Source organism: Rhinoderma darwinii, chromosome 4, assembly GCF_050947455.1.
Source record: "Rhinoderma darwinii isolate aRhiDar2 chromosome 4, aRhiDar2.hap1, whole genome shotgun sequence".
Taxonomy (NCBI): Eukaryota; Metazoa; Chordata; class Amphibia; order Anura; family Rhinodermatidae; genus Rhinoderma; species Rhinoderma darwinii.
Genome location: NC_134690.1, coordinates 238562883 through 238634971, shown reverse-complemented (window position 1 = coordinate 238634971; position 72089 = coordinate 238562883). Strand labels below are relative to the sequence as shown.

Below are 72089 nucleotides of genomic sequence, written 5' to 3'. Positions count from 1 at the left end.
TGTTTGTTTGTAAATAAAATGGCTGCTGTGGCCAACTTTATCCAACCCAAGGTGTTCATGTTTTCTTATAGGGGACGGGTTGGGTAGGTGGTATGGCCACTAAGGGGGGGGGGTAGTATTCACAGTAAAATTACCCTTAGGTAATCTACACGAGCGTGTGCGTTTTGCGCGAGCAAAAAACACGGCGTTTTGCGCGCGCAAAAGGTACTTGACAGCTCCATGTGTTAGTCGCGTATGATGCGTGATTTTCGCGCAGCCGCCATCATTATGACACTCTGTTTGTATGTTTGTAAACAGAAAAGCACATTGTGCTTTTCTGTTTTCATTCATAGTTTTTACTGCTGTTGCGCGAATCACACGCGTCACACAGAAGTGCTTCTGTGTGCTGCGCGTGATTTTCATTGACTTCAATGGGTGCGTGATGCGCTAACAACGCACAAATATAGGACATGTCGTGAGTTTTACGCAGCGGACACACGCTCCGTGAAACTCACGGACAGTCTGCACGGCCCCATAGACTAACATAGGTCCATGCGAGGCGCGTGAAAATCACGCGCGTTGCACTGACCTATTATACGTTCGTTTGAATAAGCACTTATGAGAATGAACGTACTCTACAGTCCCCAGGTCAAGTACAGGCCAGACCCGGCAGAATGCCATAGGGGTAGGCCACCATGATCAGCGATGATGGGAAGGAAAAGAGTTAAGGGAGTTAGGAGGGTTGGTCAGGAGTTAGTGGGGGGCAGAGGTTAATGGGGCAAGGCTAGAGGTATTTAAGGGTGGGTTAGTGTGGAGGGGCACCATTACGGGAGCAGACAGCGTTAACCTTGTCCCGCCCTCCCTTCCTAATTTCTCTTTAGTCAGGTATATTGACAAGTGTGTGATTTAGCTTTGTTGCTCCTTGTTTTTGCTTTTTTCGCAGGTACAAGGTGATCCTGAGGAGCTGTTATTGTGGTGTCGCAGCAGTAGCTTGGCGCATTGGGGGTCCTTGGAGTTGGTGGTAAATTGGTGTGTGGGGGGGATTCATCGGGGTATGGTCCCTCCCTAATTTAGTATGGTTTAGTGGTCTGGTCAATTTGGGTTCTTGCTGGCTGGTGCCCTGGGGAGTGGTTGCAGTTTAGGTCAGCCAACTGCAGGTATGACGGTGCCCCTGAGCCTGTAGGGTGACGGCTAGGAGTAAAATATGATGCAGGTGGGCTGTTTATGACTTTTGTAGTTCCAAAGACTCCCCTTCCATTGTTATTCTTATATGTAAATTGTTGTTTCCATTATGTTTGTTTGTAAATAAAATGGCTGCTGTGGCCAAAATTTATCCAACCCAAGGTGTCCGTGTTTTCTTAGGGTATGTGCACACACACTAATTACGTCCGTAATATACGGACGTATTTCGGCCGCAAGTTCCGGACCGAACTCAGTGCAGGGAGCCGGGCTCCTAGCATCATAGTTATGTACGACGCTAGGAGTCCCTGCCTCGCTGCCGGACAACTGTCCCGTACTGTAATCATGTTTTCAGTACGTGACAGTTGTCCTGCAGCGAGGCAGGGACTCCTAGCATCGTACATAAGTATGATGCTTGGAGCCCGGCTCCCTGCACTGTGTTCGGTCCGGTACTTGCGGCCGAAATACGTCCGTCAATTACGCACGTAATTAGTGTGTGTGCACATACCCTTATAGGGGACGGGTTGGGTAGGTGGTATGGCCATTAAGGGGGGGGGGGTAGTATTCATAGTAACATTACCCTTCTGAGAATGAACGTACTCTACAATCCCCTGGTCATGTTGTAAATTACTGCAGCTGCACTTTGCACTGATATATTCCCCTAATGCTAGGTTTTTGACCAGTTGTTTCGGGTAAGGGCTGGTGGCAGAACTGAGTTTCCTGCAACTGGTTTTCTATATAGGCGGCTCATGACCCACTTCTATAAAAATAGTTAGTGCAATATTATATAGAAAACACCAACTTATTATCCGCAGATCTGTCCTTATTGTGATATTTTGTCAAATATAGACATTCTCGTCTTGTTTTGAAATTTGCAACTTATTTTGCCCAGTTTAAAATAGTAGATGTTCAATGTCCAGTTCTCTAAGGCGGGATTCACACGACATTGTTTCCCGGCCGGGTGCCGGCCGTTCATAAATCGGCCGACACCCGGCTGCATTAGGAATAATAGACCCCTAATGGGGCTATTCACACGACCGATTTTTTGACGGCCGGGAAAACCGGCCGTCAAAAAATGGGACATGCCCTATTTTCGGCCGGGTGCCCGGCCCCCATAGAAGTCTATGGGGCCGGGTAATACACGGCCATCACCGGAATGTGTCCCGAGTGATGGCCGGGTCTACCGTCGCTCGCGCACTCTCTCTCCTCCTCCTCACAGTGCAGAGTGCATGTGAGGAGGAGGAGGGTGGTCTTTTTTTGCTCCCTGTAGGAGTCGGAATCCCCAATCTCCGGCCGGGGATTAGGGATTCCGCTACAGGAGAAGGGAGTGACTACACTGTCCATATATGGACACAGCGAAGTCACGCACTTCTGCAGCGGAATCCCCGACTATGGACGGGGATGCCGCTACAGGAGAAGTGAGTGACTACATTGTCCATATATGGACACAGTGAAGTCACGCACTTCTGCAGCGGAATCCCCGACTCTATGGCCGGGGATTCCGCTACAGGAGAAGTGAGTGACTACACTGTCCATATTTGGACACAGTGACGTCACTCACTTCTGAAGCGGAATTCCCGTCCTGTGGCAGGGAATTCCTCTTCAGGAGAAGTCAGTGACTACACTGTCCATATATGGACATTGAAGTCAGTGACTTCTCCTGGAAGGGGGGGGGGGGGCAGGGTGGCATCGCCTACAGGGGCAGGGTGGCATCGCCTACAGGGGCAGGGTGGCATCGCCTACAGGGGGCTTGGTGGCATCGCCTACAGGGGGCTGGGTGGCATCGCCTGCAGGGGGCTGGGTGGCATCGCCTGCAGGGGGCTGGGTGGCATCACCTGCAGGGGGCTGGGTGGCATCACCTACAGGGGGCTGGGTGGCATTACCTACCAGGGGGGCTGTGGCATTACCTACCAGGGGGGCTGTGGCATTACCTACCAGGGGGGCTGTGGCATTACCTACCAGGGGGGCTGTGGCATTACCTACCAGGGGGGCTGTGGCATTATCTACAAAGTGCTGTGTGTGGCAACAAATTTAAATGAAATTCATCCGATTTTAAAACTGACAGGGAAAAAAACGGATGCAAATCGGGTCCAAATCGGCCGGTAAAAACGGCAACTCGGCCCGGAACGTAATCGGAACGGATGCAAACCGGCCGGGAAAAATCGGCCGATTTTCCCGACCCGACACTCGGACCCTGTCGTGTGAATGAGGCCTTAATCCTTGCCTCTCTGGATTCCTTGCCTTGATTGCCTACATTGGTTTCATGCTTGTGGCTTGCTACAAAGTCTGGTACTTGTACTTCCTCCTTGCCCGATTATTGTAGTTTCTGCTTGTAGTCTTGTTCCTCTCTGCCTCACATAACTACCTATTGCCATTTATCTGTGTTCCAAATTTGGACTGTTTCCTGACCACATCTCTGCCTCACGTAATTACCTATTGCCGTTTATCTGTGTCCTGAGCCTTGACTGTTAGGCCTCATTTACACGAACGTGATATACGTCCGTGCGACCCGCGTGCTTTTCACGCGCGTCGCACGGATCTATACAAGTCTATGGGGGCATGCAGACAGTCCGTGAGTTTTGCTCAGCGTGAGTGCGCTGAAAAAAACTCACGACATGTTCTTAATTTCTGCGTTTTTCGCACATCACGCACCCATTGAAGTCAATGGGTGCGTGAAAACCACGCAGGTCGCACGGAAGCACTTCCGTGCGAACTGCGTGATTCGCGCAAGAGCTGTCAAACTCTGAATGTAAACAGAAAAGCACCACGTGCTTTTCTGTTTACTAACATCCAAACGGAGTGTCTTAGAGATGAGCGAACCGTCCGAACCGAACTTCACCAGGTTCGGCCGAACTCGTTTCGACCGAACCCGGCAAAAAATGTTCCGGTACGCGACGTCAGGAGACAGTCACTGTCCAGGGTGCTGAAAGAGTTCAACTGGTTCAGCACCCTGGACAGTGACTTCCGATCACAATATACATGAACGTGTAAAAAAAAAAAAGAAAGAAGTTCTGACTTACCGATAACTCCCGGCTTCTTCCTCCAGTCTGACCTCCCGGGATGACGATTCAGTCCAAGTGACAGCTGCAGCCAATCACAGGCCAAGCACAGGCTGCAGCCAATCACAGGTTGCAACGGTCACATGGACTGCCGCATCATCTAGTGAGGTGGGGCCGGATGTCAAGAGAGGGACGCGTCACCAAGGCAAAGGCCGGGAGACTGGACTGGAGGAAGCAGGAAGTTCTTGGTAAGTATGAACGTCTTTTTTTTTTATTCACAGGTTGATGTATATTGTGATCGGAATTCACTGTTGAGCGTGCTGAAAGAGTTACTGCCGATCAGTTAACTCTTTCAGCACCCTGGACAGTGACGGACGTAGACTAGCCTCATCTCTATGATGGTGGCTGCGCAAAAATCACGCAGCCGCGCATCATACACTGATGACACACGGAGCTGTCAAGTGCCTTTTGCGAGCGCAAAACGCACACGCTCATGTAAATGAGGCCTTACTTAGAGGATCTGTTACCAGTTTATTAATTTCCTATCTCCTAACTAATCTAATAGACACTATGATGTTGATAACTACAGTGTGATTTGTTTTCAAAAATGTTTATTATTTGCAAAGTTATGAGCGTTTTTCTAAATATGCTAGTTTGGTATTAAATAATAGCCAAATGGGAGGTTACACTTTCTTTTCACTCTGAGTGGTGTAATGTTTTCTGTATGACGCTGTCCAATCAGCTTACAGCTCCTCATCCTTGCCTGCCCAGCAAATCAGTGTGATCATATAGTACACAGCTTCCATTCCCGGCTGTGTTTTCAACTGGTGATATCTCCGGGTGTTTCACAGCTAGAACCAAGATCCTGATGTCATATGAAACTATGGTCATCCCCTCAATATTAGAACAAGAAATGGAGACCATCAAGAATCTGGAGGAACTACTATCTGAAAACCTCAATCTAGATGCGACTAATAATCCAACCTTTGGAACTAAAACACATCTCAAGCCTAAATCCACTGTCATGCCACCAATGGACACTTGTCCAGCAATTAAGGTATTTTTGGACCTTGTGAGTAGAGACATATTATCACTACCTATCCACACAACATATGACAACATCTCGCCGGAAGAGCAGAGAGCACTGAGAGAACTTAAACTGTGGGACGATGTGGTCTATAAGCGGTCTGATAAAGGTGGTAATGTTGTCATTTGGCCTAAGGACAAATATATACATGAGGCCAAACGACAACTACTTGACAAAGACTGCTACAAACCACTATGGGGTGATCCAACATCACAATTTGTACAAGAATACAGAAATATGATTGCAGATGGTCATAGTTTGGGAGCTATATCCCTTAATGAAAAGAGATATTTATCAGTAAAAGATTCCAGGGTAGCTACCCTATATTTGCTTCCAAAAATACATAAAGACAGGGACAACCCCCCAGGAAGACCTATTGTCTCTGGTGTGGGAAATTTAACTGAAAAATGTAGTATTTGGTTGGATAATGAACTTAGAGAAATTGTGTATCAGTTGCCTTCCTACACCAGAGACACAATGCAGGTTTTGAAGGAAATAGAAGGGATAAACTTAAACCCAGATGAAATCTTAGTGACCTGTGATGTGGAAAGCCTTTACACGAGTATAGACCACTCCAGGGGATGTAGAGCGGTAGAATTTTTCCTTTCAAAAGATTCTAATTATAACCCTATATGGAAGAACTTTGTCCTCCGCGCCCTCAAATTTATTCTAACACGAAATTACTTTCTGTTTGACGGTCGCTTCTATTTGCAGGTACGTGGAACTGCAATGGGAGCGGCAGTTGCTCCAACCTTTGCGAACATCTATTTGGGTTGGTGGGAAGAAATAATCGTTTTTGATGATAGGATGAGTAAATTTACCAATCATGTCAGTCTATGGCGGCGATTTATAGACAATATTTTGATAGTTTGGAGTGATACTGACTCCAACCTTCAGGAATTCATACGCCAACTTAATGACAACAATCTCAATCTTAGACTGACACTAGATTTTAGTTACAGCTCAATTTCATTCTTGGATATCAAAATTTACAAGGATGAAAATGGAGAACTCAATACAGATCTATTTAGGAAAGAAACCGCTACCAACAGCCTACTGGATGCTGAGAGTGCACACTCTCATGGTACCATCAGGGGAATTCCTAGAGGAGAATTCCTGCGTCTAAGACGAAATTGTTCAACCTTTGAAATTTTCAAACAGAGAGCTGCAGAATTAAAATCAAGATTGCAGATGAGAAACGACTCGAATAGGAGTATAAAAGAAGGCTACAATATAGCGCTAAGAACGAACAGAACTGATCTCCTAACCCCAAAAAAGAAACGGTCTTTCCTCTTCAACCAAGATTCATCAAGGATTATCATGAGGACTGGAACATAATGTTGGACATTTTAAACAAACACTGGCATGTTCTAAAAACAGACACTGATTTAAGAAAAATTTTAGGAGATAAAATTTCCTCAGGTTACCGTAAAGGTAAAAGCATCTCCAATTTGCTTGTCTCAAGCCATTTCTCCCGCACAAACAATAAACAAAAAACTGCCACACCAGGATTTTACCCATGCAAGCTATGCAAAGCATGCAGAATTCTCAAGAGTACTAAGTCTTTTTTGGATTGTTCGGGTAAAAGCTATAATATCAGGGAACATATCAAATGTACATCAGTAGGCGTGATTTATTGTTTGGAGTGCCCTTGTGGTCTCAGATATGTGGGCAAAACTAAAAGAGAACTGAGAGTTAGAATTAGAGAACATATCGGCTCCATCCTAAACTATGAAAAAAATAAGCAGGATAGTCAGACACAGAACAAGCCCTTCACCCCGACCCCAATTGCCAAACACTATAAAGAATATCACAATTTGGATAGGACAAACCTCAAAGGTTGGGCAATTTGTCAACTTAAATTGGGCATCAGAGGGGGCAATCTTGATGAAGCCCTTTTGAAAAGAGAAAGTCAGTGGATTTTTCAAATGAACTCTGTCAATCCACATGGTCTAAATGAAAATTTCAACTTTGGCTGTTTTTTATAGATATCTTCATATTTTACATCATGAAAGGAATCTGATGCACCTATATAATTAAAGAAATTTGAGTCTATGAACTAGACCAAAAATAATTTGATCTCTTTGGAAATCCTACCAAATTAAATTTTCATAAGATAATTTAAGAAAAAGGTTTTGCCCTGTATATTTAAAGATATTCAAATTTATCACCTAGATCACTCTCTTCATTAACAACCTGTCTTCCAACATTTAGAATTTTACCATAACACCCCCTCGGATATCCTATTACAAATTCATGGATAATTTATAAATACCCTTTTGCCCTATTTCTTGCCAAAGAAAAATACAAAGAATATATGTGCATTCGTTTATGTATTTTATGCATTTGAAAAATATATACAGGAGGCTATTCTCGCAAATTCATGAAATAGAAACTCTAAAAGTATATGTATTCTATACAAAAACAAAAACATAAAAATATTAATAAGCAAAAACATTAATAAAACAGGCATAATAGTCATTACTGACTAAATATTTAAAAAAAAATTGATAATAAATGGTCTTCTGGAAAATACAACATTGAGCACTTCTGACAGGCATTTGGAATTAATCCACCTGTCATTTACACACTGTCAAAATTAAAAACACTATTGGCCCTTTTAGCTGTCAATCAGCACTTACCGTATTTAAGGGCGCCAAAACCGGCGGGTCACACCCCAAGAGGAAGCCGGAATGCTGGCGAAACGCGCGTCGGGTGTCTAGCCATACGAATGTACGATATCAATGTATGAGGTCTAGCATCTATCAATAATCTGGAATACAATCCAGTAGTCAATCTAACTTTGAGCCCAGCTACTTTTTACTGCCCGTCCCAGCTGGGAGATCGATGATATTTTCTGGCGAACGCTGCCGAGTTAACCCACTGACAGCGTCCGCACAGTTCTCACAGCGGCATATAGAGACAGCTCAGCCCGCAATCTCGCCGAACGCTGACAGATGGAATTACTGCTAGCGTCCACGGTATCATCGTAACGGCACATAGAGATTGCTCAGCTCAAATACTTTACACAATCCTGCCCTACGTCTTCCGAATTTAGCGGTGCTAACGCTCTAGACGCTGACATAGTGTCTTCAAACTCAAGGCGTAGCAACGCAGGGCATTATACTAAAATTGTTGTAAAATTGTCTGTCCTAGAAGCAGGTGTTAGCGATGGTTAGCGATGCACATGACACTGGATTGATGTCTAACCCACTATAAGCATCCAACCATAAGCGCACTTCACCACTGGCAAAAATTATAGCGCTGGTGATTGACATATATCATCTCGATCTGGATTGCCAGACTGATGAACTGGCACACCACATTAAGTATAACCAACGGTGAATTCAAATTTCCCAGCAATATATATATTGTGCTTTTACCCGTCATCTCTCACAAGGTGAGGACGTCAAGACATCTATTCACAGCCAGCATTGATACAATCAATGAATGTAAATACAGCACAAAATTGATACACTCAATGTATATAAATACAGCAAAGTATTGATACATTGAGAATATGTGAATACAGCACACTGGGAACAACTACTGCCCTATGGTTACTAAACTTTGACATAATAGACTTAGCTCATAATAGAGCAACATTCAAGCTTGTTATAGAGTAATATACTAAAAGCAAGTCTGATTATAATAGTGTATTACAGAAATAAATGATAGATAATTAATCCTTAGGCTAATTTTGCCAAAAGGTGTTTGACAGGGGTCATCTACACCACAATATAATAGACCCACATTGGATAACTTTTTAAAAAAAAATCTTTAAATAAAGTTTTCTTATTTTTCACATTTCTTCAAAGGAACCATTACTCTTGTCCCACTTTTCCTTTCCTCAATACAAAATTCATATGAAAGATTAGAATCTCATCTTTCATTTGACACCAGAACCACTAATATGTCTGTTTTAAGTGATCCCCCTTCCCTCCAGTCTTAGGGTATGTTCACACGGCAGCGTAAAATACGCGCGTAATTTACGGAGCGTTATTGCCCGAATCCGGCTTGAATTTCAAGTCGTCTTCGAGGCGTAATTCCTGGCGTTTTTATTTTGGTCCGTAATTTGCCGCGTTTTTCTGCGCGTTTACGCTGCGTTAATTCCGGCGTAAAATACGCGCGTAAAACGACGCGTTTTTTTGGCATGCTCCATGCGGAGGCCAAATCCAACCCACTAGGGGCTGTGCTTGAATTCCAGGCCTATAAAAATGGGCCACCCACATCCCCAACTTCCCTTTTGCAATTACTGGTTGTTTGTGGGTGGAAAATGGATCCAAGCAACTTACCAGGGCCATCCCAGCTTGACCAGCAGGGCGAAGAACCTATAGAAAGGCGCATTAGAGTGCGGCGCCGCCATATGGGCCTGTTGATGCACATTTTGATGAACGTCATGCGCCGAAGAAGGATTCGCCAGGTAGCTTTGGGCAAGAATGGATTGTGTCCCAACTGAGTTCTAAATATACGCTGTTACATATTCTAATGGACCATATGGTCACACTTTGTTTCACAGGCACATGAAAGTCGGCGCAGATATTGGGTACACCCCATAAATGTGTTGCGCACAGAAAGGGGACACATTGGCCAGCTTTATGCGGAGCTAAGAGGGTGAGTTTGTTTAGCGTTGTTTTTTAGACCAGTACATAGATGATATATTTCCCCAAACCTCCCTTGCTAATGCTTGTTTGAGGTCCAATTGTGCGGCCAGGTGTGTTGCATGAGCCTGCAATTGCTGCAGCAGACAGTGTTCTCATTACAACCTCACATGTGTATCGAGTTTGGCCGAATTTGGTCACTTACACCACTGTCTCTGAGTCTATACATATGTTCGGCCTCTAGTTGACCTATAATTTATGTAAACCTGCGTACATTGAGATGTCCTTTTCTGTGGAATACAGCTGGTGCCTACATGTGTGTCATGTTGTCATCAATCATGCGTTTATGTTGCACATGCTAGGTTCTAGTATTTCCCTTTTTACAACTCTCTTTGTAATGCAACCTTTTACGTTCTCTATGTTGTTCCCTTTTGCGTCTCAAGATGTATTTTATATGGTGTCTGTCTCAACAGCTTTCCTGAAAAGTTCTATGCTTTTGTGCGGATGTCAATACCTGCTTTTGACAGGCTGGCCGAAATTCTAGGGCCCCACCTTACGAGGCAGGATACCACTATGCGTGCGTCGATTCCACCTGTTGAGAGGCTGCTGATCACGTTGCGGTGAGTTTGAATATGTTTGAGGGCTTGTTTTACACATTGGGCTTGATTTTAGGTTAGGACTGGCCTGGCAACTCATGTGTGGTTTACTAATGGGGTTGCTAGAGTAATGTCATGTTGTTGTACCTTGTAAGGCATTTTGACTAATTATATATATTTTTTTTTTTCCAGATTTCTTGCAACAGGGGAGAGTTATTCATCCCTGCACCTGCAATTCCGTGTTGGCAAATCCACCATCAGTGGAATTGTCAGGTGCACATGCAGGGTGATCTGGCAGTATTTGCAGCCCATTGCGATGCCCAGTCCGACTCGGGAGATTTGGTTGCAGGTAGCAGCAGGCTTTCAATCTGTGGCCAATTTCCCCAATTGCATAGGCGCCGTCGACGGTAAGCACGTACGTGTGCAGCAGCCACCTCGGTCAGGATCACATTACTTCAACTACAAGAAGTATTTTTCAGTGGTCCTGATGGCGGTGGCTGATGCATCGTACAAGTTTGTTGCTATTGACGTCGGCGCATATGGAAGCACTGGGGACTCCCGGGCGCTACTGACATCGACTTTAGGGAGACACATACTGACAGATCAGGTAACTCTACCTCCTCCCCAACCTCTTCCTGGTACCACGCACCCAGTCCCCTTCGTTCTGGTATCGGATGAGGCTTTTCCACTGATGCCGAACCTGCTGCGCCCATACCCACGGAGGAGACTAGATGCCCGGAAGAGAGTCTTCAATGAGAGGCTGAGCCGGGCACGACGCTTCGTGGAGTGCACCTTTGGGATCATGGTTAGTAAGTGGAGGGTCTTTACCTGTGCACTTCAGTTGGATGCGTCAACAGTTGATGGGGTCATTAAAGCTGCCTGTGTTCTTCACAACTATGTTCGGGATCAGGAGCATGGTGACGTGGAGGTGGAGACACAGACAGCTTTCCGTGACCCCCACATCCACTGGAATTTAGGCAGACCATCCAACCGTGGAGTACAGGTGAGAGATGCCTTCACTGACTACTTCATGAGTTCCGAAGGTGCAGTGTCCTGGCAGGATTCCAGCCGCAGTGAGCAGCAGCCCAGCCAGGAGTAGTGAAAACAACATGTTTGTGATATGGACAAGAAAAGTGGGGATATGGATCACAGATAACACCCCCCTTATGACACACTATGTGGTGGAGCAATGTGGTATGGGGGAAGGCACGTTCAAACGGCTGGAACGTGCCAACTGTTGGTAGAGACAATCTGCATTCATGGTGGAGATCTCGAAACACCTCCAAAAAAGTGTGTTGGCAAGTCCTAAGCTAATGTTTTGTTGTCTTGCTTTTTCCATGTGTCCGTTTGTGTTAATGCCAATTTTGTGGGTTGTGATATTAAACAATTTCTGCAAATCAAACTCTCAACATTTTTTAATTAGAAGCTGGGTTACATCATCAGCAATTCCATCATTGCCTCTAATGTTCCTTGAATCATGGCAACCACATTTTGTTACATCACAAAATTAAATAACATTAACTCAACATGAGTGGGACACAACATAAGGGAAGGGGCTACATTTGGGTGAAACGGGGAGGAGATTCATAATTAGAAGGGCCAGGATAATGGGGTTGGAAATGTTGGGGATACATGTGGCTATAGCCACTGGTGGCGTATTGGGAGGGTGGGTAAGGGAACCTAGGTTCCATGACCTGGGATGCAGCAGAGGAAATGGCTGAGGAGGGTGGGGGCTGTGGTGTCTCCGTCTGGGTTGAGACACTGACGGGTCGTGGGCTCATGGGCATTGGGACGGATGCCTCCCTCACGCCAGTGGCCCGATGGAGGTTGTATACCAGCTCCTCCAGGGGTGGAAGTGGGGCTGCGATCTCAAAGGCTGCCCCCGCGGCTAGAGTGTAGGCCATGTAGGAGTGGCAAACATGGCGTTGCAACTGGCGGCAGCGAGATGCAACGGCGTAGCCAAAAAAATCATACTCATCATCGCCGTCGACCCTCCGGATAAAGGACATGTGTGTATTTTAGATGTGAATATGTACTTGCTCCTTTACTTTAGCCTGTCATCCGAAAAACATTGCTGGGCCGACACACCACATTTCCCTGTATAAACCCAAAACAACATGATTCGATTGACCTACATGGACACATGACAAACACTCACCAATTTCGCTCTGCTCCTTATTGGACCGCCTTACCCAGTCGGGGTACAGCGCCACGCAAATCTCCTCCCAGGAGTCCTGTCTCAGGGCACGATTAGAATAGCCTGGCACCTGTTTATTCCACAGATTGCTGCGTGCCTCAACCTATATAACATACCAAGGCAAATTAAAACCAAACATCAATGACTAATGAAACAGTAAAAGAACGTGCATTACCTTTGTGACAGATGGCTTAGTTTATGCAGTGCCAGAAAATAACAACACACACATGGTAATCTTTGGGGGAAATCCAAAAATCACATGACCAAATTCACTGCTAATCTAAGAACGGGGGTTACTTCATCAAGTAAAGTGCATAATGCTACCCGCGGGGTTTGAAGATGCAAGGAAATGCAAGCCAGGGGGGATTGTGTGGTGGGGACCCATTGCTGTGCTCCAAACACACAGCAACCATCCGCAAGTGAAAATTGCAAAAGCACACATAAAGAGCACATGTGCAGCACACCTTCCAACACAGCAGAAAATGAGATACAAATCTGTTGGGCACATTGTGGTAAAAATGTGGCGACCCTGAGCAAACGACAAGAAAGCAATGTGGCCAGCTTTAATAAACATTGAGGAGTTTCAAACAGAGAGAGTGGACAGTGGACCGCTGTGCGGTCTGTGCGCAATTGCATCTGCAGTTGTTGCTACCCAAATGGCATGTTCCACAAGCCAAGTTCAACAGTACATACATTGCATTGTGTATGTGTAGATTGTGGGCATGTATGTTCCAAAGATACACACATTCACAAAACACATTGCTGAAAATGAGAACACAGGGCCTAGACCAGACATGGGCAAACTACGGCCCGCGGGCCACATACGGCCCGTTAGGCTTTTTAATCCGGCCCGCCGAACTTGTCCAAGATATATCCGTCCTCAGCAGCTGCTAGTTCGCGCAGGAGGACGGATATATCCGTCCTGTGATCGCGCGGGTACTGACAGTTTACCCACGCGATCAGCGGCAGGAGCACGGCTGTTATACACAGCCTGGCTCCTGCTGCAACTGCCGGAATCGAAGCACGCGCCGATTCCGGCAGTTTAACCCATTAAATGCCGCTGTCAACAGTGACAGCGGCATTTAATGTGTTTGACAGAGGGGGGAACTCCCTCTGTCTCCCGATCGGCGCCCCCGCAATCAAATCGCGGGTCGCCGTCGGGTTTCCATGGCAGCCGGGGGTCTAACAAAGACCCCCAGGTCTGTCTTCAGCATCTGCCTGTTAGGCGATGCCAGAGGCATGACCTAACAGGTTGCCTGTCAGTTTTACACTGACAGGCAATAATGCTTTGGTATACGAAGTATACCAAAGCATTATATATGCGATCGGCATATCGCATAGTGAAGTCCCCTGGTGGGACTAAAAAAAAAAAAAGTAAAACCGTTAAATAAAGTTTGTGAAAAAAAAAAATAAAAAAAATTACAGTCAGTCAAATAAAACTACTTTTTTGCCCCAAAAAGTGGTTTTATTTAATAAAACGGTCAAAACAAATCACACATACACATATATGGTATCCCCGCGATCATAACAACTTGACCAATAAAATGAACACATTAATTAAACCGCCGGATGAACGGCGTCCAAAGAAAACGCAAAAAACAACGGCAAAATTCTCTCTTTTCTCCCATTCCCCCCATAAAAAATAAAATAAAAGTTCATCTATAAGTCCTATGTACCCCAAAATAGTACTAATGAAAACTACACATTGTCCCGCAAAAATCAATCCCACGTACGGCCACATCGACGGAAAAATAAAAAAATTACGCCTCTTGGAACGCGGCGATGCAAAAACAAGTAATTTTTTTCTAAAAGGGTTTTTATTGTGCAAACGTAGAAAAAACATATAAAACCTTTACACATTTGGTATCCCCGTAATCGTGCCGACCCATAGAATAAAGTTAACATGTTATTTACGCTGCATAGTAAACGGCGTAAATTTATAACGTGAAAATTAATGCTGGAATAGCTGCTTATTTTCAATTCTCTCCTAAAATAAAGTTAATAAAAGTTAATCAATATATTATAAGCATCTAAAAATGGTACAATTACAAAATACAACTCGTCCCGGAAAAAACAAGCCCTTATACGGCTATGTCGACGGAATAAAAAAAGAGTTACGACTCTTGGAATGCGACCGTGGAAAAACAAAAAATAATCCTTGGTCATTAACGTGCAAAATGGCCCGGTCATTAAGGGGTTAATGTGGCGCGTATTTCTCTTTATTTCACTTTAATTTTCACTTCGTTTCACGTCACCGTTAAGCCCTTCGGTTTTCAAAGAGTACAATATCAGCCGTCACTTTGCCACGAAGCATGCAAACTATGCTAGCAAGCAGTCAACACAAGAACGGGCGGCTACTGCTCAGAGGTTGGCAGCTAATTTACAGAGTCAACAGAACTTTTTTCTTGATAAATCACAGTGCGTATGTTATTTTAATCTATTTACATTTCCTCCTCCCAGTATCTGCGAAATAGTATGTAAATGCCATATCTTGCATATTCCTTGAGACAAATTTATTAACTAATAAGGGCTATTTTTCACATTTGAAAGACAGTTAATAAATTGGGTTGTAGTGTTCTTACTGTGCTATGAGGTTTGCACACACTACATTTAATGCTTTAGTATATCCGGCCCAAACACTCCCTCCAAATGCTCCTGGCCCGGCCCCTCTGTCAAATTTTAGAACCCATTGTGGCCCGCGAGTCAAAAAGTTTGCCCACCCCTGGCCTAGACACATGCTTGCACCTGCATAGTGTCTTCAGTGTACAAGGAAATGCCCCCCCCCCCCTTAAACACAATCCAAGCAAGATTATGCCTATAATTTTGTACTTACTTCCGAGATTAGGGCATCCACGTCGATATGCATCCTCCTGTACGTGGGGGGTGCCATGCTGAAGTAGTAAAATCTTGGTTTTGTATTAACTTAACTAGCTTCCAAAAGAGTCAAATGGCCTTTGAAAATGGCTGCATTGGCAACACCCCTTGGGGGAGGGCTTTTGAAGGTTGGGGCGTTATTTCGGAGCGTAATTTCACGCGTAATTCCATCCGTAACGCCCCAAATTACACGCACAAGGGGCGTCATAAACGCCTGAAACACTTTTCTGCAGATAACATTGGCTTCAATGTGATTACGGCGCGCCGATTACGCCCCAAGAAGTGACAGGTCACTTCTTTGACGCGAGCGTCTATTTACGCGCCGTTATTTGACAGCGGCGCGTAAATTAACGCCTCGTGTGAACAGACAAGCGTCAGCCCATTGCTTTCAATGGGCAGATGTTTGTCAACGCATTCAAGACGTAATTTCGGGCGTAATTCAACGCGTAAAACGCCTGAATTACGTCCGTAATTAGTGCGTGTGAACATACCCTTAGTCTCTCATACTGCTTCAAGCAGTTTCATGCTGATAGGACAGCGTCAGAGGCTGTGAGGTAACTCCACCCCCGAAGGAATCACTGTTATTTAGAAAAATTATCAGAAATTTTAAAATAATACACGTTTTGGCACACAATTTTCACTAGCATTATCAGTGTGACCGCGCCTATTATACTAGCTAGAAGATTGGGCATCACTAAACTAGTGACAGAGCCTCTTTCATTACTCTTGCTTGTTGCACCCTCCAGCCTGATGGTTTCAGCCACTGATTTCCGAATCTGTCCAAGTCCTTAACAGGTTCCCGACCGCTGGCCGTATTTATACGGCCAGCGGTCTAGGGTCTCTGAAGTCCGCCGTATAGACTATTTACGGCGGCACTTCAGAGACTGTGCACGCGCGATCGCGTGCACACAGCTCTATGCCCTGGCTGTTGCTAACAGCCATGGGCACTGGGCAGAATGTCAGGGGTCAATCTTTTGGCCCCTGAACATATGATCGCTGTGACAACCAATCACAGCGATCACATGCATTTCTGCATAGAAAACGATCGCGTGCACACAGCCCTGTGCCCACGCTGTTACCAACAGCTCTGGGCACAGTATCAGGGACCAATCTGATGGTCCCTGAACATGTGGTCGCTGTGAAAACTTATCACAGCGACCACATTTGTTTTATTTTGACTTTTCTGGCAGTAAATCTCCTGCCTCTTTTCTTCTCCTCAAACATTGTTTCAGTTTGAGGAGAAGAAGAGACTCGGTAGAATTGCTGCCAGAAGAATACAGTTAGTTACACAAAAAATACAGTTACACTCTAAAACATTCCCTGTATAGATAGATTGGGTAGATAGATAGATAGAAAAAAAGATAGATGGATAGATAGATTTCTATCTATCTACCCCTCTTTCTTTTATTCTATTAGAATAGGCAGGTAGGGAGTATATAAATTATATATATATATATATATATATATATATCCACATATATATAATATATATAGCAATAGCGGTTTATTTTTTTGTTAGCGGTAATGTAGATATATATAGCAGTTAGTTTGTGTGTTTTTAAAAAAAAAAATATATAAATTTGTTTCGTTACGTTATGGCGAGGAAGTTGTTTAGCGCCGAGGAAGCATACGCCATGCTGTGGTCTGAGTCGGAGACCACATCAGAGATGGCGTCCGAGATGGAACCTGTTTTAGGTAGTGACGATGACAGCGTCACTTCAGGTTCGTCTTCAGGGGACGTTGTCCCTGATGCAGTTGAAACTGCAGAACATGAAAGCGCAGGGCCAAGTAGCGCTGTAGCACAGGACAGCCTGGTCCCTTCAGTCCAGGCTCTTGTATGGGCACCTGCCCCATCTTTTGGGCCTAGAATCCACGGATTTACTGCCACTCCTGGCATAACCGTGGACAATACAAATTTTGTCCAAATGGATTACTTCCATTTATTTTTAACGGACGACATCCTAAATCAGATTGTCCACGAAACAAATTTATATGCCACGCAATATATAAGGCAGAAACCTTCATCCACCCATGCCAGAGATTGGACGCCCACCAATTTGCAGGAATTAAAAAAAAATTTGGGGCTCACCCTAAATATGGGTATTGTCAAAAAGCCCTCCATTAGGTCTTACTGGTCAACAAGACCCGCCCAAGCCACCCCAGTATATTCTGCAGTAATGCCCAGGTCTCGTTATGAGACAATAATGAGGTTCCTCCACTTCAATGACAACGCACAGGCCCCCCCCCCCAAGTACCGATGCAAACAGGGATCGGTTGTTCAAAATAAGACCGCTAATAAATTCCCTGAATAATTTATTTCTGCAACTCTACACCCCTGAGCAGAATGTAAGTGTGGACGAATCCCTCCTCAACTTCCATGGAAGACTTAGCTTTCGCCAATATCTACCTTCCAAAAGGGCAAGATATGGCGTTAAGCTCTACAAATTGTGTGAAAGCGGGTCAGGATATACCACCGCCTTCAGGATTTATGAAGGGCGGGACCGCACAATAAATGTTCCTGGATGCCCCCCTGATCTTTCCACCAGCAGTAAGATCGTGTGGGAGATAATGCAGCCTCTGCTTCACAAGGAGTACCACCTGTACTGTGATAATTTTTATTCGAGTGTGCCCCTGTTTAGGCATTTGCATGCTGCAAGGACTGGGGCATGTGGTACCATGCGCAAAAACAGAATTGGTTTTCCACAGCAATTAGTGGGGAAGCGCATGGTAAAGGGGGACTCCTGTGCTTATGCATCTGAAGAATTTCTGGCGGTCAAGTTCAGGTATCGCAAAGATGTGTATGTGCTAAGCATGATTCATACCGCAGGAACATTGGCAGTGAGGGAAAGAGGGGCAACATCGGACAAGCACAAACCAGTGAGCGTGTCCGAATATAACAAGTACATGGGGGGGGGGGTGGATTTAAGCGACCAGGTTTTACAGCCCTATTTAGTAAAATGCAAAACTAAAACCTGGTACAAAAAAGTGGCCATTTATTTGTTACAGGTGGCCATCCACAATTCATTTGTGCTCTACAAAAAAAACAGATTTCCAGGAAAAAATTATTGAAGGCCTCATTTTTGATGTTCAGGACAACCGAGAATGCCCCCAGTCTGAGGATGTCACGCGACTGACTGAAAGACACTTCATCAGTCGGATTCCCCCAACAGCAACCAGAAGCAACCCCCAGAAAAAGTGCCACGTTTGCAGAAAAGACGGGCACCGCAAAGATTCCCGATATTTCTGTCCCTCATGTCCCTCGCAACCAGGCCTGTGCATTGAGCCATGTTTTAAAAAATACCACACTGTTCTGAATTATTAGATTTTAGTTAATTCGTTGAAAATATATTTGCCCTACATTATGTTTTTATTTTTCCCCTGATTTTACTCCAAGGGTGAGGGAGGGAATGGGTGGGGGGTGGATGTCATGTTTGCATATTCTCTAAAGTTCATCTGCTGGAGAGCTCCATTTGCATAAACCTGCAATTTCTTATTTTAGAAAACCCCAAAAAATAAATTCCCATTATACCCCTAGATTAATATTTTGGGATTTCTGCTTCAAGAGCAGATATTTTGGAAGTGTTATAGAAACTCTGTTGAGTTTTGTAAAACCAGCTTTGAAAAAAAGCGATTTGTGAAATAAGCTTCTTCTATCGTCCGCCCTCCTACTTCTCTATGTGATAAATAAGGCCACATATTTGGTATCCCCATGCACAGGAGAAGTGGAAGAATGTGAAAGGAGATTAATTTTGGCCGTGGTCTATACCGTGTGTGAAAAATGCTGGTATAAACTGACGCATTTGCTAAAAAATTGCTCATTTTATTTTGATCCATCTTATTCAAGAAACTTTCAGAAGAAAACTGGTCTAAAAATATGATAAACCCCTTGAAGAAAACCTTGTGGGGTCTACTTGTGTGAATGAAGTCATTTATGGGGTGATTCTAATCTTTCAGCAGCATTAGGCCCCCCAGAAAACAGTATGCTGCTATAAAATCAAATGCTAAATTCCTGGACCGAAAAGGCCAAAAAGCCTCCTTTTATGCCAAGCCCTGGCACATGCCCGCACAGTGAATAAGGCACACATATTTGGTAACCCCATGCACGGGAGAAGTGGAAGAATGTGAAAAGAGATTAATTTTGTCCGTGGTCCATACCGTGTGTGAAAAATGCTAACATAAACTGACGCAATTGCTAAATTCTTGCATTTTTTTCCAATTTTGCCCACTTTAGAGAAAAAAATAAAAATGATATATACTGACAAATGCCACTAAAACAAAGCCCTATCTGTCCTTTAAAAAGAGTGTAAAATTCAAAGATGAACTTTATTCACCTGCAGAGTTATAGTCATCTAAAGAAGCGCATAGCAAAATTGTGAAATTTGGTCTGGTCATTTAGCTGTAAAACATCCTAGTCCTTAACCGGTTAAAGGGGTTTTCCCATCAGAGACATTTATGACATATCTACATCATGCTTGAAAAAGGCTCCACATGTAGGGCAAAACGTTGCACAAGGGCTATTAAAAAGCAATTTTTTCACTGTGACTTGGAGTGCTGCCTATTCTTGGACGACTATGGGAGATTTGTAGCCGTGATCGAGCACCTAGGGCGTGCACCCATCCATAATTTTGGCTGGTGCTGCTGAACGGTGGACTTCCTGACATATCCACAGGATATGTCATAAATGTCAGATAGATAAGGGTCCCAACTCTGGAACCTGCACCTATCTCTAGAACAGGGTCCCCTAAACCCTGTTCTACCGCTCTGATGGGTTTAATTCCCGACCATGAATTACGGAAACTAAGCTACGCTGTTTCCGTAAGTCCCATAGAACTGAATGGTAGTTATGGAAACCGCGTAGCTCTCATGCACAATAAGAATTGTATCCTAGTTAGGCCTAGTGCACACTTCAGTCTTTTTCTTCAGGGTGCTAGCCGTTTTTCTAGCATCCTGACCCATTCATTTCGATGGGGCCATGCACACTTCAGTTTTTTTTTAAGGTCCCGTTGCTCCGTTCCGACAAAATTAGAGCATGTCCTACTTTGGTCCGAGATTCCGTGACCGTGAGGCGCATGCAAGTCAGTGGGGCCGTCAAAAAAACTGAAGGCACACAGAAGGCATCCGTGTGCTGTCCGTGTGTGACGGAGCCATTGCCTAGCAACGGCCGGGTGGCCAGAAGTACATTACAGATATATTACACTAACCGGCAGCCACTTGTCTCTATCCATCACTGATAGAGAGAAAAGGCTGCTGATAAAAATAAAATAAAAATCAGTTCATACTTACCCCGGTCATTGTCTTGGTGACGAGTCTCTCTTCTTCCTCCAGTCCGACCTATCTGTATGACGCGGCAGTCCAGTATGAACTGTTTTTTTTATTTTTTATTTAATAAATTGTATTTTGCGAGCACCGAGCATGGTCATTCTTCAGCGCTAGTCACTGTCCAGGGTGCTGAAAGAGTTACCGCCGATCAGTGCAGTCCATTAACTCTTTCAGCACCCTGTACAGTGACTAGCGCTGAACCATCCTGCTCTTTCAGCACCCTGGACAGTACCATGCTCTGCGCTCGGAAACGGAAACACAGAGTGTGCACGGGAGTGCACACGGAAATCACATGGCCGCTGAAACGGGCTCATGGACCCGTCAAAAACGGCCGTGAAAAAGGTGACGGAAGTGTGCACAAGGCCTTATAGGTGCGAAAATGTTTGAAAAGTGAGACATCTAAACGGCAAACTGTGCAGAAATGGGTCGCTGCCGAGAAACATCGTCATGGAAGTCTGGAACGGATAGAGAAGAAGAGAAAGAAAAGAATGACTAGAATCTATGAAGACGCCACCTGTGAGTCACTGAATGCAAATGTTTATTCTGTCTCTGACTGTGTTGTATTAGTACTGTAATCATTGTATGATCTGCAGCAAGATGATTGGTGGTATAATTCTTTTTTGTGAAACCGCAAAACTGGGAGCTGTAGTTTTACATGATACAAACTTATATAATTTGCAAATGAATTCTGTACTGAGCTGTATTTTTGCTGATACTATATATATCAATATATATACTGAGCTTGGGTCTGGTACTGTAAATATGTACTGAACTTGGGTTCTGTGCTGTATATATGTATCAAGCTTTGTTCTGGTGCTGTCTGTGTATATATATATATATATATATATATACACATACACACACACATACTTCGTTCTGGTGCTGTATATATGTACTGAGCTTGGTTCTGGTGTTGTATTTACGTACTGAGCTTGGTTTTGGTACCATAAATATTATTAAATATGCTTCTTCCAGTGCACACAGTGAATATGCATGCCTATAATGCTGAATGTACACAAATAGGTCTATAATGAATGAGTGTAATATAGTGAGTGCAGGTAGATAGGTATGTCATTTACCTGCATGTATACTCTGCAGATTTTATGCAGCATGTGATCAGGATTTTTATAAATCCTATATACTTGTATTAAACACATTTCCATAACATGTGAACATAAAATTATATTGTTTTTTTCTTTGCTATCTGTCCTCTACAGGATGCATTGCCTCAGGCAGCTGAAAAGCTAGTGCGCCTCTTGGACTGGCCATACCTGTTAGAAATTATTTTGCAAGGGTGACTCAGAAGCCTCATATGTACAGATTTCTAGGTAACTGACATACAGGGGTAGTAGATCCTGCATCCCCCCTTGTAATAAGTTTTCTGATAGATAGATAGATATATATATATATATACACACACAAAAATAGAATCCACAAGTACAGGCTTAAATGAAAGGGGGTGCAAGCCTTAGGGAACTGACCATTGTCCCTCTAGACAAAAAGCAGTAAATAGGCAGCACTCACAAAGGCTTATGGTGAAAAAAGTGGGTGCTTTTTTTATCCCAAAAGTGTGACGTTTCGACTCGCACAACCTAAGCCTTTCTCAAGCAAGCGAAATGCTCAGATTGTCTGAGCCGAAACATCGCACTTTTGGGGGTCAATAAAGCACCCACTTTTTTCACCCTAAGCCTTTGTGATTGCTGCCTATTTACAACATTTTCATATATAAAAATGTTGTAAATGTGCTTGAGAAAGGCCCCAAGGAGTAGGGCTGAAACGTCGCAAGGGGTGATTAAAGTGATCCGATTTTTCACTGAATTTGGAGTGCTGTCTTGTGTATTGGATTTCATTGGCTGTTTGGAACACTGGTCGTGTGTCTGAACAAGAACCTGTGCACCCGATACTGAAAGAACGGTGCTGCTTTTGCTTATATATATATATATATATATATATTTGGCAGGGACGTGGTGTCCGAGGCACAATTAACTCCGCCTACAGCAAAACCTGCAAGGAGCCTGTGAGGAAGGAGATGTGAGTGCTCAGTCTGTCTGTTTGTCTGTGTGTCTCTGTGTTTGTGTGTGTATAATTTCCAGTATGTGTGTCTTTGTGTGTGTGCATTTGTGTGTCTAAGTGCCTATATATGTATCTGTACAGTGGCGTAGCTATAGCGGTTGCAATGGTTGCAGTTCCGACCGGGCCCCCAAGCTGACCGCACTTCCAACTGTATTTGCGTCCTCAGGATGCAAATACAGCTCAGTGCAATGCTGGAGCCTTGCTCCAGGATTCACTGTGCGGTGAGTGGCTCGGCACAGGCAGGCGAAATGTAGTGAGGTCATCGCGCCTGTTTGCGCCGAGTCACTCACAGCACAGACCGGAAGAGAAGGATTCTCCACCCATCATGGGAATGGGGATAGGTAAGTAATTATGTTATTATTTTTCTATTAGTTACGTAAATATGGGGGCATTATACTGGGTATGGGAGGGGGGCTCATATGGTAGCTGCTGATGGGGCATTATACTAAATGAGGGCATTATACTATATAGGAAAGCTGGGGGGGCATTATACTGTATGGGACAGCTATGGGGGACATTATACTGTATGGGGGCATTATACTGTATGTGGCAGCTATGGAAAGCATTGTACTGTATGGGGGCATTATACTGTATGGGACAGCTAGGGGGCTTTATACTGTATGGGGGCATTATACTGTATGTGTCAGATATGGCGGGCATTATACTATGCGGGGCATTATACTGTATGGGACATCTATGGTGAGCATTATACTGTGTGGGGCATTATACTGTATGGGACAGCTAGGGGGCTTTATACTGTATGGGGGCATTGTACTGTATGTGGCAGATATGGGGGGCATTTTACTATTCAGGGCATTATAATGTATGGGGGGTGTTATACTGTATGTGGCAGCTATGGGGGGCTTTATACTGTATAGGACATTATAGTGTATGGGGCATTATACTGTATGGGGCATTATACTGTATGTGGCAGAAATTGAGGGCATTATACTGTATGGGACAACTATGGGCGGCATTATACTGTATGGGACAGCTATGGGGGCATTATCCTATATGGGGGGCATTATACTGTAAGTGGCAGATATGGAGGGCATTATACTGTATGGGGGAATTATACTGTATGTGGCAGCTATGGGAGGCATTATATTGTGTGGGGCATTATACTGTATGGGACAGCTAAGGTGGGCATTATATTGTATGGTACAGCTGTGGTGGGCATTATACTGTGTGCGGCATTATACTGTATGGGATAGCTATAGTGGGTCTTATACTGTGTGGGGCAGCTATGGAAAGCATTGTACTGTATGGGGGGCATTATACAGTATGGGACAGCTAGGGGGGCTTTATACTGTATGGGGGCATTATACTGTATGTGGCAGCTATGGAGGTCATTATACTGTGCGGGGCATTATACTGTATGGGACATCTATGGTGGGCACTATACTGTCTGGGACAGCTATGGGGGCATTATAATGTATGGGGGTGTTATACTGTATGTGGCAGCTATGGGGGGGGCTTTATACGTACTAATACGGCATGGAGCGCGAACGATACAGCTGCCATGACCTAATAGTACGTCCAGGAGCGGGAAGGGGTTAAGAAGGCAAAACCCTGAAGTAAGACAAGCCTGTAATGAACAACGTCGTTCTCAAAGAGCACAATTATAAATACCTAGCATTCCTTTTGCTAGCAAACCCATGTAACGAGTATTCTATACTAATATATATACATATTTATATATTGTAGCAGTTTGGGGAATGTAGTGTAGCTAGGAGACACTCTCTCAGCGCAGTATTCTGGTTAAACAGGACTTAGCAGCTTTATTTCAATTTCAAGTAGGCAAGTCCAATAAACACAATGGTAGCTTGTGGCATCAGCATACACAAAGTTGAGAACAGAAAGAAACGTTTCAAGTAACACAAAAGTCCAAGTATAACGTACACAGTCCAGCCCTTTTCAGGGGTTAGCTCTCACCTAATATCAGGTCTGGTCAGCAGCAGACCAGTCTTCACACTCTTGCTCTCCTCACACACACACTCCCAGCAGTACTTATTTAATCACCCTGCACCTGTGTGGAGGGAAGACCCTATGTTAACCTCTTAACCCCTTAGTGACCAGCCCATTTTAGGCCTTAATGACCAAGCTATTTTATTCGTTTTTCTATAGTCGCATTCAAAGAGCTATAACGTTTTTATTTTTTCGTCTACATAGCTGTATGAGGACTTGTTTTTTGCGGGATTAGTTGTGCTTTTTAATAGCACCATTTTTGGGTACATATAATTTTTATATTAACTTTTATTAACCTTTTTGGGGGGGATTATAAAAAAAAACTGAAATTTCGCCATTGTTCTATGCGTTTTTAAATTGACGCCGTTCACTATGCGACGTAAATAACATGTTACCTTTATTCTATGGGTCGGTACGATTACAGCGATACCACATATGTGGAGGTTTTTTTTATGTTTTACGACTTTTGCACAATAAAAACACTTTTGAACTAAAATTATTTGTTTTTGCATCGTCGCTTTGCAAGAGCCGTAATTTTTTTATTTTTCCATCAATGTAGTGATTTTTTGGGCTTGTTTTCTGCGGGACAAGACGTAGTTTTGAATGGTACTGTTTTGGGGTACATGGGACTTATTGATTCATTTTTATTATGACACTTTTGGGGGGCAATGGAAAAAAATAGCAATTTCGCCATAGTTTTTTGCGTTTTTTTTTTACGGTGTTCACTTTGCGGTTTAAATTACATATTAACTTTATTAATGGAGTCATTACGGTCGCGGCGATACCACATATGTGTAGTTTTTTGTTTTTTTTACACTTTTACTAAATAAAACCACTTTTTATGGAAAAAAATGGTTTTATTTATTTTTTTACTGTACTTTTTATTAATAATCTTTATTTCACTTTGATGACTTATTTTATTAGTCCCACTAGGGGACTTTACTGTGCGATGTTCCGATCGCTGCTATAATGCTCTGGTATACTTCGTATACCAGAGCATTATTGCCTGTCAGTGTAAATCTGACAGGCAATCTGTCCAGGGCAGACCTGGGGGCTTTTATCAGTCCCCCGGCTGCCATGACACCCCACTTCGATCGTGGGCGTTGGAGCAGGAGCTCAGCTGTCATCAGACAGCAGAGCCCCGGCTCCTGCCTGCACGGGAGACCCGTACAGGACTTAGACTAGGCTGACGTGAAAAGGCGTCAGCCTAGCCTAAAGCCCATTAGTGAATCACGTAAAAAGGCGTATTAGTGGTCACTAAGGGGTTAATAGGCATCTAGGAATATATCTCCCTTAGCAGATTAACCCCCTCAACCTGTTACAATATATATATATATATATATATATATATATATATATATATATATATATGTGCACTTTAAACTCTCGGGTGGCTTTGCTCTATACTGTCCCAGCCTTTCCCTTCCCCTTTCATCCCCCCTCCCTTTTTCCCTGTTTCCCCGGTTTTGTTTACTTCTTGGTTACAGCAGATACTTGCTTTGCCATGCTCCTGCTTCTTTTTGATACAGACTGATTCTTATGAAGACTATGTGGTGGCCCGTGGGTGGCGGGGAATGCAGGAACCCAAAATGGTGGATACTGGGCTCTCTGTCTTGTGTCACGGTGGTATTTTGCCTTGCAGGCCTTCCCACCTCCCAGGGACACACACACACAGTGATGAGGGGGTTGCACAAGATGATGATGATGACTGTTGTTTCCCCCGGGGCACTCCCTTGGTGGCTGACTCCTGTCTGGTGTTATTTGGGGTGCCCTTGGTGTAGAGTGCAAATAGAAGACAGGAGACGGTGGTGGCAGTTAATCAGGAGAGCTTGCAGCACACTTTTACTTTTCAAGATGGAGATTGTACAATACAAATATGTCATCCAAATTCAGCTCAATCAGTGTAGCCCAATACTAAATGCAGGAGTGCTATTATCTCTCTACTCACAGTCTCTCTTTCTGGACTCTTCTGGCTCCTTGAGCTGTTATTCCAATGAATCTCTTTAGGCCTGTCTTTCTCTGTAATCCGAAAATAGCTGAACTCAGGAGCACCTTCACTGTGCTTCCTGCTGCATCCACTCCTCGCTCACCACTCCCCTGACTCACTCTAACCACTCCCTAATTAACTCCTCCCAGCTTCTGTTACATTATAGAAAACCACTCCGCATAGGCTGAAACACAATGTCATAACATTTCTGAACCTGTAGATGGCAGCATAACACAACACATGAAGACAAACATAGTTTTCATAGTAGTGCTCCTGTGGGACACTACATACACCCCCTCTTTAAATAAAGCCGTCCTCGGCGTCCGACTCTCCAGGCGGCAGGTTAACCTAAAACAAAGGTTAATCACAATTGCAATAATAAACTAAGAGTCCATACAGTCTCTGAGGAATATGAGGATATAATGCTGAACAGGGAAAATGTCCAAGAGTCCTTGTCATATGAACTGGGGAAAATGAAGGGCTTGTTACCCAATTGGGATGCAAACAATACAATGTCTCTGGTGAAGGATAATCCAAAAATGAAGTCTCAGATTCAACAGTTCAATCTTGATATCGAGCTGGCATCTTACCTCGGGTAGCTCTATCAGATCTCCTCAGGGGCTCCTCTATAGCAATTTCAGGGTCCCTGGATTCCTCTGGACCAGGCCGGAACTCGGATGACGAGGTCACTTGGTCTTCGCCGGGATCAAGAACAGTTCTTGGAACAAAAATAGACAGCCAAGGTTGGAACAGCCAATCAAGAGGGGACATACTAGTTGTTGGCGGTAGCGGTTCAGCTGCAGGAGATTTCTCAGTTGTCTGTGGTTCTGCTGGTACCTCTTCCTTTAGGCAGAGCTTGAGACGATTACGGTGGACGACTTGGGAATCTCGGCCTTCGCGCACAATCTCATAGACATCAGTCCCAGGGTGCGGGATGGACTTAATTGTGTATGGTTCTTTCTGCCACTTGCTGTCCAACTTACTTGAACGATGGTTGTTCTTCAGCCACACACGGTCTCCAATTTGGAAGGGTTCTGCTTCGGCCTTTTGATCAAAACCTGCTTGTTGCCTTTGACGAGCATCTTCCATCCGTCTTTCCACAATCTCGTTGGCTTCAGCCAGGCGACGCTGGTGATCACTCACCCACTCTGTGTTTGGCAGGGGGTTGATAGTATCTGGAACTTCGACATCCATGGCCAAGTCCGAAGGCAATTTGCCCTGACGGCCAAACAGGAGATAGTAAGGAGTGTACCCTGTGGAGCAGTGCACAGTGTTGTTATACAGGTACACCAATTCTGGCAGGAGAGTCGGCCAATCAGCCCTCTTCTGGGACGGAACAGTTCTTAACATCCCAATAAGAGTCTGGTTCATCTTTTCACATAAGCCATTACCTTGTGGATGATAAGCGGTAGTTCTCAGCTTCTGACAGCCATAGAGGGAACACAACTCGTGGAACAGTTGAGACTCAAATGCGGAACCACGATCAGTCAGGATCTTGTCCGGACAGCCATAGGGGAGTACGAAATTCTTCCAAAAGATGGCAGCGGTGGTCTTGGCAGTCAGGTCTTTCACTGGCATAGCTACCACGAACTTCGTATAGTGGTCAATTATAGTTATAGCATAAGTATACCCAGTGCGGCTTGGTTCAAACTTGACATGGTCAATGGCTACCAGTTCCAGCGGTCTATGACTGATGATGGGGTGAAGTGGGGCTCTCTGGTCATGACGCTCTCCTCGGCTCTGAGCACAGGTGGGACATTCTCGGCACCACTTCTCTATGTCGTCTCTCATGCCAATCCAGTAAAATCGTCGGCGTATGGTATCTTCCGTTTTATGAACCCCAAAGTGTCCCGATCTGTCATGGTAGGCTTCCAAGATGGATTTGGAGTCTCGCCGGGGTACCACAATTTGATGTAGACGCTCACCCGTTACTGGATCCAGGGCAGTCCTCTGTAGTAGACCTCTGGACACGAAAAGTCGATTCCTCAGTCTCCATAGACAAATTAATTCCTGATCAGCTTGACCTCTACGTATTCGGTCCGGAGTCCTCTTCTGAAGAAGGGAAGTCTGCAATTCCTGTAGGTTTCTACTCTCCCGTTGGAATCTAGCCCACTGTCTGGAATCTTGGGAGCAGTCAGGAACATTTGGTTGCGGATGTTCGTTTCGCTTCCTCTGAGCGATCACCGAATTCTGGGTTGCAAACTGGGCATAGAATGTAGGCATCTCTACCTCTTCCCATTCATCATTACATCGGACCAGTTCTTCACCCACAGGCAAACGGGATAAGGCATCGGCATTCACGTTGGACGCACCAGTCCGGTACTTGATCACAAACTGATAATTCGCCAGTCTGGATGCCCATCGCTGTTCAAGAGCTCCCAGTCGCGCTGTATCCAAGTGGGCCAGCGGATTATTATCCGTGAAGACGATGAAGGGTGTTGCAGCCAGGTAATCTTTAAATTTTTCGGTCACTGCCCACACAAGGGCCAGGAATTCCAGCTTAAAGGAACTATAATTCTGGTCGTTCCGTTCAGCGCCTCGAAGACCTCTGCTGGCATAAGCGATGACTCTCTCTTTCTGGTCCTGTACCTGCGACAGGACGGCCCCCAATCCCTTCTGGCTGGCATCAGTATACAGCCTAAAGGGTTGGTTGTAGTCAGGATATCCCAGGATAGGTGGTTCGGTTAACAGCTGCTTCAGCTTCTGGAAAGCGGCTTCATGGGCTTCAGCCCACTCAATCGGGATCCTTCTCTTCATAGCTTCCTTGGAGTGACCTCTTAACAATCCCTGGAGGGGTTCTGCAATCTGGGCAAAGTGTGGGATGAACCGTCTATAATACCCTGCAAATCCCAAGAAACTTCTCACCTCCTTGACTGTGGTAGGGGCTGGCCAGCTCTTTACTGCTGCTACTTTGCCTGGATCAGGAACCACTCCTTCTGCACTCACGACATGGCCTAAGTAATGGACTTCCGGCTTCAGGAGATGACACTTGGAGGGTTTCACTTTCAGGCCATATTTGATGAGGGTTTTGAGGACTTCTGCCAGGTGCTGTAGGTGTTCCTCATAAGTCTTTGAGTAGATGATTACGTCGTCCAGGTACAAGAGGACGGTCTCGAAGTTTTGGTGACCCAGGCAGCGTTCCATCAGCCTCTGGAAGGTTCCCGGGGCATTGCATAGCCCAAAGGGCATACAATTAAACTCGAACAACCCCATGGGAGTAGTGAAAGCAGTCTTTTCCCTATCTTCGGGAGCCATAGGTACCTGCCAATACCCGCTGGTCAAATCCAGAGTTGAGAAGTAGGCAGCAGACCCCAAAGCAGTCAGGGATTCTTCAATGCGTGGCAGGGGATACGCATCCTTGTGAGTGATATTATTGATTTTGCGGTAGTCCACGCAGAATCTAAGGTTGCCATCCTTCTTTTTCACCAGGACTAGGGGTGCAGCCCATGGACTGTAGCTCTCCCGAATCACATCTGCGTCCTTCATCTCCCGAATCATTTTCTTCACTGGCTGGTACATGGCTGGTGGAAGGGGACGGTACCTTTCTTTGATGGGTGGATGGACGCCTGTAGGGATGGTGTGCTCAATGATAGTAGCCTTCCCAAAATCCATAGGATGTTTACTGAAGGCTTGTTGATTGTCTTTGGCCACCATCAGGGCTCCTTCGATCTCCTCTTCGGTAGTATTAGCATCGCCAACATGGATCTCGGTCCACCAGGGTTTTGTTGTCATCTCAGAGGTAACTTGATTCTGGGTAGCTTGCTGGAACACTGTAGTCTCAGGGCTCCAGACATCTTGGAAGAAGACCTGTGAGAGCTTAGCAACTGGACGGTATTTACTCAGTACCACAGCCGTATCACCAATGTTCAGGAGGCGAATAGGTACCCTCCCATTAGAAACAGTCACTAGACTTCTGGCTGCTAGCACGGTCGGATGATCTTCCAGAAGAAGAGGTTCCACAAGGGCCTGGTAATCTTGACCTTGCAAACCTGGACGAGCTCGACACCACAGAATGGTTTCCGTCTCTGGTTCCAGAGTCACTGGTTGTGAGTCCATGATGCGGGCACGGCAGATCTCACCCTTTTCATTCGTGAACCTCTGTTGGGCATTCAAGAGACGGATAGCATGCTGAATTGCATTTTGATTGGAGACAGGGACTGTAGAAAGTGCTCGGTGTAGGGCATCTAGCATCTCTTCATAGCAATTCCTAAGAACATTCATGCCCAGCACCACTGGTGGAAAGTCATCATCCCAGACGTTCACTACAATTACGCCTTGCTGGGGCAGTTCAGTTTCTCCCATCTGGATCGTGGGTTCCCAGTAGCCCCGATGGGGTATCGATTGTCCATTACTGGCTACAATGTTAAGCCACGTGTCTGGGGGTTGTATCAGCTGGTCGAGGTCCCAGTACTTCTCAAACCAACTTCTCTGCAGAGTGGTGACTTGAGAGCCAGTGTCCAGTAAGGCCGACAGTGGGATCCCATTTAGGTGGATCGTAATCACTGGACACTGCCCAATGTACCGGGGAATCCATTCTGGTGTTGTGGGACCTATTGGTCTTCCTCCCGAGGGGCGGTCCTCTGCCTCGGGGGATTGTCGTTTAACTGACGACATTCTCTTTCAATATGGCCAGCTCTTTGACACCTACGACAAATGGGTCTTCCGGTGGTATCAAATCTGTCAGAAGAGCGTCTACCCCAATTCCGGTAACTTCCCCCTTCTGATCGGTTACTGAACCTGTTACTGGAGTAGCGGCGGCTTTCTTTCTGGCGTTGCTCCATATCTTCCATTTTCTGGCACATTTTACTGAGGCTCTTGGTGAGGACAGCAATTTGGTCCCTCAGTTCACCAACTGGATCTTGAGCTTGCATGTGAGCACACTGAGCTAGTGCAACTTGACTTCCCGCTGCTGTAAGATGATCTACTTGCGACTCCGTAGGAGTCTCTATGGAATAGGGGAAAACTTTGGCTTGAACCGCTGCGGCTTCAGTCCCCAGGATTCTAATTGCGAGCTCTTTAAAGTCCAAGAAGATACAGCTTGGGTTCTGGGAGGCCAACATTCTGAGCTGACTTTTAAGAGCTTCAGATGCAGCTCCTTCAACAAACTGCTCCCTTAAGGCCTTGTCAGCCTCTGCAGCCTCTAAGGGTTCTACTTGCATAATTGCCCGCTGGGCCTCCTGCAGGGATAAAGCAAAGTCTCTCAATGACTCACCGGGCTGCTGCTTCTTTCCAAAGAATCTCATCTTGAGCTCTGCCACAGTCCTTACTTCAAATGTGGCACGCAATCGGTCCAGTATCTGTTCCACTGTTTTTTTCTCTGTTCTGGGCCAGGATTTCACTTCTCTTAATGCTGCGCCCTCTAGTTGTCCTATCAATATCTCAACCCTCTGGTCTGTTGAGACAGGATACAAACGGAACATGGACAGCATCTTCTCTTTGAATTCCCTCAGGGAATGAACTTCGCCTTTGTAGCGAGGAAGCCATGGTGCTCCAAAGTAATAGGGCATAGTGAGTGGCATCACTTGCGCTGTTGGAGGTGACCCACTGGGGCTTGGAGAGCCGTTATCTCCGTCGTCAGACATTTTCTGCAATAAGTCCTACAGTAACCCCTAGCAACGGGTGTTCAATTTCAGGCTATGCACTAAGCCTCTTTTCCGGATATCTTTTCCGGTATCTCTACACTGTTAACTGCCACTTTTTACTTTAAATCTCATTTACTGGCCTATTCAGGCACTCACCAGCTTTCTCTTAGCTGCTCCGCTGTTTTCGCGGGTTCTGTTGCGCAGCTCCTTGCCACTTCCAATATGGCGGCGACTTGGCGGGAAACTTTTATTCCGGCTGTAGCGAAATGTCTGTAACTCTGCTCCGGCTGCGATAATCTGGCTCCGGCTGTGGCGCATCAGCGCTGACTTAGTTCATAAGGCACAGAGGCCATAGATATCCTGTTCGTGACGCCAAAATTATATGTGGTGGCCCGTGGGTGGCGGGGAATGCAGGAACCCAAAATGGTGGATACTGGGCTCTCTGTCTTGTGTCACGGTGGTATTTTGCCTTGCAGGCCTTCCCACCTCCCAGGGACACACACACACAGTGATGAGGGGGTTGCACAAGATGATGATGATGACTGTTGTTTCCCCCGGGGCACTCCCTTGGTGGCTGACTCCTGTCTGGTGTTATTTGGGGTGCCCTTGGTGTAGAGTGCAAAAAGAAGACAGGAGACGGTGTTGGCAGTTAATCAGGAGAGCTTGCAGCACACTTTTACTTTTCAAGATGGAGATTGTACAATACAAATATGTCATCCAAATTCAGCTCAATCAGTGTAGCCCAATACTAAATGCAGGAGTGCTATTATCTCTCTACTCACAGTCTCTCTTTCTGGACTCTTCTGGCTCCTTGAGCTGTTATTCCAATGAATCTCTTTAGGCCTGTCTTTCTCTGTAATCCGAAAATAGCTGAACTCAGGAGCACCTTCACTGTGCTTCCTGCTGCATCCACTCCTCGCTCACCACTCCCCTGACTCACTCTAACCACTCCCTAATTAACTCCTCCCAGCTTCTGTTACATTATAGAAAACCACTCCGCATAGGCTGAAACACAATGTCATAACATTTCTGAACCTGTAGATGGCAGCATAACACAACACATGAAGACAAACATAGTTTTCATAGTAGTGCTCCTGTGGGACACTACAACTACATTGTTGCATATTTATATCGATACCATGTCCCATATTTTGCTATGTCTTTGTTTACATGTATGTATATCTGTAAGCAGGGGCGTTACTAGGAAAGACTGGGCCCCATAGCAAACTTTTGACTGGGGCCCCCCTCCCCTGGGTGTCACACAACCCCCCCTTGTAGATAGTGCCTTTTTTACAGCCCCCCTGTAGATAATGCCATACAGCCCCCCTGTAGATAACGCCATACAGGCCCCTCTGTAGATAACGCCATACAGCCCCCTCTGTAGATAACGCCATACAGCCCCCTCTGTAGATAACGCCATACAGCCCCCTCTGTAGATAACGTCATACAGCCCCCTCTGTAGATAACGCCATACAGCCCCCCTTTAGATAACACCATACAGCCCCCTCTGTAGATAACTCCATACAGCCCCCTCTGTAGATAGCACCATACAGCCCCATCTGTAGATAACGCCATACAGCCCCCACTGTAGAGAATGCCATACAGCCCCCCCTGTAGAGAACACCATACAGACGCCCTGTAGATAACGCCATACAGAGTCCCCCCTTACATAACGCCATACAGCCCCCTTTGTAGATATCTACAGAGGGGGCTGTATGGCGTTATCTACAAAGGGGGCTGTATGGCGTTATCTACAGGGGGGACTCTGTATGGCGTTCTCTACAGTGGGGGCTGTATGGCGTTCTCTACAGTGGGGGCTGTATGGCGTTATCTACAGAGGGGGCTGTATGGTGTTATCTACAGAGGGGACTGTATGGCGTTATCTACAGGGGGGGCACTGTATGGCGTTCTCTACAGTGGGGGCTGTATGGCGTTATTTACAGAGGGGTCTGTATGGCGCTATCTACAGAGGGGGCTGTATGGCGTTATCTACAGGGGGCTTTATGGCGTTATCTACAGAGGGGGCTGTATGGCATTCTCTACAGTGGGGGCTGTATGGCGTTATCTACAGAGGGGGCTGTATGGTGTTCTCTACAGTGGGGGCTGTATGGCGTTATCAAAAGAAGGGGGCTGTATGGTGCTAACGCTATACAGCCCCCCCTGTAGGGAACGCCATACAGCCCGCCCTGTAGGTAACGCCATACAGCCCCCCTGTAGGTAACGCCATACAGCCCCCCCCCTGTAGGTAACGATATACAGCCCCCCCATGTAGGAAATGCTATACAGCCCCCCCTGTAGGTAACGCCATGCAGCCCCAAACCCCCCAAAAAATCCGAACTACAGTGTGTCCTACAAAAGACATGTATCCCCTATCCACAGGATAGGGGATACATGTGTGATCGCTGGCAGCAATAGGGAGAACGAAAGTCCCCCGAAGTTCTCCATGACTAACCTCTGACTTCCGGCATCTGCCCAGCTCAATAAAAATGAAAGGAGCGCTGGTCACGCATGCGCACAAGCGCGACCGGCGCTCCATTCATTTCTACGGAGCTGCCGACACAGACCCCGGAAGTCCGAGGTTTGTGATGGAGAACTTCAGGGGACTTTCAGTCCCCCGTGTTCCCTATCAATGCCAGCGATCACACATGTGTCCCCTATCCTGTGGATAGGGGATACATGTCTTTTGTTTAATGGCAGAGCGGGGAGATACCTCCCTTCTCTGCCGTAGTGTTCAGTGCTAGCGGAGCCTCCGGCCATAGTTACGCCACTGTCTGCAAGATGAATCTCTAACTGAATCATGATAAAGTTTTATTTTTTACACTGTTGATAAAATTCAATAAAAAGATTTAACCCCTTAGTGACCACCAATACGCCTTTTTACGTCGGTCACTAAGGGGCCTTAGGCTAGGCTGACGCCTTTTCACGTCAGCCTAGTCTAAGTCCTGCACGGGTCTCCCGTGCAGGCAGGAGCCGGGGCACTGCTGTCTGATGACAGCTGAGCTCCTGCTCCAACGCCCGCGATCGAAGTTTACTTCGATCGCGGCCATTTAACCCGTTAAATGCCGCCGTCAATAGCGACCGCGGCATTTAACTTTGTTTACAGAGGGAGTGCGCTCCCTCTGTCACCCATCGGCGGCCCGCGAATGCGTAGGATCTGGATAGTTTGTTATCTATTGGCAAGGGTGTAGCGAAATACTATACAATAAGCAGGGAAGGTGGTTCTGGAGTGTTAGAGAAACCTCATTCACTCTGGTACACCTCTCCTGTCGCCAATCACTTGCTTTTGCCTGGTTCTGGAAATAGTGGCTGGTTGAGCCATACTTTTTATCAATTTAATAATAAACAATATTTTTAATCGTTCTTTCAGGCGGTGAATCGAATTTAACATTATTGAATGACACTTGGTATCAAATATACAGTGAATCATTTATTTCATCTTTGTTCCACAGCAGAATTTTTACATTGGGTAGTTAGAACCATGTGGAATGTAGTGGCCTAGCGTATCTCTCATGATCAGCTGTCTGAGTGCAGGTCAGCACAACCAGTACAGTTCATCACGGTCCCTATTGCTCGGACCACAATAAATGAATGGCAGCACACTCCATGTGCAGCCACAGTGAAAGTAGCGATGGCAAGTGCCTATCTCCGGCAGATATTCTGCCACAATTGAGTATAAAGTAGATAAGGACTAGTAAATCAATGTGCGGAGTAAGTATTAGAGCTGTAACATTGCTGTTATACTCAATTGTGGCAGAATATCTGCCGGAGACAGGCACTTGCTATCACTACTTTCGTTGTGGCTGCACCCAGAGTGTGCTGCCATTCATTTATTGTGGTCTGAGCAATAGGGACCGTGCTGAGCTGTACTGGTTGTGCTGACCTGAACTCAGAAAGCTGATCATGGTTTACCTACTGCCACTCTCCATGCAAAATGGACTACACGCAGCGTTGCATACGATCACGCCGTGTCTGTCATCTCAATGGGTTCCTCCACCGCTGGGCTTTATTTAGATCCTGATGAAGGAACCTTCAAGCATGGAGTTTAATACTTTATTACTTTATCCCTGTTGGGTTTTAAGGGTATATCCACAGCCCTTTATGAGGGATGCGCTAGTTTGTCATTCTAGGCAGCTATTACTAACAATAACAGATGTTACATAACATCTCTTTTTTAACTTTAGGTGGGTGACAGCTGGTATTTGAGGTCAGGCTCACCTATCCAAGATATTGGCAACTTGCCCCACAATGGTTTAAGGCTTCCAATAAAATATATATACGGAGCACGTTTATCATAAGAGATTTATTTGTCTCCAGTGCCAAGTGAGGGGTCATTGGCACTGAATATTTGTCTACTAACATTGTTCTTTTAAATCAAATTATTCCACTTCATCACACTACTTTCCCATCATCTCTTCCCTGCTACTATATATATATATATATATATATATATATATAAGGTTAAAAAAAGATACAAGTCCAACCAATAATCCTGCCGTATTAATCCAGAGGAAGGCAAAAACCTCCATGACGTGGATGGCAATTGCCTCATTAGGGGAAAATTCCTCCCCGACTCAAACTATGGCAGTCAGAATAAATCCCTGGATCAACGTCCCATCTCTTTAGCACTAATAACTTGTATAATTATATTTTTAAAGAAAGGCATCAAGGCCATTCTTGAACATGTTCAAAAAATCAACCATCACAACACCATGATGCAGAGAGATCTTTAGTCTCACAGTAAAGAATCCCTGTATGTGAGGATGGTGAAACCTTTATTCCTATAGACGTAGAGGATGTCCTCCTTGTTACAGGCCTAGGTGTAAAAACATCATTAGAAAGATCTCTGTATTGTCCAATTATTTATATGTACATTGTAATTAGATCGTCCCTGAATGGTCTTTTATCTAAACTGAATAGCCCCAAGTTTAATAACCTTACTTGGTACTGCAATCCACCTATTCCCTTACTTAACTTGGTCGCCAATCTTTGCACCAGTTCTAGTTCAGCCATGTTTTTCTTATACACAGGTGCCCAAAATTGTACACAATATTCCATGTGTGGTCTGACTAGTGATTTGTATAGGGGCAAAACCATGTTCTTCTCATGAGCATCTATGCCTATTTTGATGCATCCCATGATTTTATTTGCCTTGGCAGCAGCTGCCAGGCACTGGTTGCTAAAGTGAAGTTTACAGTCCAATAATATAGTTGCAATAATTGCACAGGAGCCTGGCCAGAAGAGGCCGATGCATTGGCTAGAAAACTGCACGGAAACGTTGGGATGTATTTTCTTTATAGAGGTTTATGGCCTGGGCTTGTCTTATTTAGGCGGTACAGTGTGGGAATTATTTATTAAGGGGGCACAGTGTTGTTATTTTAAATATTCAGTGGGCATAGCGTAAGCATTTTTATTATGCAGGGTGCACAGTGTGGGCAGTTCTTTTATTCAGGTGGCACAGTGTGGGCATCTTTTTATTCAGGGACACAGTGTGGGCATTTTTATTTAGAGGCACAGTGGGGCCATTTTTTTGTTCAGGAGTCCCATTGTGGGCCATTGTTTTATTCAGGGGCATAGTGTGTGGCAGTATTATATTCAAGGCCACAGTATGAAGCACTGTATTCAGGGGGAACAATGTGTGATGGTATTATATTCGAGGGCCACAGTGTGTAGCACTAATATATTTAGGGGCCTCACTATGTAGCACTATAATATTAGGGAAATACTGCAATAGCGAAGAGCCATAGACATCTGGGTGGCAAACTCTGCAGAGACGAGTCATGGCTTAGAGAAGTCATGATGATGGTCTGGACCAGATGGAGATGAAAAAGAAGGAGAATGACTTCAATCAGAGGAGACGTGAACTGTGAGTGACTGAGCGTCATTGTTTATTTTGCCTTTGAATGCATCTGATCAGTGCTGTAGTCACTTGTATAGCCTTCTGCGTGATGATGGGTGGTAGCATTTTTGTTTGTGAAACAACTCTTAGCATACCTTTACTATTGTTAAAGGAGTATTCCACCCTTTAGCATTTTTTACGCATCCACTGGATTGGTAAAAAAATGCTAGATCAGTGGGGGATCTGACCACTGGGCCCCCCACCGATCACCAGAATGTGGGTCCCAAGTCCACCCAGCTGCATGGGGGTGGCTGGGAGAATGAAGCTGAGGCTGGGCATCCAGTTGATAGGTGAAAAATGCTAAAGTCTGGAATACCCTTCTAAGGTCATACTGAGAGGTGTACTTTTGCGCAGTACAAACTTATATAGCAGGGTTAAACCAGATTTGATCTCTGTGCTGCTTGGTTCTAATGCTGTATTTATGTATAGTATGAGCTTTGGTGCTCTTTGATGTTCTGGTGCATTAGGCTTGAATTTGAAACTATATTTTACTTAAAACTTTTGTATTAGGTGAGTGGCAGAAAGCTGGGAGACTACGTAACATGGTGCACAACCTAACTAAATAGGCTGCACTGAATGGTATTAACTTTGCACATGAAGGTTCATAAGTAAAGAAGACAACACAGAAGCGGCTTAGAGACAACTCTGTGAATGTCCTTGAGTGGCCCAGCCAGACTCCTGACTTTAACCCAATCGAATATCTCTAGAGACCCGTGACAATGGCTATCAAGGGATGGTCCCCATCCACCTGACAGAGCTTGAGAGGATCTGCAGAGAAGAATGACAGAAAATCCCAAATCCAGGTGTGCAAATCTTGTGGCATCATACCCAAGAAGACTGGAGACTGTTATCGCTGCCAAAGGTGCTTCAACTAAGTACTTTATGTCAATGCAAAATTTTAGTTTTTAATTTTTAATAAATTAGCAAACATTTCTAACATTCTATTTTCACTTTGTCATTATGGGGTATTGAGTGCAGAATGATGGGGAAAACATGATTGATTTTTTTATTTTTAGCACAAGGCCTCAACATAACAAAATGTAAAAAAAGTGAAAGGGTCTAAAGACTTCCAAATGTGATGTACATGTCCAGGCATTCTGCCTCAGTATAAATAGAAGTCTCCAGATAATAGAAAATTCTGCATTTACTATAGCAGAGTGCCAGAATAAGTATACAGAAGCCATGTAGCAGTCTGTGCTAAAGAGGTATTGCCACCTCAGACATATATGGCCAATCTCCAGTTCCATGACCCTATCTTGCCTGGTGAGGTGGCCTCCGTATCCATGTACGGAATAAATGGAGAGGTGGCCATGCATGTGCGCGACTCTCTCCATTCAGTTCTATGGCAGTTACGAAAACAGCCCAACAAACGTGCTCGGCAGTTTTCGTAACCGGTATTGGAACTCTCACAGAAGTGAATAGAGACCCCCATTCTCCAGATAGGTGTGGGTCCCAGAGTTACAAAGCATTGGCATTCAGCACGTAAACACCATCAAAGATTACCTTTTAGAATTCTTTAGAAAAGTAGTCCCGACAAAACCTGTGTTTGTTTTAGCTTTAATATAAAAAAAACAACAGTATTTATACAAATATAACAAATGAAAAAGGAATGACATGGGAAAAAGCTTTAGAATTGTATTGATCCTGTGGGTACAATAACACATGGCAGATTTTGTTGCAGAAATTAATGAATCTGCTGCAGAAACAACCCCTTCCAGATAAACATAACAGATTTTAAGTCACAGCCACCCAAGGCTGCCGTCACATGTGGTGAAATTGCTTTGTATTTACAAGGCATAAACATATGCTGTGGAATACTACAATGTATGCCTATGGGAAAAATGTTCTACAATGTTCTAGTACTTGTGTTGCATAATATTTATACTGCACCCTAAAAGGGCTATTACACATTTTGATAATGCATACGATTCTGCTCATTTCAATTGACGTTGCGATTGTCTCAGCGTGTAAATATTCGTAGTTAACCACTTTTGCTAGTCAAACTCGTGAGTGCTATTAATCATCTGTAGGAGGCAAGAAGCGCTAGCTAAAAGCAATGGGCAAGGAGCACAAGATGTGAACTTAAAAGCAGAATTCATGGCTTTTGAGGCATACCTACAATCTGCTTTAGCCTTAAAAGCTATGAAAACCTTTACAGACAATTTTTTTTAAATGTAATTGGTGATTAAAACATTTTTCTAATTGACATTTATTAAAAATATAACTCGTTGATTAGCTTTTCTTAAAAAAAAAATTTGAGGGTTAATGGTTATTCCGCCACAGGGATTTTTTTTTTTGTTTGTTTTTTTATAACTTTTTTTTATTTCCACTATGGGACTTGCATGTGCGATCCCCTGATCCCACTTAATAATATACTGCAATACTTTGCAGGAAAGCCAAAAGGATAACAGAGGGAGCCCCTTCCCTCTTTCTAACCACTTGGATCTTACAGTCTGAACTTAGCCATGTATGTTACAGCTGACTCCCGCTGCTGGGGGTGTGGGCTCCGCTCCTGAGCCAAGCCATACATTTATGGTGCATCGCGTTAAAGTCCAGCTGCCATCACTGTAAAACCCTGCAATGTACCATATGTATATTTTGTGAAAAAAAATATTTTTTAGGTTGATTTATATAATAAAATTTTATCATTCTACAGTAAGGATGTGGGTTGAACTTTTCAGAATGGATATTAGAAGCAATAATAATAACATCATGTTTTTATATTACATTTCCTCTTGTCAATAGGGTGTGTCCCTACATAATCCAACACTGTCAGAACTGATCGAATAGTGTCAGACATGATCCATTGGCAAGGAGAATGGTAACATCCAATGGTCAATTTATTCACGCAGTTCTAGGAGGAATAACAGAGAAATGGTACAAGTTCTAAGACAAGATGCTCCAGAATTGTTACTTCACGGAGAATGCAAGTATTTACAAGAGCAGATATTTCAGAAGAGGTGGCGAGTCCTCCACAATATATTACTAGTAGCTGTTGCGCCTTTTTCTTGCCACCAGAGAGGAAAATAATCTTCTGGGAGACTGAGTGCATATAGTGGCTTCACTGACAGTAACTGGACTTGTTGTTTTGGTTGTATGGTTGGACTTATTTTGGTGAACAGATAGCATCCCTCTCTTTGCTCTATAAAACGCACAGATACTTTCTACATACATTTTTCTATTGTTAACGTTTCTCTTAAACAATATAATGTATCCAGCTGGTAGAAGGTGGCAAGATATAATTCCATATATAGAAGCCAATATGGCAAGTGTTTGCACAGCAGAGAGATACATTCCGGTGGAATTTACATATATTGGAATAAAGAGAATCCATACAAACATGTAGACCAACATGCTAAATGTAATGCATCGAGCCTCATTGTATTTTTCAGGCAGTTTTCTACCTTTGTAAGCAAGAAGGAAACAAATTAATGCAAGTAACCCAATGTAGCCAAGCATGATGCCGAATGCTGCATATGAACCTTCATCACACTTTAAGAGTAAAACCTGAGGTATTGTATCAATTTGATTAAAAAAGGGGGCTTTTAGAATAAGCCACATTGTACAAATACATATCTGAATACCAGTTAATACACTGATGATAATCACTGGCTGGTAAGTAAACGCTACTACTTTTTGTGTTTTTGAGGCTGACTCAAATGCCAGAAGAATTCGAATAGATTTCACCAAGATGCAAGAAACAGAAAAAGTGAAGCTGATACCAAAGAGAGGTTGTCTAACTTTACAGATAGTGTTGTTTGGTTCTCCAATGAAAAACCCAATGCTCACCAAACTAACTAGTAATGATATCATCAATAAGAATGTGTAATGTCCCCCCGCTGCTTTAACTGCCGGAGTATCAAAGTGTTTAACAAAGAAAACTCCTGTGATTATCACAAGCAGAAATCCAATCGCTGCAAAAGTCACCAGAGAAATAGCAAATGGGTCTTTCCACTTAAAATACTCAATCGTCCTGTTTGTACATTGATCACTTCCATTTCTCGACCATTGCAAGGATGGACACTTTTCACATTCAGTCGCATCTGTAAACAAATGAAAATGTAGATTAGATAGATAGAGAGAGAGAGAGATAAGATAGATAGATAGATAGATAGATAGATAGATAGATAGATAGATAGATAGATAGATAGATAGATAGATAGATAGATAGATAATAGATAGATAGATAGATAGATAGATAGATAGATAGATAGATAGATAGATAGATAGATAGATAGATAGATAGATAGATAGATAGATAGATAGATAGATAGATATGGCAGAATTTTGGTCAGTATTTTGCTTCAGTATTTCTAAGTGGGTCCAAAACACAGAAGAGGTACAAATAGTGACAGTGACGTTGGCAGCAATGCTGGAGACCCCGGGAAGAGCATCAGCTGATGCTCTGCTCGGGGACACCAGCGATAGGAAACCCCTGATGTCTCTGTCCATATATGGACAGTGACATCAGCTGCAATAGTGGAGTCCCCGAGCAGAGCATCAGCTGATGCTATGCCTGGGGACTCCCGTACTGCTGCCTACGTCACTGTCCATATATGGACAGTGACATTAGCCGCAATACTGGATTCCCCAGGCAGAGCATCAGCTGGTGCTCTGCACGGGAACTCCAGCTATAGGAAACCCCTGAATTCACTGACCAAATGTGTTGGAGTCCCGAGCAAAGCGCCAGCTGATGCTCTGCTAAGAGACTCCAGCAATAGGCAATGTGACTGCCCCTTGCGGTCATGCCATTGATAACACGCCAACACAAACAGCACAAAAAAGGCCTCAGTCACGTGGGGCAGTGTCAATGCATCATCAATATTAGAAAAGCTACAGGACTTCCGGGAACAATTCACGGGGTTTGAACGGCACCATTTAGTACCAAATTTTTAATTAAAGTACATTAGTAAGTGACTTCTTTTTACATAAAAAATATGACTGCAAAGCAATTTTTGTCATTTTTGGTCCCCGGATAACCCCTTTAACCTGCTTTTGTATCAGTAAGTATGACCTGTTTCTGTTATTATAGGCAGTGGGCAAAAGAAAGAAAGAAAGCCAAGTAAATCCCCAAAACATCTTTGAAGTATATAAATGCAAAGCAAGTTCAGAACATGTACTTAATAATGGTAATTCAAAGTAGGTCACAGTGTATCACGAGAAGGGAGAGCTACTAAATGCGTTTCCTTAGCTCTGTATATACAACAGAAGAAAGAGCAGCTGATGTTGGCGCTGCCAGTGCTGTTAATACATCAATTATTATACTGAATTGGCTGAATGTAGATATGTTCCAAGCTAAGTTAAATTAAAAAAATGTGAACAAGGCTCCGGTACCAGATGGATTACTCCCAAAAGTTCTTAAAGAACTCAGTTAAGTTATTTCTGTCCACATCTTCATAAAATTCCGAGATTCTTTAATAACTGGTATAGTGCCGAGGGACTGGCGCAGGGCAAATGTGGTGCTTATTTTCAAAAAGTACTCTAGGTCTTTATTGGGTAATTATAGACCAATAAGCTTAAAGAGTAACTACAATTTCATCGATCTTGGTGGTAGTCCGGGTGCTGAGACCCCCACCGTTGCTGAAATGAAGGGGCAGAAGCACTCAGCTGAGTGCCTTGCACCTTCGGCTGTGATTGGTGCTCCCTGCCAGGCTGAAGACGGCTTACAAAAACTTTCTATGCAAGTTGTCTTCAGCATGACGAGGAGCACTTCTTACAGTCGAAAGAGCAAAGATCTCAGCTGAGCGCCTTTGCACCTTTGTTCAGCAATGGTGGGGGTCTCAGCACCCGGAGCTCCACCGATCCAAACTTTTGATATGTCTCTGTGACATATCAAAAGTTTGAAGAAAGTGTAGTTCCTATTTAACAATCATTGTGGGAAAAATTTGAGTGACTCTTAAGGGACAATATACAGAAATATGTGACAGAAAATAGTATTATAAGTGAGAGACAGCAAGGTTTTACTAAGGACAGACCTTGTCAAACCAACCTGATTTGTTTTTATGAAAAGGTGAGTAAGAGCCTTGACTGATCTTGGGGTATTTTTGGACTTTACAAAGGCATTTGACACTGTCCCTGATAGACACCTAATAGGTCAATTAAAGTCTATAGGTTTAGAAAGTATAGTTTGTAATTGGATTGAAAATTGGCTCAAGGACCGTATCCAGAGAGTTGTGGCTTTAAAGGGAATGTGTTGCCAGAAAAACATGTTTTTTTTAAAAAAATTAAACATTTAGTGTGTGGGTGATTAAACATGGTTCAAATTTTTTTTATTTTTTTCACGAGTCAGGAAATAGTCAGGAAATATTATAAATTAATTCTAATTTATAATACTACCCAATTTTGGTCACTAGATGGAGCTAGTTCCCAAAATTGCAGCATTGCAACATTGGGTTAAAAGCCCTCGCTCTAGTGAGCTCTCAGCATCCCCCCCTCCTTTATCCTGGCTAGTGCCGGGATAAACGAGGGGTTTGAAAGGTTTAACCTCCTACACTGTGTGTCGCCATTTTTTGAGGTAACCCACAGTGTAGTAGGTTTACATACAGTAGTAAACACACACAAACACTAACATACATTGAAATCTCTTACCTGCTCCTGCCGCCGCGGCTCCCTCCGGCCCGTCCGCTCCCTTTGCTGCCGCTGTTCCATGTGCACAAGTCCGGAAGCCGCGACCGGAAGTAGTAATATTACTGTCCGGCCGCGACTTCCGGTCCACAGGAAAATGGCGCCGGACGGCGCCAATTTCGAATAGGACTGTGTGGGAGCGGCGCATGCGCAGTTCCCACACAGACGCCGTACACGGCAGTCAATGGGACGGGAGCCGTTCGCAGTCCCTATGGGACTGTGGCTGCCGTACTCCATGTCTGTGTGTGTCGTTAATCGACACACACAGAAATGGAACAAAAAATGGCAGCCCCCATAGGGAAGAAAAAGTGTAAAAATAAGAAAAAGTAAAACACAAACACACAAATGAATAAAAACGTTTTTATTAAAGCACTAACATCTTTAACATATAAAAAAAATTATTTGCCATGACACTGTTCCTTTAAATACGTTGAATGGTCCATGGTTATAAGTGGTGTACCCCAAGGCTCAGATGTCCTAGGGGGGTTTAAAAGGGTGGAGAGTCACTTGTTGAGACGGATCTGGATGTACATGTAGATCATAGACTAAATAACAGCTTGCAATGTAAATCAGCTGCTTCTAAGGTCAGAAAATGCTGTTGTGTATTAAAAGATAAATGGACTCGCAGGATAGGGACACAATATATAATATCTGCGAACGAGCTTAGTTTTGGTCTGTGTGGGAGCGGCGCATGCGCCGTTCCCACACAGACGGCGTATGCTGCAGTGAATGGAACGGCTCCATTACGCATTCTCTATGGGGTTGTATGTGCCGTATTCCATCTCTGTATGTGTCGTTAATCAACACATACAGAGATGAAAAAAAAATGGCAGCTCCCAAAGAGAAGTAAAAATAAGAACAAAGTAAAAAGTAGAACACAAAAACACAAATAAATACAATTTATGTTATTATGATATTAAAAGCAATATGATAAAAAAAAATAATTCATGACACCTTCCCTTTAACTCAGTGGTGATGTAAGTAACCTTTATCCTTTGTATATCTTTACAAAAGTAGTACATTATTTCACCAAAGAATATTATTGGTTAATATTGAATTTAATAGTGAGTCTCTCTTTAAAGGGTATATGAACCCAACTTCTGTAGTAGTTGGCAAAACATCCTCTTATACTCATCTAACATTTATGGCTTTAGTCACATATGTGTCATGGGTATTGTTGAGAATGGAAGCCATGACCGGGACGGTCGTACTGAATCTGTCGTGACCTCCCTCATTTTGTCGACAATAATAATACTTCATGTTGCACTATTCTTGCTTTCAAATCTGATGGAATTGCAGATGGATTAGGTAGGACAGATCTGCTACAGCGCCATTTCGGGCCCATACAAATAGGCGATCCTCAGGCTAGTGGAAGTCCCTGTCGTATGGGGCCGAAACTACGCCTATCTTTGTATGTACAGGTTTGGCATGAATAAATAATCTTTTTGATCTAAGAAGATGCTGTCATACACTTTTGTAAGCTGTCTGTGAAACTGGGAGTGAGCCATCCCATGGTCAACTTTACATCCCAGTCTAATAGGAAAGGTTACTGTTTTCAACCTAACCTTTGCTGGAAGATCTGCTACAGCGCCATGGCCTAATTTTCCAATATTTGCAACAAATTGATGCTACTATGTGACAGCAGTTTTGACCAGTATTACTTAAATGTACATACCAGATATGGGAGAGTAGTAATCTTCTGCGCATGGAAGACATTTATAACAGCAAGAAATCAATGAGTGTTCTTTATAATATCCAGGACTGCATGTAGGTGTGCAATTAGAAAATGGAACCTATAGATTAAAAAAAATATATATATATAAACACTACCGTTCAAAAGTTTAGGGTCACTTAGAAATTTCCTTATTTTTGAAAGAAAAGCACCGTTTTTTTCAATGAAGATAACATTAAATTAATCAGAAATACACTCTATACATTGTTAATGTGCTAAATGACTATTCTAGCTGCAAACGTCTGGTTTTTAATGCAATATCTACATAGGTGTATAGAGGCCCATTTCCAGCAACCATCACTCCAGTGTTCTAATGGTACATTATGTTTGCTAACTGTGTTAGAAGGCTAATGGATGATTAGAAAACACTTGAAACCCCTTGTGCAATTATGTTAGCACCGCTGTAAACAGTTTTGCTGTTTAGAGGAGCTATAAAACTGACCTTCCTTTGAGCTAGTTGAGAATCTGGAGCATTACATTTGTGGGTTCGATTAAACTCTCAAAATGGCTAGAAAAAGAGAGCTTTCATGTGAAACTCGACAGTCTATTCTTGTTCTTAGAAATGAAGGCTATTCCATGCGAGAAATTGCCAAGAAACTGAAAATTTACTACAACGGTGTGTACTACTCCATTCAGAGGACAGCACAAACAGGCTCTAACCAGAGTAGAAAGAGAAGTGGGAGGCCGCGCTGTACAACTGAGCAACAAGACAAGTACATTAGAGTCTCTAGTTTGAGAAATAGACGCCTAACAGGTCCTCAACTGGCAGCTTCATTAAATAGTACCCGCAAAACTCCAGTGTCAACGTCTACAGTGAAGAGGCGACTCCGGGATGCTGGCCTTCAGGGCAGAGTGGCAAAGAAAAAGCCATATCTGAGACTGGCTAATAAAAGGAAAAGATTAATATGGGCAAAAGCACACAGGCATTGGACAGAGGAAGATTGGAAAAAAGTGTTATGGACAGACGAATCTAAGTTTGAGGTTTTTGGATCACACAGAAGAACATTTGTGAGACGCAGAACAACTGAAAAGATGCTGGAAAAGTGCCTGACGCCATCTGTCAAGCATGGTGGAGGTAATGTGATGGTCTGGGGTTGCTTTGGTGCTGGTAAAGTGGGAGATTTGTACAAGGTAAAAGGGATTTTGAATAAGGAAGGCTATCACTCCATTTTGCAACGCCATGCCATACCCTGTGGACAGCGCTTGATTGGAGCCAATTTCATCCTACAACAGGACAATGACCCAAAGCACACCTCCAAATTATGCAAGAACTATTTAGGGAAGAAGCAGGCAGCTGGTATTCTATCTGTAATGGAGTGGCCAGCGCAGTCACCAGATCTCAACCCCATAGAGCTGTTGTGGGAGCAGCTTGACCGTATGGTACGCAAGAAGTGCCCATCAAGCCAATCCAACTTGTGGGAGGGGCTTCTGGAAGTATGGGGTGAAATTTCTCCCGATTACCTCAGCAAATTAACAGCTAGAATGCCAAAGGTCTGCAATGCTGTAATTGCTGCAAATGGAGCATTCTTTGACGAAAGCAAAGTTTGAAGGAGAAAATTATTATTTCAAATAAAAATCATTATTTCTAACCTTGTCAATGTCTTGACTATATTTTCTAGTCATTTTGCAACTCATTTGATAAATATAAGTGTGAGTTTTCATGGAAAACACAAAATTGTCTGGGTGACCCCAAACTTTTGAACGGTAGTGTATATACACAAATGAGGATTTACTTGCATCTTCCTGGCAATAACTGCTGATCTGCACATCATTGAGATTATTTTTTAAAAGAACAAAAATCCTGAAAATGAATGATGAAAGTGAACAGGAGAAAGCTTGCCCACACTGTCAGTCTGCAGGATTTTCTGCATGTTCCGGAAACAAACAGTTTTGTAGAAATCTTTCAGGAATCACAGATGTTAATTTTGTCCCAATCCATTGTTAAGCTAGCAAATGGCTGAAGAAGATGGGCTTCACTAATTGGCGAGGCTCATTATTCCTGGTTCCTAAAGCAGATAGAGCAGTGGGAGAAGGCTCCTTCAGCAGCCAGTTGCCTTAAGCTGGCCATACACATTAGATGTAAGTCGGCTGAACCCGCAGATTTTGACAAGACCAGCCGACCATTTAATGAGTATGATGGTGTCCCGATTCTACCCTGACGACAGATGTTGAGGAAGAGAACGAACAGGCGTGTTGAATTTCAACATACTGATCCTTTTGTTTAGTATTGGATAAGCCACCGCAAGACGAGTCTGACAGTGGCTTTCTCCCTGAGAATACATATAGAGCTGAGTGCGCAAGTGTATAGGGGAGTTGGGAGGAGTAGCTGTCAGCCAAACTATCGTTCGGCCAACAGCTATTCCTCCCGTCTCCACTATACACATCTACGCTCACTCTGCATGTATTCTGCTATCTAAAATATATGGCCACCCTTACAGCCAGGTTTGCGAGAAGGAGGAGGGTGGAAATGGCTTTGGCCTACTCCACATCACGTTAAATGGCCTACATTTGACGTATACTGGGGGAATGCTATAATGGCCCTTATATTGGCATCCGTAACCACAAACTGTAATAATATCAGTTACTCGGAGAAGTAATGAACTAGGGTCATGAAAGTTCATGACGTATCTGTTAAACAAATACTATTATAGTCTAGCCATCGGTTTAACGTATCTGTCAACCATAGACTATAATGGTATCATGAAAAGATATTAACAAGCCCATGATGTATACGTTAAATGTATGCCTGTGATGTATGCCATACAGTCGCATATGTCACCCATAGGCTCTCATGTTTAAAAAACATATACCTCACGGTACAAGATCTCTTTGCACGGTTACGTTGTACGGAATACTGTCATCTGCTATGCTATTCCATACCCGAAAAAAGGTATATTGACGTATACCAGCCTGACGGAGGCCAAAAGGTCAATAGTTTTGCCTCTGTCAGGCTAATGGAGTCCTATGTGCACATTTAACGTGTATGCTGGGATCTTTTACCACGTACAAGCTAAACGTAGGGGATAAACATGATGTAACAGGGGCCTAAGACACATTTAAAATGTATATTTTTTATATATTCTTTTTATATTTCTCTTGCAGTTTTGTAATATGAGAGAGGATAGGATCAAAGTAGATGGTTATATTATATCTTTAGGTTTTGAGCTTCAGTACTGTATGTTACTTCTTCCATTAGCACTATTATATCCTAGGTTCCCCTATAGAGTGGCTAATACAAAAATAACGCCGTTATGTCTTGTGAGTATGAGTTTTACCAGATTATGGTATGGATTGTCTTGCATTGAAAAGCAGATCTTTATTCTATTTTATTTGAATTAATATTATTTTCTTAAGAGCTTTAGGTAAAAAAAAATTATACTACTGATGGATCATAATGCTGATTTTATCTAAATGTGTAAATGTCAACACTGAGCAATTATTTTATTTGCTTTCCACCTCTGGCGGCTTAGTTTCAAGATTGCCTGGTCCTTTTCCTGTCTGGGATAGACATTGATACTGCTACCTTAACTGGTCCTTTGTTTGCAGTTGAATTTGTCTTTTAGGGTCTAGCACATACAGGGCATGGAGAACTGTTCTGCTGGTGTTCTCTACTGTTTTCAGTGTGACAGGTTCCGCAGGAAGGCTCGAAGAGCAGTGGTCGTTGGAGCATTCCATCTATGGGACATTGTAAAACTGTGATGTCTGCTCTGCTTTGGTCATCTAGAACACAAACAATGTGGCATTCATATGAGTTAGTGTGGATTGAGTTTTTGATTTTGGGAAATGACTTGTGGCCAGTGCATAGCCAGCCGGCCATGCATGTGTAGGTGTTTCAGGCTTACTTGGAGAACTTGGGGAGCGTTGGTGTTCCACGTTAAGAGTGTTAGTCAGATGCAATCAAGTCCTTTTAGATCCGGCAACGGCAAGTAGTGGAAGGCATGCAGAGAAGGGAGAAAGTGGTGGACTCCCAGAGGCCCATCAAATTGATGCTTAATTGTCAGACAGTAAAGGGCCTGGTGGCCATTTGTTTTTCCTCATCAGAATGGCTGTATTGATGTGGTCACTGCTGGATGGAGGAGAAAATGTAATGTTTTTCCCTTTACAGCAGGCAGAATGTGTGTGTGATGAGTATTAGTCTTCTGGAAGACCTGGAACAAGGATCTGGTGGCTGGAAAGAACAGAGAATCAAGTGGGTACAATTAAGCACCAAGGGAGCAATCCCCTATAGAATGGTGAAAGGCAGTCAGAAGGGCCTCTCAGCTTGGGGAAGGAGAAAAGCCAAAACTTCCAGCTTGGGGAACATTGTCAAAACGTTCTGGTAAACAACAAAAATTTGTTTTGAGGTGCTGGGCGGTAGGCTTAGAGCCTGCTAACGAGGGACGCTATGTATTTAGTTAGTGGCCAGACATCCTAGGATTTCGTTTTGATGTACTATTGAAGTGTTTTGTCTTTTCTGTATGAGAAGATAATAAATCTGGCATAGGCCAATTGTATGAGAGAAGTTAAGTTTGAGTGAACGTTCTTTATGTGCCAACCACCTTACCCAAGAGAGGGCGATCCCATGAGCTAATTCCCCTGAAAAGCTCACAATATACAGTTTATATATACATACAATTTTGCAATAACATGAATGCACAATTGACCCAATTTAGTTAACATAAAGCCTCTAGCCTCAATTTTTTGCATGGTTCATGTATCATGTTTAACTAAATAGATTATCTTGTAGGCTTTTATCTCAAACACTAAAATATGTATTTAGAATCCTAGATAATACATACCACATTATTTTCAGTATTCCATAAAATAAGACTTCTGTTGAACTGTATTCTTTGATTTATAGTGTCATATTGTCCAACTAACTTAAAGACTGTAGAATCTTCAGATGTTTGCCAATTGATTAAGTTATATCCCAATAAGACCTCACCAGAGCTTTCAAAGTGGAATGCGTCACCATAGTAGAAAAACTTGTTCTTCTTTAGTTCTTCAAAGAGCTTTAAAATCAGAATAAAATGAATATAACAAAATGTATGCATTAGTATTATTGCATGTTGTAATGTAGTGACTACTGTATGTACTACATAGTCAATATTACACATTTTCACGATAACGGGAAAATCAATAATTTTGCTCACTGCTTTTTTATTTATACATCATGCTCTACATTAGATAGTCTGCATAATGTACGTTTAACACAATATGAGTTTATTACCTCTTGGACCATAAGTGCAAATTTATGATAATAATAATAATGCAACATGTGCCTCTTTTACATTCTATATACACTAGATCTTCTCATTTTATATAATACTCAGGGTGACCATAGAGGCAGACCAAACAATTTCAAAGAACACAATAAGAAAGAAATGTAGAAATAGTAAGTAAAATTTTTGTTTATCTGTTGTTAAATGGTCCAATACATCATAGGGTGATCTAACCTATTGGTTTCATACTATCCTTTTTCATGTTAATATTTTAGTAGTGCTTTAAGACATTACATAAAATATATTGATGTGATATTTCATGATTGTATGGTACTTTACCTGATGTGGTGAAACTTGCAGATTCTTATCACATATTCCATCTTTGCAAACCATAGCTTTAAGTGCTTCAGCGATGGCAGCAACAGCTAGGGATGTAGAGTATACAGTGCCAGGTTCTATATTCTTCACCAGGTAGTCATCATTAACTAGAGAAATATTTTCCTTGCTGCATGCCAGGGGAGACTTATATTGCACTAAATCAGGAATGTTGCAAATTTTGGAGGATGAATGAATGCATTGCAGATATTCTCTGTATTCCTCGGTACAACCGAATCTCAACTCTTTATACTCTTGAAGGAATTCATTTGTTGCTTCATGGTTAATTGGAAAAATATTTTTTACATATTCCACAAATCCAGGAACGGCACCTCCCCTAAATGTAAATCCTATTACTGCCCCAACATTTTTAATATTTTCAAGATTTGCAACTTGTCCAGATACAATCCAGCTGTCACTTGCAATCCATGTGCAGGATATGTTATTTTTTATAGCTTCTTTAAGAATGTTACTAACAATTGGAGCTTTTGCAAACACAACAACAACCTTTGTTAAGCTACTTTTGAGGTCACTAATTATATTGCTTAAACTATTCTGTAAAGCAGGGTGCTCTACATATGTTGGGACAATACGTGTAAAGGCAGTGCATATTCCATATTCCTTAAAATTATTATTCAGAAAATCTAGAGCAGAACGTCCATAATCGTCATCACTAGAAATTACACCAACCCAATTCCACTTAAATGTTCTGATCAGCTCCACCACTGCACGTGTTTGGTGTTTATCACTTGGAACCGTCCGTAGAAAAGAAAGGAATCTTCTTTCATCAGTAAGAGTGTCAGCAGTGGAGGCAGCACTTATCTGAAAGCAATAATTGATACAAAAAAAAAAACTTACCTAAATGCAATATTATTGACAAAGTGTAAAGTTTATTTTAAATAATAAATTCAGGTATTCATTAATTTTTCTCCTCTCTTGTTTTACTTGTTAGAGCAACAAATTGTGTATCTGTGCTAGGATCTGAGCTGTAGCAGGGTCCTGCAGAGAAAGTGGTTGGGGAGGTAGCCCACACTGTGAAGAAAGCTAGCTAGGCGGATACAGGAGACGTTCAGTGTAGACAAAAGAACAGAGTGAGTCTGAAGTGTCCAGCCACATGAAAAATTACTTAGGAATAGCTGGTTCTCATACAATGGGTCTATAGGGGCCTTCTTACTTAGCATCCAGCCATCACCAACTACATAAGGGGCAATAGGCCCGAACTATGCAGACACAGCCACCATCTTGCGGTCTACTATGCCTGAGCAAACTTCCCTTTGCATCAAGGGAGGTGTGCACTTGGCCCTACCTCTGCCAGTCCCACAGAACAACAAGCAAGCTATCTTGCCAGCTTGCTCCACCTGTATATAGTTGTAACTTATTGCTATACCTCCCACAAGGGAAAAATATATTTATAATATTTGTGCTACCATCAGCAATGGAAAACAAACTGCTTTGTTTCATATTTTTCGTGGCATTCTTGCGGTGGCTCTATTATTCTACCAAATCCACCTCCACTTTACAGGGAGACAGGCTGAAGCTGCACCACTTGGGACACACTGAGACTCTGCAGGGTCACGACAGAAGTTCTTTGTCGCTGATCTATCACTTTTTAAACTTAGATAGAACTCAGAGGAAAGCTAGTACAGTGTGATGAGACAGAGGCATTATGGGAAATATAGGCTGCATTAGGGAAACCATATCAGAGGTGAACAAGGAACCAAGATGGAAGACAACCCATAAATACCACATCAACTAAAACTAAAACAACTAAAACAATTATACAAAAGGCATTACACAAGAGAATCTACATTATTCTTTAATAATAGTCTATTCTGGACTATATAGGCAACAAAAAAAATGTTGAAGAGCTTCTTCAACTTTTTTCAAAAAGCCCTGATATTAATCTCTTTTTAAATAATAAAGTGTTGATTTATTTTTTTATTTTTGTTTATTTGTACTGTGATTTAATTTTTGAATAAAAAAATACTAAATGTTTGATCCTGCAAATCACGCCAAATATTTTTTCTCATGAAGACAGCCTCTGCCTATATGCCTCATTAAGGCATATGTTTGTCACTATGGGCCCCCCTTTATGAACCAGAGTGGAGAGCCGCTAACAAATAATGGCTTTCCTTCTGGTGGCATCTCGCTGTCATTTTTCCTATTGTAGAGCAATTGTCTGGCTGGCTACAGCTTCACATGGCAAGATTAACTGATTGCCACACTATTTATGAAATAAATGAAAATGGCATCTTCCTCACTTTTTAGCAATGTGTAGTTCCCATCTTGTGTAGTTCCCAATGTGTAGAATTGTTGCATATTTATGAACATGTTTATAGCTGTGTTTAATTGAAAACAATAAATTTGTAGATCATGTGATTCTGAAATGTTCAGATACCTCTTCAGTCAACCAAAAATACTCCTAGAGTAAAATCGTAAAAGAGGAGGAAGGATTGCTCTGGCAGTATCTTTTCCTAATTTTTTGGAGAAAGGCAATATATGCAGGTTACACACAACATATCTGGTTGGACTACATCTAATATACAAAAAAATACAACTACAACTGCCTAAGGAGGGATTGTGATTTTTTTTTTCATTTTTTTATTACTCTTTATTGCAGTTGAAGCTAAATCCCTAATGAGCAGTGACTGCAAAATAAAGTAATATAATATTTCCTAGAATGTGCCTTTTGTCATTATTATCACTATTAATCCAGACTACAATTTAGGATGGCATGATTGAACTTCCAATGGAAAGAGTGTGGTTTGTTAATAGAAAGGAATGAATGTGAGGAATACTGTGCAGTACAATCTGCTACTGACAGATACATACAATGGGAACCATTATTGAATCCACTAACACCCTGCAAATTCTGTTGTTATTGAATCTTTTCTAATACCAAGTAGAAAAGAGTATACAAATACTGTGCTTACCAGTACCAGTATTTTCTATCTTAGCTTAGATACGTAAATACTAAAACAAAATATTATCCCAAAATAAATATTGATATCTCCAAAGGTTTTATCCCATTCCTGTCCTATTATGTACATTTACGTTGTGGGAACTGTACAGTTACCGCAAAATAACATAAATGTACATCATAGTGATGGCTCGGGCACAGCTGCTTGAGGGTTGCCAGCTGTAAAGTACAGCCCACACCTCGTTCTAGTGGCGGGATCGGAGATAACTCAGACAGAGGACCGAAGTGTGACACGATCATGCCCGTGCCGATGGATTGCTATGGCAGCAGGGTGCCTAATAATGGCCCCCAGTTCTTCCATCTTAGCACACCTATTAGGTCCAGCCAGAATCAGGGCCTAATAGGTTGTTTGTCAGCATTATACAGAAGTATTACACAGAAGTATTAGGGCATGACCACACATGGCGGAATTCCTCCGCAACTGTCCGCATCAATGCCGCACAGAATCTGCGTTGCAGATTCTGCAGCGGATCTGCACAAAATGTGCAGAAAATTGATGCGGACTGGCCGCTGCGGACTGCAGGAAAAGTGCTTCTCTTCTCCCTATTCAGTGCAGGATAGAGAGAAGGGACAGCACTTTCCCTAGTGAAAGTCAAAGAAATTCATACTTACCGCCCGTTGTCTTGGTGACGCGTCCCTCTTTCGGCATCCGGCCCGACCTCCCTGGATGACGCTCCAGTCCATGTGACCGCTGCAGCCTGTGCTTGGCCTGTGATTGGCTGCAGCCGTCACTTACACTGAAACGTCATCCTGGGAGGCCGGACTGGAGACAGACGCAGGGAGTTCTCGGTAAGTAAGAACTTATATTTTTTTTTACAGATACATGTATATTGAGATCGGTAGTCACTGTCCCGGGTGCAGAAACAGTTACTGCCGATCGCGTAACTCTTTCAGCACCCTGGACAGTGACTATTTACTGACGTCTCCAGGCAACACTCCCGTCATTACGGGAGCCCCATTGACTTCCTCAGTCTGGCTGTAGACCTAGAAATACATAGGTCCAGCCAGAATGAAGAAATGTCATGGTAGTAAAAACAATACGCTCCGCAGCACACATAAGATCTGCGGACTTCATTGCGGAATTTTGACTCTCCATTGAAGTCAATGGAGAAATTCCGCCATGAGTCCGCAACCAGTCCGCCACTGCTCCGCAACAGACAGAGCATGCTGCGGACACCAAATTCCGCTCCGCAGCCTATGCTCCGCAGCGGAATTGTACGCATCGTGTAAACGAACACTGCTAAATTAAAGTGAAAGTCAATGGAGAAACGGCTCCGCTGCGGATTAACGCTGCGGAGTGTCCGCAGCGGAATTTAAGTGAAATTCCGCCATGTGTGAACCCGCCCTTAGAGTGTATTATATCAGCAATCAAATGATCGCATAGACTAGTACCCTAGTGGGACTAAAAAGAAAATGTCAAATAAGCTAAACAAAATTATAAAAAAATATGCATAAAAAGAATAAAGAGAAAAAAAGACACATTTTTTTTACCCCCAATAAGAAAATGCTCTATGTAAAAAAATATTGCAAAGTAATACACATAACTGGTATCACCGCATTTGTAACAATTCAAACTATAAAATTCTCATGTTTTTTAACCCACCACAGCGAACACGTATCCCACCTCACAGAATCAAAATAAAAAGCGATCAAAAATTCATATGGACCCCATAATGGTACTAATGAAAACATGTCCTGAAAATACAGGCCCTCACAAAGCTTTGTCGACGGACAATTAAAATAGTTGTGTTGTTAAAAACAAATAATTTCTCCAGTAAAAAGTGTTTTTACTGTGCAAAAGTAGTAAAACGAAAAAAAAATTGGTACCGGAAATATACTGACCTTCAGAAAAGAGTTAACTTATCATTTATATTGCATGGTGAATGCTGTATAAACAAAACCCAAGATGCAATGGCATAATTGCTTTTTGTTCCACCCTCTCTTAAAAAGAATCAAAAAGTTATACAATACATTTTGTGCACCCCAAAATGGTGACTTTAAAAATTACAACTTGTGTAAAAAAACAAACCCTCATACGGCTATATCGATGGAAAAATAAAAAAGGTGCGGCTCCTGTTGCGACGATGAAAAATCAGCGAATCTTGAAGGCCAAAATAGGCTACTTCCTAAAGGGATAAACCCCTTAAAGGGGTTTTCCGAGATAAAATGACTATGTGTTAACGCTACTAATTTCTTAATATAAATACATTTGTAATATACTTACATTTTCCAAATTGGCCCCGTTTCCAGATGCTGTCATGGGGTACTTGACGGGTGACGTCACTCTCTGGCCATTGTGTTTTATCTTCAATTCTTTTCCGGGTATACAACACATCACTTGTGACGTGCCATGTATGGGCTGTTCTGTTAAAATTTATGTGCGGTCCCTGCTGTTCTCGCGGTCCCTGCTGTTCTCGAGATAAAAGCAGGGACCGCGCATGTGCATTACGAGCGGTACAACAGAACAGCCCATACACAGCATGTCACAAGTGACATGTCGTATACCCGGAAAAGAATTGAAAATCAACACAGCGGCCAGAGAGTGACGTCACCCGTCAATTACCCACGGCAGCATATGGAAACGGGGCCAATTTGGAAAATGTAAGTATATTACAAATGTATTTAGAAGCATTAACACATAGTCATTTTATCTAGGGAAATCCCTTTAAGTACCAGCCTATTTTAAGCTTTCAGGACTGAGCATTTTTTTAAAAAAAGCTCTGTCAAGCCTTTTAGATTCCGCTGTCGAAATTGACCACAGCATCTAAGGGGTTAACGGCCTGGAAAAGAGCTTTCTCTGGTACCAGATGTTACAACATGAGCCCAGCTGTCAATCACCAATGGGCTTCTGTTATTGATTGCAAGGGCACAGTACCTATGCCCACGCAATCACTATAATGTACATTCATGCCATGGAGGCCTTAGTTAGGGCACTCCACGATGTTCATGTATGTCATAGTGGTTTAAGAAGTTAGCGTCAGCTATATTGCTAGATTATGTATCTGTGAAGTATACCCTATTAGTACATATGGACGTCATAGTGGGGGTCCGTTATCGGGAACCCACTCTATTAGCCATTGCAGAGAGACCCTGCGAAGAGTAGCTCCTGCTTGGGAAGACTCAGGGAGACCATGTATTACAAGTTCGTCCATTTATTTGAATGGGTGCTGTACAATACCACATTTCACCTCTATCTTCAGCTGTTTATCAGGAGGTCCTCATTTCAGAACAACCCCTTAAATAGAAGTAAAAAAGCGGCTAGAGCTATGATGTTCAACAACAGTAAAACATTGTTGCTATAGAAAGACGCTTACTTGTGGAATAAAATAAGTGCTTAGAATTCTTGACATTGCAATAGAGATTTCAGAAAACTCCTCTCCAATAACAACTTTGACAGCAGGTATAACTTCTCTGTAGTTGCACTCTGTTGAGTTTCCTATGGCAGAAAATTCTGGGATTAACTTCATTGTTGCTTGAATTGCTTTCATGCCATCCGCACATGAATCATAAATTTCATATCCCAGTTTTATCCCTTGAAAATCAGTGGAATTGTTAATTGTTTCTATAGCATATATCATGCCAAGGGCATCATTCATACTTCGTAAATCCAGCCTGAAACAAAATCAGATATTGTAAAACATTGAAAGACTATCATAAATATTTGCTCACTTTCATTTCTTATTGCATAATGTGAAAAGTAAAAATACGTAAATTTTGTAGAAATTTTATGGTGTAATTGAGGTTTAAAAAGTTTTTGTTGGGATTTTAATATTTATGGTGTATCCTTAGATTAGACCATCAAGATTTGATCAGTGGAGGTTTTAATCCAGGACCCCCGACGATCAGAAGAATAGTGCCTGTACATATAATTGTGGCTGTGCCTGGTACAGCAGCTCAGTTCTCAGGACTTTTATATTGATGGCCCAGTCATCAATATAAGATCGGTGGGGTCTTACTCCCAGCACCCCTGCCGATCAGCTGATGTCGCCGCAGCCTTTTCACATTTTACAGGCACAATGAATGGGACTGAGCTGCAATCCAAAGCACAGCCGCTACGGAAGTGTACGCCGCTGTGCCTGGTAAGCACTGAAGAGGCCACTGCGACGTACGCTGCAGCCCCTTCAGTCAGCTGATCGGTGAAGCCATCATTTTTGTATACTTCACCCTTAATAACATTTTAAAAAAACAACAAAAATACATAAAGTTAATATTCAAATTGTATAGAAAAACAGCAATATCTGTTGGAAAAAAAACAAGCAAAAATTATTTAAACCGCTTAGAAAATAAAACAAATAGGGCCACTAAAGTCTAGGGGCACATTTAAGGAAAATGTTTCATTTTTTATTTTATTGTATGTAATTTTGGATAAAAATAAATTCTACGATCTATCTATCTTACAATCCTTATAACACTTACCCAGTACAAGTAAATCCATCAGCATAAGGGCGCTGTAATAAATTAGTCACTCCTTCATGAATTGGAAAAATCCCACCAATCATGATGTCTCCAGGTAATCGAGCTACAGGATGTTCATGTATATCACATGGCATTAAGAATCCACAGTATGAGAAGATAAATGCAAGCATGTGCAGGAACATAGCTGAAAGTACAATCTCTTTACCCTAAAGAAAAATGAGGAAGACTAGAAAAAGACTGTAATTGTATGCTTTTAAGAAGTAATAGCGGAAATTCCGAGAAACATATCTATGTAAGGATTTTTTGTTTGACGTGTGCAGGTCTATTGTCTTCTGTTTAAAAGGGAAATCCCTTCGTGAAAAATCACCTTTGAGCACAATATTACAGTATATATAAATATATTAATATATATATATATATATATATATATATATATATATATATATATATATATATATATATATATATATATATATATATATAGGGAATTCATCTCTCTTAAGTATCTCGTACTGATCCTAAGTTACCTAAAAAAACAGATGGTCTCCATGATCAGGGCTCCTATTCACCCCTCTGCCACAGAATGGAGTGGGTAGGCATGCCCTCGTGAATGACTTTATCCACCTTCTCCATAGAGAAGATTGTGCTGATGTCAAATCTTAGGCATCAACACGGTCTCTGATTTCAGTCTACAGCGACTGCTAAGGCCCATGAGGAAGTAGTAGTCTTGAGTGTTCAACTTTACTGAACACAACTATAAATGCAGTGGTACACAAAGCTGTAATGACAGGGATAGGGAAACAGACAAGTGCGCCCTAATCTACCCGCCACTCAGTCCCTGCCTACTTGCAACGACCCGCCCTAGGAGACGGGGTACAACTGGGCGACTGTCCCTACACTCAATAAGTGCACGACAGACAACCAGACAAGGAAACACAGAACAAAGGGAAACGGGGCAGTTGCCCACAGCAACACCGTGAGCAACAAGAGTAGCAAAAGAGCCGAGTCAAACCAGGAGAGTACGAGGTGCCAAACGTAGAGCAGGAGTGTAGTGAACAAGCCGAGTCAAACCAGGAGTGTACGAGGTACCAAACGCAGAGCAGAAGAGTAGTCAGTAAGCCAGGGTCAATACGAAGCAGGGACAAGTAGTTCAAGAAGCTGCAGCAGGGCCAGGAAACCAACAGAGAAGAATCACAAGCAAAGGAGGAACAGGAAAGGCAGGTATAAATAGACAGAGGGCGGGAGCTAGCTCCGTCTGGCCAGGCTGTGATAGGCTCTCCCACTCCTAAGCCTGCCATCCTGAGTGGTGGAAGATGGAGTCAGTCTCACAGACATAGAAGCAGGTGCAGACTGATTACCTATGGGCGTGGATACAGAAGCTGTGCCTGGCAGATCCTTAACAAAAGCTTTATGTTTACTATCCCTTTAAGAGGCACAATATGCGTAACTGCTTAGTGACGTCTGCCGTACATGTATGGCGAATGTGCGCTGTCACAATATGGCGCAGAATCATGTGCTCAGCTCGCACCATATGTGTAATGAAGGGGTAGGGAGACGGACAGGTGAGCCCTAATCTACCCGACACTCAGTCCATGCCTACTTGCACAGTCCGTCCTAGGCGACGGCGTACAACTGGGTGACGGTCCCTACGCTCACTATGTGAACGACAAACAAAGACAGACAAGGGAACACAGAAGCAAGGGAAGAGGGGCAGTTACCCACAAAACACCGTGAGCAACAGAGTAGTGAATGAGCCAAGTCAAACCTGGAGAGTACGCGGTAACAAAAGCAGAACAGGAGAATATTCAGTAAAGCAGGGTCAATATGAAGAAGAGGTCAATGGTATTAGCAGGAACAGCAGAGCCAGGAAACACAAGAATCACAGGCAAAGGACAGACAACAAATGAAGGTATAAATAGACCAAGGGCGGGGGCTAGAACCATCTGGCCAGGCTGTGATAGGTTCTCCCACTCCTCAGCCTACCAGCCTGAGGGGTAGCAGATCGAGCCACTCTATCAGACCTAGGGACAGAAGCAGACTGATTAACCACGGGCGTCGACACAGAAGCTGTGTCTGGCAGATCCTTTACAGTACCCCCCCCCTTTTATGAGGGGCCACCGGACCCTTCCTAGGTGGATCTGGCTTATTGGGGAACCGAAGATGGAACCTCCTGAGCAATAACCCAGCGTGAACATCCCGGGCGGGAACCCAAGTCCTCTCCTCAGGCTCGTATCCTCTCCAATGGTCCAGGTACTGGAGGGAGCCTCGGACCATCCTGCTGTCCACAATCTTGGCCACCTCGAATTCTACCCCTTCAGGGGTGGGAACAGGGACCGGGGGTTTCCTCGAGGTAGCCAAGGACGGGGAGCAGCGTTTCAGGAGGGAGGCATGAAACACGTTGTGTATTTAAAAGGACGGGGTAACTCCAGTCGGAAGGAGACGGGGTTAAGGACCTCAATGACCTTGTACGGCCCTATATACCGGGGAGCAAACTTTTTGGACGGAACTTTAAGGCGCAAGTTTTTTGAAGAGAGCCACACCAGATCCCCGACCACAAACAAGGGGTTAGCAGAACATCTTTTATCTGCCTGAGTCTTTTGTATGCTCTAACACGCCTCAAGGTTCTTCTGAACCAGGGTCCAGACTGTGCACAGTTCCCGATGAACAACATCTACCTCGGGATTGTTGGAACCACCAGGTGAAACGGAGGAGAACCGTGGATTAAACCCAAAATTACAGAAAAAGGGGGAGACCCCTGACAAGTTACTGACCCAGCTATTAAGGGAAAATTCGGTGAGGGGAATGAAGGAGACCCAATCATATTGACAGTCAGAGACAAAACACCTTAAATATTGTTCTAGAGACTGATTAGTCCTCTCAGTTTGGCCATTTGTTTCAGGATGGAAGGCCGAGGAGTAGGACAGATCAATCTCCAACTTCTTAAAGAAAGCTCTCCAAAACAATAAAACAAATTGTACCCCTCTGTCAGAAACAATATTGACAGGAACCCCATGGAGACGCAGGATGTGTTTGACAAACAAGGTAGCTAACGTCTTGGCATTGGGTAGTTCCTTGAGGGGCACAAAGTGGCACATCTTACTGAAGCGGTCTACTACAACCCACACCACCGACTTGCCTTGGGATGGAGGCAGATCGGTGATAAAATACATGGAGATATGGGTCCAAGGTCTCTGAGGAATGGGCAAAGAACATAGTAAGCCCGGTAGTCGGGACCTGGGAGTCTTGGACCTAGCACAAATTTCACAAGCGGCGACGTAGGCCTTAACGTCTTTTGGCAACCCAGGCCACCAATAGGTTCTAGAAATGAGGTGCTTGGTACCCAGGATGCCAGGATGGCCAAATAGTGCAGAGTCATGATTTTCCCTGCGTACCCTTAGCCGGAATTGCAGGGGAACAAACAGCTTGTTCTCAGGAAGGTTACCGGGAGCTGAACCTTGATCAGCCGCAATATCGGAGACTAAGTCAGAATCAACAGAGGATATAATTATACCTGGGGGCAAAACACAAGCAGGATCCTCCTCCGAGGGAGGGCTGGCCATGAAGCTACGTGACAGTGCATCAGCTTTAATATTTTTAAACCAAGCCCTATAGGTGACCACAAAGTTGAATCTAGTAAAAAACAACGCCCATCAAGCTTGTCTCAGGTTTAGCCTCCGGGCAGATTCTAGGAAAACCTGATTCTTGTAGTCGGTAAGGACCGTTACTTGGTGCCTAGCCCCCTCCAAGAAGTGACGTCACTCTTCAAATGCCCATATAATGGCTAAGAGTTCGCGGTTGCCAACGTCATAGTTACTCTCAGTGGCGAGAACTTCCTGGAGAAGTAGGCACAGGGACGGAGATGGGTGGGAGACCTGGTACCCTGGGACAAGACAGCAATCACTCCCACCTCGGAGGCGTCAACCTCCACGATGAATGGCGCCATTTGGTTAGCCTGAATCAGCACTGGGGCAGAGATAAAGCACTTCTTAAGGATCTTAAAAGCCTGGACCGCCTCCGGAGGCCAGTGGAGGATATCAGCACCCTTGCGAGTAAGATCCGTAAGAGGCTTAGCGATGACCGAGAAGTTAGCAATAAATCTCCTGTGGTAATTAGCAAACCCCAGGAAGCACTGTAACGCCTTCAGGGAGGCAGGTTGGACCCATTCAGCCACAGCCTGAACCTTGGCAGGGTCCATGTGGAATTCATTAGGAGTGAGGATATGACCCAAAAATGGTATCTCCTGCACCCCAAACACACATTTTTCGGTTTTAGCAAAGAGTTTGTTTTCCCGAAGGGCCTGGAGCACCTTCCTGACATGCTCAATGTGGGAAGACCAGTCCTTGGAAAACACAAGTATGTCATCAAGGTACACTACAAGAAATACCCCAAGGTAGTCTCTCAAAATCTCATTAATGAAATTCTGGAAGACCGCGGGAACATTACACAACCCAAAGGGCATGACGAGGTATTCAAAATAACCTTCGGGTGTGTTAAATGCAGTCTTCCACTCATCCCCTTCTCTGATTCGGATAAGGTTATAAGCCCCCCGAAGATCAAACTTAGAGAACCATTGGGCCCCTTGAACATGATTGAAAAGATCAGGAATCAAAGGAAGGGGATACTGGTTCCTTACAGTGACCTTATTCAAGTTTCGGTAAAGAGATGCACGGCCGAGGACCACCATCCTCCATCCCTACGACGAAGAAGAAGCCAGCACCTACCGGAGAAGTAGAGGGACGAATGTAACCCTTGGCCAGGCTTTTCTGGATATATTCTCTCATGGCTTCACGTTTGGGACAAGAGAGATTAAATATCCTACCCTTAGGTACTCCTGGTACCAAATCGATAGCGCAATATATTCTCTATGAGGAGGTAACTCTTCGGAGGCCTTTTTAGAAAAAACATCAGCGAAGTCCTGAATTAACTCAGGTAGAGTGTTCACCTCCTCAGGGAGAGAAATAAAATTAACAGAAAAACAGGACGTCATGCATTCATTACCCCATTTAGATTGATCCCCCGTATTCCAGTTAAACGTGGGATTATGCCTCTGCAACCAGGGAAGGCCTAAAACCAAATCGGACGATAATCCCTGCATCACCAGTACAGAACACTGCTCCAAATGAATGGAGCCAACAATGAGTTCAAAAACAGGGGTATGCTGCGTAAAATAAACATTAGCAAGTGGAGTGGAGTCGATACCCACTACCGGGACGGGTTTAGGTAAATCAATCAATGGCATAGCTAGAGACATAGCAAATTCCACAGACATAATATTAGCAGAAGACCCTGAATCCACGAAGGCACTGCCGGTGGCAGACCTACCCTCAAAAGAGACCTGAACGGGAAGCAAGATCTTATTAGGTTTCATATTTACAGGAAATACCTGTGCGCCAAAGCGACCTCCCCAATGGTCACTTAGGCGCGGAAGTTTTCCGGCTGCTTATTCTTACGCCTAGGACAGTCGTTCACTTGATGCTTGTCATCCCCACAGTAGAAGCAGAGACCATTCTTCCTGCGGAGCTCTCTACTTTGCTGGGGAGACACGGAGGCCCCGAGTTGCATTGGTTCATCTGAGTTTTCCGTGGAAGAACGAAGCAACGGAGCCTGGGGAGCCATCATAGGGGAGCCAGAGGAAAAGGCACAAAAACGTTCAAGTCGTCGTTCCCTGAGACGTCGGTCAAGACATACCGCTAAGGCCATAACCTGGTCTAGAGAGTCAGAAGAGGGATAGCTAACTAACAGGTCTTTCAGGGCGTTCGATAGACCCAATTTAACTGGCACCTTAAGGCAGGGTCATTCCCCCGTGAAGCTACACTCCACTTCCTAAAGTCAGAACAGTACTCCTCAACAGGTCTCTTACCCTGACGTAAGGTCACCAGATGACTCTCGGCAAAGGCAGTCTTGTCAGTCCCATTATAGATGAGCCCGAGAGCAGAAGAAAAAAAGGTCAACAGAGGAAAGTTCAGGGGCGTCAGGAGCCAAGGAGAAGGTCCACTCTTGGGGGCCATCCTGGAGCCGGGACATAATTATACCCACTTGCTGGCTCTCAGAACCTGAGGAGAGGGGCCTTAGATGGAAATAGAGCCTACAATTCTCCTGAAAGGAGAAAAAAGTCTTCCGGTCCCCGGAGAACCGATCAGGCAACTTGAGGTGGGGTTCAAGAGGTGAGGTGGAAGGCACTACCTGGGTAGCATCACGCTGGTTGCACCTCTGAGCCAGGGCTTGGACCTGTAGGGAGAGACCCTGCATTTACTGAGCCAGGGCCTCAAGGGGGTCCATAGTAGTGTAGGAACCAGGGTAGAAAAGGTATATGGGCCTGTGATTATGTAATGAAGGGATAGAGAGACAGGTGTGCCCTAATCTACCCGCCACTCAGTCTCTGCCTACTTGCACAGTCCGTCCTAGAATCACAGGCAAAGGACAGACAACAAATGAAGGTATAAATAGACCAAGGGTGGGAGCTAGAACCATCTGGCCAGGCTGTGATAGGTTCTCCCACTCCTCAGCCTACCAGCCTGAGTGGTAGCAGATTGAGTCACTCTATCAGACCTAGGGACAGATGCAGACTGATTAACCACGGGCGTCGACACAGAAGCTGTGTCTGGCAGATCCTTTAAAATATGCAGTGGGTGCCGGCTGTTTTATACAGCTGACACCTGCCTGCAATGGCCGGGAACGGAGACTGCAACCAGGGCCGCACCGTCCATGGTCTGCTGCTTCTCTGAGGGGGCGGCGGTGCCACTGAAACCAGCCGCCGCCACCCCCTCCTTCACTAATTGTACCTTCGTCTATATAACACAATGACGCTGATTGGCAGGACAGAATGACTTGCCCCGCCAATCAGCACCTTTCAACGTTGCGTGCCGCTTCCATTGTTGAAAGGCGCAGATTTGGTCATTCAGCCATGTCAATCAACGCCTTTCAGTGACGCAAGCGGCGCAATGACGCCATTGTGTTGCTTGCATCGTTCAGACCTGCTCAGAAGAGAGCAGACCTGCATTGACACAGGACGGCGCGGGAATGGAAACAAGGTGAGTATGTAAAGTTTTTTTTTCTTTAAAAAGTGTGTGTCACATTATCTACAGGAGGAGAGGGAGGCTATATGTTGGGCACAATCTATAGAGGGGGCTATATGTAGGGAACTATATACAGGGGGGCTATGTGAGGCACTATATACATAGGGGCTATATGTGGGGCACAATCTATAGACACTTTCGACTGACCTTAAAATTTGTTCACTTTTTCCATCAATGGAGCCCCTTGATCATACTTGGAAATAGATAAGTACATTAAGATCTATTTGTATACACTCTTGTTTAGTTGTACTTGAACCTTGCTTATATCCTTAGCAGTCTGCAGCAATTATTGTGATACATTAATATCTTCACTTGGATACTTTGTGTATTTTTTAACTTGATTTCTATATGTTATGGATCTTTATATCTTGGAACTTGTGTGTCTAACTTATAAAATATGAAATGTAACATATTTTTAACTAATTAATACAATCTCTATTTCTCTTTTCTAATGTATTCTGCCTAGTGTGCTGGTTTGTCCAATGATCTCTTTTTGTTTTGTTTTTTGATACTTTATTGCCATTGGCGGCACCGTGCATAATTGGTTTGCATTTTTTTCTAGGTAATAAATTGGATAATTGTTACATTTTCTTATATGTTGTATTTATGTACTGAGCTTGGTTCTGGTGTTGTATATATGTACTGAGCTTGGTTATGGTGTTGTATATATGTACTGAGTTTGGTTCTGGTACTGTGTATATGTATATGTATATTGAGCTTGGTTCTTGTGCTGTATTTATGTACTGAGCTTGGTTCTGGTGCTGTATATATGTAATGAGCTTCAAAGAAAGAGAAAGCGAAGCAGCACTCAAATATAATCAGGGGTGTGACGCCAGACAGCCAGACACTGTGCCATGGGTAAGACTGTTATTTGGTATTCAGGATATGTTGTATTTTGTACCTCTGTGTTTATGTGACTGGCATTGTCCAACTACTTCACCTACCATACCTTGTGTTTGGTGGGTTATGGGCTGACATGTGCTACCAACACATGTCATTATATGTTTGTGAGCTTTACCTGGGCTATCACATAAGTGACTCTCCTATCAGTATTTCAAGTAAAGCTCTTATATACATTTTATATTTATACATCCATATCCTCGTTTCTTGCCATATATGTATTACATGCATATTATCATTTCAGACTTATGCTGTCTGGCTTCCATCTCCACACACTGTGGTCGCTATCATCTCTGCAACTTTTTTATGTAATAGCTTTTATGTATTTGTACACAATAAAATGTATACGTTTTATAGTAACTAGTGGTATATTGACTCCTTTTTAGGTTATTATCAATGTGAGTCACTACCAATGACCACATATCGGGCCTATATGTGCCTTTCCCCCCTTGCTTCCTTCTGATCATCACTGGGATTATATTTTGAACAAGTGGAAGAGGGGGTTTATGTTTGTCTTCCTTCTAGGTTTGTTGTATTTATGTATTGAGCATGGTTCTGGTGTTGTATATATGTACTGAGCTTGGTACTGGTGTTCTATATATGTCCCGAGCTTGGTTCTAGCGTTGTATATACACTACCGTTCAAAAGTTTAGGGTCACTTAGAAATTTCCTTATTTTTGCAAGAAAAGCACAGTTTTTTTCAATGAAGATAACATTAAATTAATCAGAAATACACTCTATACATTGTTAATGTGCTAAATGACTATTCCAGCTGCAAACGTCTGGTTTTTAATGCAATATCTACATAGGTATATAGAGGCCCATTTCCAGCAACCATAACTCCAGTGTTCTAATGGTACATTGTGTTTGCTAACTGTGTTAGAAGGCTAATGGATGATTAGAAAACACTTGAAAACCCTTGTGCAATTATGTTAGCACCGCTGTAAACAGTTTTGCTGTTTAGAGGAGCTATAAAACTGACCTTCCTTTGAGCTAGTTGAGAATCTGGAGCATTACATTTGTGGGTTCGATTAAACTCTCAAAATGGCTAGAAAAAGAGAGCTTTCATGTGAAACTCGACAGTCTATTCTTGTTCTTAGAAATGAAGGCTATTCCATTTGAGAAATTGCCAAAAAACTGAAGATTTCCTACAACGGTGTGTACTACTCCCTTCAGAGGACAGCACAAACAGGCTCTAACCAGAGTAGAAAGAGAAGTGGGAGGCCCCTCTGCACAACTGAGCAACAAGACAAGTGAAACTGACAAACAGATAAGACAGAGACAGTACAAAATAACAAAGGGTCACCTGGGAAGTACACGGAGGGAGAGGGAGAGCAATTGCGCCACGGACAAGTCTGGGCGCAAAGGGCGGAGTCAGGCAGGCAGGGTCAAACCGGGAGAGTGCGGAAAAACAAAAGTCAGAAGGCAAAGAAAAGTCAGGAGTCCAGCCGGGGTCAGGGGTCACAAAGGAGTCAAAATGCAAGTCATTCAGGGGAGTCTGAAACAAGGGAAAGCACCAGGCTAGATAACTCTAATTACAGGCAAAGTCCTACTACCCAGGCTGAACTAAATAAGGAGAGGACGGGAGCTCAGGAACATCAGCCAGGCTTTGATTGGCCTGACGTTCCTGAGCTCCTATTGGCTACAGACTGCCTCAGTCTGCTAGGCTGGGCGACGCCTGAGTGAGTGACTCTCGACGTCCTGGAGACCGAGGGAGCCGCTGGAAGGGAGTACATAACATATTGCTTTTAAATTGTACAAAAGGTTACACATAAAAAATGTGGGGAAAAAATGATGTCGGGAAAGAGGTTGGGGGGGGCGCCAAACTAAATATTTGCCCCGGGTGCTGGAGAGCCTAGTTACGCCTCTGCATTCTCTACCAGGCTCTCAACATCTGGTGCGTAACTGGCAACAATCTTTCACACTCCTTTAGCCCTGCTCTCAAGGGTTCTCTCTATCTATTGGTTGCAGTTCCCTGAATCTCAAGATTTCTGCTCTCTACCACAGTCCCCTACATCTTAGGGTTCTGTATTAATCACATCCAATAGGCAATCACACTGCGATACAATGAGACCACTACTCAGAGCTACTCTTCATATTCTTAGTCAAAAGTGGAATTAGTCGGCCTTCTCAGTAGGACCCTACCTCTCAAGAACTCCTACTACACCAGAGCGTTCCAAAAGCAGATACGATTGGGCACCATTAATCAGTGCGACACTGTCCACACGGTTTATTATTTATTTACTGCATTATTATAGCATCTTACTATGCCCTGATTTACCCCACACAGCTTACATATGCCCTGATGTACTCCGCATAGCTTACATATACCCTGATGTACTCCACACAGCTTTCATATACCCTGATGTACTCCACACAGCTTACATATACCCTGATGTACTCCGTCCAGCTTACATATGCCCCCACATTCGAAACTGAAATACCAGTAAAACCCCAAACAGAACTACTACCAAGCTAAATCTGGGCTACAAAAGCCAAATGCCGCTCCCTACCTTCTGAAATCTACAGAATGTTTATGTCCACATATATGGCATCGCCATACCCGGAAGAACCCGCTTAACATTTTATGAGGTATTTGTCTTCAGTGGCACAAACTGGGTGCAACATATTGTGCACTAAAATGGCATATCAGTGGAAAATTTAAATTTTCACTTTGCACCATCCGCTGCGCATTAAGCCCTCACACACCATGACGTGATTGTGGTGTCGGGGGGTGATGTATGAAATGGGCTCATGCGATGAGCCCGCCCCCTTTGCTTCGGGTGTCAGGTGTGTATTACAGCTGACACCCGGGTCTAACGGACAGGTACAGCGATCGCGCGGTTACAGAAACCTTTAAAACTGACAATATACTGCAATACATTATTATATTGCAGTGTATTGTATCTAACGATCGGTGGTTCAAGTCCCCTAGGGGGACTAATAAAGCATGAAAAAAAAAGTTAAATAAAATAAAATTATTAGAAGTGAAAAAACTAAAATTTTAAAAGTTAAAAAAAATATTATTTGTAAAAAATAAACAAAACTGGTATCTGTGCATCTGTAGAAGTTTGAACTATTACAGTATACCATTATTTAACTCGCACAGTGAACGCCGTAAAAATAAAAAAATTAAAATGCCAAAATCACAGTTTTTTGGTGACCTTAGATCTAAAAAAAAAATAAGAAAAAGTGATCAAAAAAATGGTACGTACCAAAAAATGGTACTAATAAAATATACCCCTCGATAAATTCCTTGAGGGCTTCAATTTCCCAAATTGGGTCACTTTTAGGGGGGTTTCCACTGTTTTTGTCCCTCAGGGGCTTTGCAAATGTGACATGGCTCTCGAAAACCATTCCAGCAAAACTTGAGCTCCAAAAGCCAAATGGTGCTCCTTCTCTTCTGAGCCATGCCGTGGGTCAAAAAAGAAATTGATTTTCAAATGTTGGGGTGCTTTTTCTCTTTTATGCCTTGTAAAATTGGTAATTTTTATGTTTTAGTGTAACAAAATAATTTTCACGGTCTACTTCCACTAAGTTCAGCAAAAAATCTGTGGGGTCAAAATGCTCACTATACCCCTCTATAAATTCCTTGAGGGGTGTAGTTTGCCAAATGGTGTCTTTTAGGGGCTGTTTCCACTGTTATGGACCCACAAGACCTCTTCAAACATGACATGGTGCCTAAAATATATTGTAATAAAAAGGAGGCCCTAAAATCCTCTAGGTGCTTCTTTGCTTCTGAGGCTGTTGTTTCAGTCCATTACAACACTAGGGCCACATGTGGGATATTTAAAAAAAAAACGGCATAGTCTGGGCAATAAATATTGATTTGCATTTTTCTGGTAAAACCTTCTGTGGGAGTGCTGGTTCCCACGAGCATGTTAGGTCCGTAAAGGACGGAACGTATTTCGGCCGCAAGTCCCGGACCAAACACACTGCAGGGAGCCGGGCTCCTAGCATCATAGTTATGTACAACGCTAGGAGTCCCTGCCTCCCCGTGGAACTACTGTCCCGTACTGAAAACATGATTACAGTACGAGACAGAAATAGAGATAGAGACCTCCAGCTCACCTTATATATATATATATATATATATATATATATGACTCAGGTCATCCTGCACGGATCCTCGTGTCGGCACACGATAAATGGACAACAATGAAAGGAAGGAGGGTTGGATCCAGCGTGGATTGTAGAATAAAATGGAACGAAGTTCCAAGTTTAATGGACAAAAAGTATTTGATTAAAAATCAGGACTTAGGTAAAGAGTGTGAAATCCTGGTAGTGTAAGGAAAAAATATCGGTGAAAAAGCCTACGCGTTTCAGACGCTGCACGCGTCCTTAGTGATGGCTGGTGCTGACCTACTAGTTTGTGTGGCTGGAATATATATCTCTGCCTACAGGTGTTGCTGGTAACTTTAATTGCATTCCCGTGTGTCTCTATTTCT

General features: G+C 43.4%; 1 protein-coding gene across 1 annotated transcript; it reads right to left on the bottom strand.

Annotated features, from left to right (window-relative positions):
- Positions 1-41161: 41161 nt before the first annotated feature.
- On the bottom strand, positions 41162-59799 carry LOC142760504 (G-protein coupled receptor family C group 6 member A-like). The gene is made up of 6 exons (XM_075863700.1): positions 59666-59799; positions 58564-58861; positions 52234-53091; positions 51472-51684; positions 46637-46754; positions 41162-42380 (listed from the first exon to the last, which is right to left on the bottom strand). Exons 1-6 carry the CDS (start codon positions 59797-59799, stop codon positions 41323-41325), a joined length of 2679 nt encoding a protein of 892 aa, XP_075719815.1. The 3' UTR covers positions 41162-41322.
- Positions 59800-72089: the final 12290 nt, after the last annotated feature.

What these genes read in the sequence shown, in the direction of transcription:
- LOC142760504 (XM_075863700.1), bottom strand. Translation starts at nt 59,799, where the DNA reads ATGCCATGTGATATACATGAACATCCTGTAGCTCGATTACCTGGAGAC. An exon ending in GCACTTATTTTATTCCACAA is followed by an intron (nt 53,092 to 58,563) that starts GTAAGCGTCTTT and finishes TATTGCTTTCAG; the next exon opens with ATAAGTGCTGCCTCCACTGC. An exon ending in TGCAAGTTTCACCACATCAG is followed by an intron (nt 51,685 to 52,233) that starts GTAAAGTACCAT and finishes CTGATTTTAAAG; the next exon opens with CTCTTTGAAGAACTAAAGAA.